The sequence below is a fragment of the Neofelis nebulosa genome, chromosome 10, assembly GCF_028018385.1.
Source record: "Neofelis nebulosa isolate mNeoNeb1 chromosome 10, mNeoNeb1.pri, whole genome shotgun sequence".
In the NCBI taxonomy this organism is placed as follows: domain Eukaryota; kingdom Metazoa; phylum Chordata; class Mammalia; order Carnivora; family Felidae; genus Neofelis; species Neofelis nebulosa.
In genome coordinates, this window is record NC_080791.1 from 114,864,839 (window position 1) to 114,929,276 (window position 64,438).

The window sequence follows — 64,438 nt, forward strand, 5'->3', positions numbered from 1 at the left end:
GGACAATGTGGACCCCCGAGGTCACCAAGGGGGCTGTGCAGGGGCCTCTGGGGCCCTCCCAGGCCAGGGGGCCACTGGAAAGACCCCCAGGTGCCAGGGTGACGCTGATGTGCTGACAACCTGATCGGCCATCAAGCCCTCCCTGGTGTCAGGTGGGGGCAGGTGAGGGAGGGCTGAGCCCTCAGCCCAGCTCCTCAGGGGGCAGGGAATGCAGAGAAATTGGGGTTCTGGGTGCCTCCTGGAGCAAACCCTCACTGGCCTCAGCACTGCGGAGCCTGAGGCAGGTATCCGCCCTCCCTGAGACCCTCCATTCAGTCAGGCGTAAAGTGTGGCAGAGAATCACAGGCAGGACGAGATGTGGGCCCCGGGGACATCGGCACCTCCCCTTAGGTTTCCAGGGGTGCTCACAAGCCAAATGGCTACACTCGGGGGTCCTCGGCCCTAGGACCCAGGGCTCCCACCCCCTCAACGCCTGGTCAGGCCGGGGGTCTGCTGCCTCAGGAGAACAGAACCTGGCTTGTCACCCAACCTTGGGCGCTCCGGCTCTGGTCCAGCGGTCTCCACGGCCACCCAGCGGGAGGCTGCCAGTTTGCACTCTCGGTCATTAAAGGCCTGGAGGAGACCCTTCCCTAAAACCCCCATTTTGGCGGCTCAGCTCACAGAACAGCTCCCCAGACATGCGCAGGCAGGTGGACACGTGGAGGCACGCACACACGGCACCGGCTGCCCGCCTGGGTCCACAGAACCGACCGGAACTCCGCAAGTGGCAGAGGCCCGGAAGGTCACCTTCTGACCCACGGGCTGGTGTGCGCCCCTGACCCCGGCCTAGGACCTTCGGCTTTGCCAGCGCAGACACCCGGGATGAAGCACGCTCCAAACACATACACGCAAACACGTGTGCACGTGGCACGTTCACACCCAAGCCACGTCCGCAGACACACGCACACACCCGGCGCCCTGGGGCTGTCGGGCCCCCTGTTGCGCAAAGCCAGGGGTGGAAGTCTTCCTGGACTACGATGGCCCAGAAAGGGCTTTGGCCACGCTGAGGGCAGGACAGGGCGGGACAGGGCTTTCTGGAGGCGGCTCGAGGGACAGAGGTCGCTGGGGGCTGCGCTTGGCACAGGAAGCTTGCCACAGCCAGGCAGGCAAGTGCGCGCGGGCCCCCGTGTCCCGTGCGCATAGCGTGCGGACCGGGCCCCTCTCTGGACCTTCTCGGTCCGCTCGCCCCACAGGAAGCAGCGAGACCCGGGGCCGTGCACGGCAGCCGTCCAGACGCCCAGCACCGACCACACACACCGGCACAGCGTCTGCCCAAGTTTATTGTGGAAAGCAAAGAACTGAACAAAGACTCAGAAAATAAATATCTGCAGAGAGGAAGCCAGCTCAGGAGGTGAGGAAGCTCAGGGGGTCAGCAGGAGGGGTGGGGGGTGCGGAGGGCGGTGGAGGCGAGCTGCGTGGCACGACCCTGTTCAAGCGCCTCCTGGGCGCAGGCCCCCGGGGCTGGAGCGCCGGGAGCGGCCGGGGACGCGGCGCGGGGCCGGCGGGAGCTCACAGGTGGTGTCCTGGCACCGGCAGCTCTCGATGTGGGTGTAGGTGTGGCTCCGCGAGCCGCCCTGGGGACAGTGCAGCACCACCTCCCGCTGGCTGGTCCGTTCTTCCTTACAGCAGGAGCACTTGTGGTCCAGGGCCTGGGCCTCGGCCGAGTACCTGCGGGCAGGCGGCCGGCCAGAGTGAGGAGCCACCCCCACTAGGGTGAGGAGCCCCTCCCCCACCCCTGCCCGGGGCCTGGGACTCACAGGGCAAAGGTCCCGCAGGACCCAGAGCAGTAGTTCATTGTGACTCTGTTGGTGCAGCCGGCGAAAGAAATTTCCCGTGTGACGGGGATGGCGGAACAGAAGATCCTGGTCTCGTTGCGAGGGGTGCCTGCCAAGAGGGGGGGTTGGAGGCTCTGGGGTGGGGGGGTGGGGTCTCCACACCCCAGGGGGCCCGCAGGTTCTCCCTCACAGCCTCCTCTCCCTCCTCGAGTGCCCCAGCCCCGGCCACCCCACAGCAAGCAGGGCCCCCAGCTGCTGTCCCCCAATTTAACGTCTGGCTGAGAGTGGCAAAGAAAGGGACAGGAGTCCCGGGACATCATCCCCTGTGCCTCCTTCACCCCCGCCCCAGGGTCCCAGAGGGAGCTCCCCTGCCGCACCGTGTGCCCCAGAGATGCCCGCCCGCCAGGCTGTACTCACATTTCTTGCAGCAACCATTGGGCATGAGAGTGATGGAACCCTGGAAGGAAGGAGAATGAGCCTGGAATCCCCAGACCACCCCCCGGCCGTGAGCAGCCCCGTCCTGCCTCAGGGTGGGAAAGGGCAGGTCCCGAAGAAAGGACCCCCACTCACCGGGAGGCAGATGCTGGGGTCAAAGTCGGGGCAGGTGATGTTGGAGACAGAAGAGATGAGCTGGTTGTGAATCTTCACGCAGCTGAAGAATGTGCAGTTATTCTTGGGGTCATGCTTTATGTCCCCGGGCTGCAGGGCACAAGACAGCCTGGTGAGACCCACAGGAGGCCCACCCGGAAGACAGACAAGAAACGCCCTGCAGGTTTCCAACCACCCAGCCAAGTGCAGCTCCTGTCGGACAGAAGGTCCAGCCTGCAGGCCCAGAGCACCAGCCTAGAGTCCCCAGACACGTCCACATCCTAACCCCTGCGCCTGCAGATACGACCTTATCTGGAGAAAGAGTGTTGAGAGGTGAGATTAGGTTAAAGATGCTGAGATGAGACCATCCCAGATTACACGGGTGGTTCTAAATCCAACAACGAGTATACTTATAAGAGAGAGGCGGAGCCACAGCAAGGTGAGCCAGAAAGTGGAGGGACGCGGCCACAAGCCCGGGGCCGTCTGGAGCCCCAGAAGCCAAAGAGGCAGGAAGGCTCCCCCAGAGCCCTTGAAGGGACCGCGGCCCTGCGACACCTCCAGCTTAGACTCCGGCTCCAGACGAAAAGGCTCGGTCACTCCTGGTGTTTCCAGCCCTAGTCTGTGGTCACGGCCACCCCAGGACACTGGAACAGCCATGCCCGGCCCTGGGAAGACCCTGCTGGGGCGGCGGGAGGCATCCCAGGCCTTGCCCGTGGCTGCGGGCCGGCCCCTCCCGGGTGGGGATGGGAGCAGGCCCCTCGCTCACCTTTAGGATGATGGGTTCCTTGCCGGGCCTCTTGATGATGCAGTGGGTCTGCTCACACTTACCACAGCACTCCCCGGGGGCCTCCACCAGCTCAAAGCCCTGCGGGATGCACACGGCTAGGTTGGTGCGGGGAGGGAGGGAGCCACGGAGGTGGCCGCGGGATGGCCCGTGGCCTCCGGGGGGGCGGGGGGGAGGCTTACGGGGCTGCAGGAGTTGTCACAGAGCACGTGGGTGCAGGAGATGACGTTGAGCTCGGTGCTGCTGTTCCTGCGGTTGGTGCACACGCAGTCCTGGCACTTGGAGGAGTAAACTGGCGACCCCGGCTGAGGGCACAGAGAGGAGCGGGTGAGGCGGGGCTACCACCCTCCACGGAGGCCCCAGAGCAGGCACCCTTCCCGGCACCCTGCCCAGGCTCACCTGGTACTCAGCATTCTGGTGAACACACACACCCTTGGGCACTGGGAGGAAGAGAACGGGGACGTGGGTCGGGCTGGACGGAGTGGACACCCGGGCCCAGGGGGAGTGTGACCACCATGCGGGGTGACCCCACGGTCAGTCCCACCCCCCGGGACAGCACGGACACTGAGCCCAGGGGGAGTGTGGCCGCCATGCAGGGTGACCCCACGGGGGTCTCAGCCCCACCCCCCGGCCCCCACTAACCACAGGTGTAGGTGGGGCAGCACTTCCCGGGTGTGATCTCACTCTTCACTTCAAATCCCAGTGGGCACTTGGACGGCATCGCCGGGCACAGGCTGGTGTTGCACTCTGGGGGGAGGGGGGAGACAAGGGGAAGGAGGGGGCTGCGGGCACCGGCCTCCTCCGACACCCGTGCTCAGGTGGACATGCCCCAAAGGCCCCCAAGTGAGCGGCTCCCCAGCTCAGTGAGGAGGTGAAAACACCCTCGGGGGCTGCCGGGCGACTCCTGGGCCCCCAGCACCCAGCACCATTCCGGAAGTGGCCTTACTGCAGGATGTGATGTTGCAGCAGGTGTCGGCGGGGTTGACCTCTGTGAGCGGGTAGGTGCCCTCCTCCGTGCACTGGGGCGGCTCCTGGCTGCACGTCTTAGGCAGGCAGGAAATGCCGCTCCCGCCCTCCAGGCAGACACAGCTCTTGCAGTCGAACTCAAAGTGTTCCCCAAACTGCAGGCAGGAAGTGGGTGGGCAGGGGGGGTCACAGGTGCCACTTGGGTGAGGTGGGCTGGCACCCAAGACCCCCTGCCAGGGCCACACCGCAGCACATCCACAGTCGGCCGGATGAAGGCACCACACCTCGCATCCCACTCAGGTCCTGTAGGATACCTGTGCCCTCCCCCACTCCCAGCACGTGGGGGCAGGTCACTGACATCACAGCCGTGACCTGCTCCTGGCACTTGCTGGCACACGGGAAACACATGACACGTGTATGGGGCTCGCAGACTAGAGCTAAGGCATCAACCATATGTAGGAGACAGGACAACACTGTGGCCAGGATGTCATCTCAGGTTTAGATAGAGCTTCAGATGGCCCATGGGTGGGTGGCGTGAAGGTGTGGATGGACACATGAGCCAGTGAGTGGATGGATGGATGGACAGATGGACGGACAGACGGGTGGATGGATGGATGGATGGATGGATGGATAGATGGATGGACAGACAGACGGACAGACAAGTGGATGGATGGATGGATGGACGGATGGACGGACAGGAGGATGGATGGACAGACAGGAGGACAGATGGATGAACAGATGGACAGTTGGATGGATGGATGGATGGATGGACAGACGGACGGATGGATGGATGGGTAGAGAGTTTGACAGACGGATGGACAGATGGACAGTTGGATGGATGGATGGATGGATGGATGGATGGATGGATGGATGGACGGGTGGGTAGATGGATGGATGGATGGACGGACGGGTGGGTGGGTGGATGGATGGATGGATGGATGGACAGACAGATGGGTGGATGGATGGATGGACGGACAGGAGGACGGATGGATGGACAGGAGGATGGATGGATGGATGGATGGATGGATGGATGGATGGATGGACGGATGGATGGATGGGTGAAGAGTTGGACAGACGGATGGACAAATGGACAGATGGATGGATGGATGGATGGATGGACAGATGGACGGACCGACAGGTGGATGGATGGATAGATGGGTGGACAGATGGATGGACAGGAGGACGGATGGACGGACAGGAGGACAGATGGATGGACAGATGGATGGATGGATGGATGGATGGATGGATGGATGGACGGGTGGGTAGATGGATGGATGGATGGACGGACGGGTGGGTGGATGGATGGATGGATGGACAGATGGACAGACAGATGGGTGGATGGATGGATGGACGGACAGGAGGACGGATGGATGGACAGGAGGATGGATGGATGGGTGGATGGATGGATGGACGGATGGATGGATGGATGGATGGATGGGTGAAGAGTTGGACAGATGGATGGACAAATGGACAGATGGATGGATGGATGGATGGATGGATGGATGGACAGATGGACGGACCGACAGGTGGATGGATGGATAGATGGGTGGACAGATGGATGGACAGGAGGACGGATGGACGGACAGGAGGACAGATGGATGGACAGATGGATGGATGGATGGATGGATGGACGGACAGACGGATGGGTGGAGAGTTGGACAGACAGATGGATGGAGAGTTGGGTGAGTGCACGGATGGGAGGATGGATGGGTGGGTGGATGGATGGAGGGGTGGAAGGTGGGAGGGAGGGAGGGAAGGAGACGCATGGGTGGGTAAGTGACTGGGTGTGGGTATCCAGATGACCCTGCTGGCTCAGCCCTCCGGGATGTAAATGACATGACTCAGGGTCTGAGACTCCTGGCTTCTTCTTGCCACCCACCCTGGTCCCCAAAATTCAGGGTTTATGGGTGAATCCTACCGTGGCACCAAGAGGAAAGGCCTACCTTTCTAGGCACATTGTCAGGTCCCATACAGCCTAGGAAGGGACAGGAAACAAATCGTGTTAGCAGAGTCCTGGTGCCATGGGATCAGGGCGGGCTTCACGGAGGCAATGTGGGCAGGCAGCATACCACACATGTCCACGCAGGCGTCGAATCCCGGGGCGTAGTTCATGGTGCCCTCGGGACAGAAGCAGCCCTCCACCAGGATGCTGTTGTTCTTCTCAGAGGATCTGGGGGTGAGAGGGCATCATGAGGTGGGTCTGTGCTCTGGCTGGAGGCCCGCCGCCCCCGTGCGTCTTCCAGCAACTAACCCAGACTTGCAGGTGGGTTCCTCTGGAGGACCACAGGCCCGGTACTCCCTGTGAGGCGGACACGTCAGCACTGCAGGGAGGGGACAGGAATCAGAGAAGCCGGAGCCGGGGTTGGGGGGGGGGGGGGTGGAACTGGCGAGTGACATTCCTGCCCCGGCGGGGGTGAGCGGCTGCCCGGTGTCGCCCACCTCGGCGCCCCGTGCCGTTCTGAGAAGGGAGGCAGGTGACGAGCTGTGCTTGGCGAGCCCGGCGGCAGCCCCAGGCCCCCAGCCCCTCAAGCCTGCCCTTCTTCCCACCCCACGGTCCGACCCGGCTCTCCCTGTACGCCTGGCCTCCCACAGGCGTGGCTACAGGCCGTAGCCAGAGACCCCACCGGCCCGTGGGACCACGGGTCTGGGGCAGGGGCAGGCGGACACGCACAGCAGGCGCCGTTGGTGTGGTTCCGCCAGTCGATACAGATGCCCTTCTGGGCACAGAGGGTCGCGTAGGTCTGCAGGCTGGCGCACTCCAGGCCCGAGCCGGGCACGAAGCAGCTGTCGAACACGCAGGCGTCATAGTAGTGCTGGGGGGGTGCCACGGCGTGGCACTGGGCGAACAGGCTGTGAGGGAGGACGCAGGGGTCACGCTCCGGCCGGCCCTCCCCGCCCCCCTCATGCTCCCCACCAGCCTAGCACCTCCACCTGGCTGCCCTGTTGGAGCCTGGCTCTGCCTGCACCCACCCAACAGACGCCTGTGGGCTGCCCGTGGCAGGAGAGCAGAGGGACGCCCTGGGGAAGGGGGGTCGGCTCTGCAGCCCGAGGGCGAGGTGCTGTGCGCCCGCCTCCTGGAGGCGGAGGCTGCCGGGCGCCGGGACCCCCTCCAGCAGCCGTGGCAGGGGGGCCACGCAGCCTCGGCCCGCACACCTCTGGGAACAGGCGCTCGCTCCCCGTGGATGCCAGCTCCTCTCCATCTCAGCCCAGGTCTGCCTCCCTGACATCAGCCCTGCACGCCAGCTCGGTCCCGGCTCAGCCTCTCTCCCTAGGGCCCCCGGCGCGGCCGACCCCCCCCCCCCAAGGCACAGGGACGTCTCGCCACACCGCTCCACCCCGGAGATGTCGGAAGCCCCAGCCCCGGGCCGTCCGAGGCCCGGCACCCGCCCGTGGCGCCCTGACCTCGCTCTGACACCCCAGACGTGCTCCGCGTCCGGCCCCCCTTTGCAGACTGGGGGCGAGGCCCCAGCCCCTCAAGCCTGCCCTTCTTCCCACCCCACGGTCCGGCCCGGCTCTCCCCGTACGCCTGACCACTCCCTGAGCCCCTGCCTCTGGCGGGTGACGGGCGGCGGCCAGGCCTGGGGGGGTACCTGTCTTTGATGAGGTCGCAGAGAGGGGAAGCACAGTCCTTGGGCGTGGGGCTGCCTGCTGACGGCGTGCTAGCCGGGGGCTTGGTGGTGACGCCGACGTGGGGACAGTGTGGCTTGGAGGGGTCGTTCACCACCCACTGGTCGGCCGCGACCTCGCAGTTGGAAACGACCTCTCCGCTGGGCAACACGCAGTCGTCGGCGGTGTTGTTGGTACACGTGCCTGCATCGGGAGGGAGGCCCACGCTGAGCCAGCACCAGAGCCACGCCACGCAGCAGACAGCCCCGGGCCGGCCCCGGGGCCCCGGCGACCGCCAGGCCAGGGCCGAGGGCGCTGAGCGGGCGAGACTCCGGCCCGCTCGTTCCCACAGACGCCCACCCGGCATGACGGCCCCGGGGCCCGAGCCGAAGAGCCAGAGAGCCAGCCCCCAGCTGGCCGGCCCTCACACCGGCCTCGGCCCCAGCCAACCCCCCCCCACCGCCCCGGGGGCGGGCCCGGGAGCCACAGGGAGCCCGCAGGGGCTGAGGGGCTCACCACACTGGCCCTTGGTGTTGTTGCCAAACCGGTGGTGGGGCAGCCTGATGGAGAAGGACAGGCCGTTGTAGGAGATGAGGGCGCCCAGCTTGGCGATGTCCACCACGTAGTTGATGCCCGACTGGGACACCTCCAGCCCATAGTTCCTGTAGGGCAGCGCCACGGCCTGCCCGTTGACCTGCACCTGCGGCCGGCACACCCGTGGTCAGGACGTCCCCTCGGGGCCGACGTGGTGGCCCCTCCCCCAGGGCCCTGCCCCGGCCACTGCGCATGTCTCTCGGCGGCGAGTCGGGGCAAGCTGCGTCTTGACAGAGCATCTGGGGTCGCCCCAGCCCTACCTGTTGTCAGGCCTGTGCGTCCGGTGTGGGGACCTCTGCCTGTCCCTTGCCCCCCGTCCCCCTGCCCCTTGCCCTGGTCCGTTTCCCACTTCCTTTCCACTGCTCCAGGCCAGACTGGTCCCGGCCGATCCCCGGGGTGAGAGCACAAGGACGCTGTCCCGAGAGTCCCCCCCCCCCTTCCCCGTGCCGAGGAGTGAGGCTCCCCAGGCCCCCGGAACCAGCAACTCCACGCAAGTGTGTGCAAGAGGACTGCAGCCAGGGGGCGTGCGGGAGGTCAAGGTCCCTGGTCCCGGGAGAACAGCCCAGCCCCCTGCCGAGCGAGGGAACCGGCAACCCCCCCCCCCCCCCGCGCAGCGCCCCGCAACCTGGCCAGCGCACCTGCACTTTTATGGGGGCCATCTGCACCGTCTTGATCAGCACCTCCTGGGTCTTGTGGCGCACGATGAGCGTGCGGGGGCAGGACACCCGGTCGTTGACGTCACAGTGGTAGTTGTCGATGTAGACGCCGAAGCCGTCTACCGTGGGGTTGATCTCCTCCACCAGCACGTACGTGCAGTTGCCCTGGTAGCTGTAGTAGAGCCCGTCGAAGGTGACGTAGTGCGGGTCCCCCCAGCCTGTGCAGTAGCCTGCGGACAGAGCTCCCGTGAGCCACACCAAGCCCCAGACTGGGGGAGCGGCTGGGACAGGGACAGGAGCCGGCGGGAGCCCAGGAACAGTGAGAAGACAAAGCAGGAATCCAGGGGGTCCCGGAAATTCTGGTTCCTGGAGCACGAGGGGCGTCCGAGCCCGTTCGGTGGGACACGCCTGGCTTGGGAGCCAGAGGGTCCGGGTTCGAAGTCCAGCCCTGCCCCGCCCACCCCGGGGTGGGGGGGGTGGTGGCGGGGAGCAGCCTCGGTGGCGGTGGCGGAGGTGGCTCCAGGAGGCACGCCCCCCCCAACCCCCGCCTGGACCCCCCACCCCAGAGGGGGAACCAGCAGGAGGCACGAGAAGCCCCTGAGGGCCTGCAGCCCCACACCCGCAGAAGGGGGAAGGAGGGGAGGGTCCGCGGCCTGGGCCAACTCACAGTCGCACTCCCAGTGCCAGCAGCAGCCATCAGGGTCCATGACGCGCACGGGCGGGAGGTCGTTGGAGCAGGTGGGCATGGGTGGGGGCTTGCACTGCACCTGCACCAACTCCACCGTGTTGCCGTATTTGCAGATGGCCATGGTGCAGTTACACAGCCACCACGTCTCGTTCTCCTACGGCGGGGAAGGCGCAGGGTCAGCGGGGACCGGCCTGGAGCCCCAGCCTGCACAGGGGTGGCCCTGAGCCCTCCCCCGGAGCCTGGGGACCGCCCCGTGCAGGAGGCAGCCGCCTCGGCCTCACCACCGGCCAAGCCTCCTCCTCCTCGCCCGGCGGGGAGGCGTGGCCCAGGAGGTGGGCGCTCGGCCCACCCTGCCCCCAGAAGGCCACTCGGAGGACAGGGCGTCGCGGGTGACCGGCAGACGTCCCTGTCCTCCCAGGCGGGCATGTGTGCGCAGAGCCAAGGGGACCACAAGCGGCCAGCAGCCCACTGACCTCTCTGGGAGGATCAAGGTCTAGGCACCCACGGGGCTTGGTGGTGGCCAGAGTGCTTGATGCCATGGACGTGGGTGGTTTGGGTGTTGAGGCCGGCGTTGGTGAGGAAGGGGTGGGCGTTGGGGAGGGTGTGGACGGGCACGACCAGTTGAAGAACTCAAAGGTGCAGGACAGCGAGCAGTTCACGTAATAGCAGGTGTCCCCATGCGTCCCGTTATACACCGTTTCACCTGCCAGGGGACAGAGACCAGACCTACACTAGCCACGCAGGGCTGGCTCCCAGAGCATACAAACAGGTGCCAACAAGGCCACTGGAGGGAAGCCCACTTCGACCATGTCCCTGACTCACGGCGACAGCCAAGAGGGGCAGACCGCAGGGATGGCCGTCCAGCCGGCTCCCGGTGGGGACTTCGGCCTAACCCCTTACCACTGGTGACAGGAGACCAGAACCCACCCGCCTCTGGCACCTAAGAGTCAGAAGTGACAAGCCTGGGTACCTGGGGCGAAGTAGGTGTCATTCAAAACGCAGCACTTTTCCAGGGGTGTGCTGGGGATGGAACCTGTAGTTTCAACGATGCTGGGGGAGGAGATTGGGGTCAGCGTGGGGGGGAGCACACTGGAGGTCGTGGCGCTCGTGGTGGGTGGCCTGTGCGGCGTGGATGACGGGCGTCCTGGCGGTGTGAGCGTTTCTGTGGACGTCGTTGACACAGTCGTGGGTGTGGGTGTGGAGGAGGTCTCCGTGCTGGTGGTGGTGGTAGTCGAGGCCGGGGTCGGGGTGGGGGTCGCGGTGGGGGTCGGGGTCTCCGTGCTGGTGGTGGTCGGGGTGGGGGTCGGGGTCTCCGTGCTGGTGGTGGTGGTGGTGGAGGCCGGGGTCGGGGTCTCCGTGCTGGTGGTGGTCGGGGTGGGGGTCGGGGTCTCCGTGCTGGTGGTGGTCGGGGTGGGGGTTGGGGTCTCCGTGCTGGTGGTGGTGGTGGTGGAGGCCGGGGTCGGGGTCTCCGTGCTGGTGGTGGTCGGGGTGGGGGTGGGGGTCGGGGTCTCCGTGCTGGTGGTGGTCGGGGTGGGGGTTGGGGTCTCCGTGCTGGTGGTGGTGGTGGTGGAGGCCGGGGTCAGGGTCTCCGTGCTGGTGGTGGTCGGGGTGGGGGTCGGGGTCTCCGTGCTGGTGGTGGTCGGGGTGGGGGTCGGGGTCTCCGTGCTGGTGGTGGTGGTGGTAGAGGCCGGGGTCGGGGTCTCCGTGCTGGTGGTGGTCCTGGTGGGGGTCGTGGTCTCCGTGCTGGTGGTGGTCGGGGTGGGGGTCGGGGTCTCCGTGCTGGTGGTGGTGGTGGTGGAGGCCGGGGTCGGGGTCTCCGTGCTGGTGGTGGTCGGGGTGGGGGTCGGGGTCTCCGTGCTGGTGGTGGTGGTGGTGGAGGCCGGGGTGGGGGTCTCCGTGCTGGTGGTGGTCAGGGTGGGGGTCGGGGTCTCCGTGCTGGTGGTAGTGGTGGTGGAGGCCGGGGTCGGGGTCTCCGTGCTGGTGGTGGTCCTGGTGGGGGTCGGGGTCCTCGTGCTGGTGGTGGTCGGGGTGGGGGTCGGGGTCTCCATGCTGGTGGTGGTGGTGGTGGAGGCCGGGGTCGGGGTCTCCGTGCTGGTGGTGGTCCTGGTGGGGGTCGGGGTCCTCGTGCTGGTGGTGGTCGGGGTGGGGGTCGGGGTCTCCGTGCTGGTGGTGGTGGTGGTGGAGGCCGGGGTGGGGGTCTCCGTGCTGGTGGTGGTCCTGGTGGGGGTCGGGCTCTCCGTGCTGGTGGTGGTCCTGGTGGGGGTCGGGGTCTCCGTGCTGGTGGTGGTCGGGGTGGGGGTTGGGGTCTCCGTGCTGGTGGTGGTGGTGGTCGGGGTGGGGGTCGGGGTCTCCGTGCTGGTGGTGGTCGGGGTGGGGGTTGGGGTCTCCGTGCTGGTGGTGGTGGTGGTGGAGGCCGGGGTCGAGGTCTCCGTGCTGGTGGTGGTCCTGGTGGGGGTCGGGATCTCCGTGCTGGTGGTGGTGGTGGTGGGGGTCGGGGTCTCCTTGCTGGTGGTGGTGGAGGTCGGGGTCGGGGTCTCCGTGCTGGTGGTGGTCCTGGTGGGGGTCGGGGTCTCCTTGCTGGTGATGGTGGAGGCCGGGGTTGGGGTCTCCGTGCTGGTGGTGGTCCTGGTGGGGGTCGGGGTCTCCGTGCTGGTGGTGGTGGTGGTGGAGGCCGGGGTCGGGGTCTCCGTGCTGGTGGTGGTGGTGGTGGGGGTCGGGGTCTCCGTGCTGGTAGTGGTGGTGGTGGAGGCTGGGGTTGGGGTCCTCGTGCTGGTGGTGGTCGGGGTGGGGGTCGGGGTCTCCGTGCTGGTGGTGGTCGGGGTGGGGGTCGGGGTCTCCGTGCTGGTGGTGGTGGTGGTGGGGGTCGGGGTCTCCGTGCTGGTGGTGGTCGGGGTGGGGGTCGGGGTCTCCGTGCTGGTGGTGGTCGGGGTGGGGGTCGGGGTCTCCGTGCTGGTGGTGGTGGTGGTGGAGGCCGGGGTCGGGGTCTCCGTGCTGGTGGTGGTCCTGGTGGGGGTCGGGGTCTCCGTGCTGGTGGTGGTCGGGGTGGGGGTTGGGGTCTCCGTGCTGGTGGTGGTGGTGGTGGATGCCGGGGTGGGGGTCTCCGTGCTGGTGGTGGTCCTGGTGTGGGTTGGGGTCTCCGTGCTGGTGGTGGTGGTGGTGGAGGCCGGGGTCGGGGTCCCCGTGCTGGTGGTGGTGGTTGTGGAGGCCGGGGTGGGGGTCTCCGTGCTGGTGGTGGTCGGGGTGGGGGTTGGGGTCTCCGTGCTGGTGGTGGTGGTGGTGGAGGCCGGGGTCGGGGTCTCCGTGCTGGTGGTGGTCGGGGTGGGGGTCGGGGTCTCCGTGCTGGTGGTGGTGGTGGTGGAGGCCGGGGTCGGGGTCTCCGTGCTGGTGGTGGTCGGGGTCTCCGTGCTGGTGGTGGTGGTGGTGGAGGCCGGGGTCGGGGTCTCCGTGCTGGTGGTGGTGGTTGTGGAGGCCGGGGTAGGGGTCTCCGTGCTGGTGGTGGTCGGGGTGGGGGTCGGGGTCTCCGTGCTGGTGGTTGTGGTGGTGGAGGCCGGGGTGGGGGTCTCCGTGCTGGTGGTGGTGGGGGTGGGGGTCGGGGTCTCCGTGCTGGTGGTGGTCGGGGTGGGGGTCGGGGTCTCCGTGCTGGTGGTGGTGGTTGTGGAGGCTGGGGTTGGGGTCCTCGTGCTGGTGGTGGTGGGGGTGGGGGTCGGGGTCTCCGTGCTGGTGGTGGTGGTGGTGGAGGCCGGGGTCGGGATCTCCGTGCTGGTGGTGGTGGTGGTGGAGGCCGGGGTCGGGGTCTCCGTGCTGGTGGTGGTCGGGGTGGGGGTCGGGGTCTCCGTGCTGGTGGTAGTGGTGGTGGAGGCCGGGGTCGGGGTCTCCGTGCTGGTGGTGGTGGTGGTGGGGGTGGGGGTCGGGGTCTCCGTGCTGGTGGTGGTCGGGGTGGGGGTTGGGGTCTCCGTGCTGGTGGTGGTGGTGGTGGAGGCCGGGGTCGGGGTCTCCGTGCTGGTGGTGGTGGTGGTGGAGGCCGGGGTCGGGATCTCCGTGCTGGTGGTGGTGGTGGTGGAGGCCGGGGTCGGGGTCTCCGTGCTGGTGGTGGTGGTGGTGGGGGTGGGGGTCGGGGTCTCCGTGCTGGTGGTGGTCGGGGTGGGGGTCGGGGTCTCCGTGCTGGTGGTGGTGGTTGTGGAGGCTGGGGTCGGGGTCCTCGTGCTGGTGGTGGTCGGGGTGGGGGTCGGGGTCTCCGTGCTGGTGGTGGTCGGGGTGGGGGTCGGGGTCTCCGTGCTGGTGGTGGTGGTTGTGGATGCTGGGGTCGGGGTCCTCGTGCTGGTGGTGGTCGGGGTGGGGGTCGGGGTCTCCGTGCTGGTGGTGGTGGTGGTGGTGGAGGCCGGGGTCGGGGTCTCTGTGCTGGTGGTGGTCCTGGTGGGGGTCGGGGTCTCCGTACTGGTGGTGGTCGGGGTGGGGGTTGGGGTCTCCGTGCTGGTGGTAGTGGTGGTGGTGGAGGCCGGGGTGGGGGTCTCCGTGCTGGTGGTGGTCCTGGTGGGGGTCGGGGTCTCCGTGCTGGTGGTGGTGGTGGTGGAGGCCGGGGTCGGGGTCTCCGTGCTGGTGGTGGTGGTTGTGGAGGCTGGGGTCGGGGTCCTCGTGCTGGTGGTGGTCGGGGTGGGGGTCGGGGTCTCCGTGCTGGTGCTGGTGGTGGTGGAGGCCGGGGTCGGGGTCTCCGTGCTGGTGGTGGTCCTGGTGGGGGTCGGGGTCTCCGTTCTTGTGGTGGTCGGGGTGGGGGTCGGGGTCTCCGTGCTGGTGGTGGTGGTGGTGGAGGCCGGGGTCGGGGTCTCCGTGCTGGTGGTGGTGGTTGTGGAGGCTGGGGTCGGGGTCCTCGTGCTGGTGGTGGTCGGGGTGGGGGTCGGGGTCTCCGTGCTGGTGGTGGTGGTGGTGGAGGCCGGGGTCGGGATCTCCGTGCTGGTGGTGGTGGTGGTGGAGGCCGGGGTCGGGGTCTCCGTGCTGGTGGTGGTCCTGGTGGGGGTCGGGGTCTCCGTGCTGGTGGTGGTGGTGGTGGAGGCCGGGGTGGGGGTCTCCGTGCTGGTGGTGGTGGTGGTGGGGGTCGGGGTCTCCGTGCTGGTGGTGGTCGGGATGGGGGTCGGGGTCTCCGTGCTGGTGGTGGTGGTGGTCGGGGAGGTCGGCGTGGTTACAGGGGAAGGCGTGGAGATACAGTGTGGAGGCCACGAACAGCAGTAGACGTTGATCTCATAGTTGAGGCAAGAAGGCTGGGGCATGAATCCCCCTGGCTTCTGGTGTTCATTTCTGCACACCAGCCCGACATTGATGTCGCAAACCACGTTCTGCCCCAGCTGCTCAAGGGGGATGTCAGGAAACTTGGCGGCTCTGCAGGAGATGTTGGCTGCCCAGCCTTGTACACAGACCTCGATAGATTCGATGTCTGCCCCCGGTTTGGTGTTGTTTGGTTTCCCTGAATCCAGCCAGCCAGTCCAATTGCACTCAGGCAGGCACGGAGTGGTGCTTGATCCCAGGGTAGGGGTGGTCGTGGTGGTGGTGGTGGTGGTGGTGGTGGTGGTGGTGGAAGCTGGGGTCGGGGTCTCCGTGCTGGTGGTAGTCGGGGTGGGGGTTGGGGTCTCCGTGCTGGTGGTAGTGGTGGTGGAGGCCGGGGTCGGGGTCTCCGTGCTGGTGGTGGTCGGGGTGGGGGTCGGGGTCTCCGTGCTGGTGGTGGTCCTGGTGGGGGTCGGGGTCTCCGTGCTGGTGGTGGTCGGGGTGGGGGTCGGGGTCTCCGTGCTGGTGGTGGTCCTGGTGGGGGTCGGGGTCTCCGTGCTGGTGGTGGTGGTGGTGGAGGCCGGGGTCGGGGTCTCCGTGCTGGTGGTGGTCGGGGTGGGGGTCGGGGTCTCCGTGCTGGTGGTGGTGGTGGTGGAGGCCGGGGTCGGGGTCTCCGTGCTGGTGGTAGTCGGGGTGGGGGTCGGGGTCTCCGTGCTGGTGGTGGTGGTGGTGGAGGCCGGGGTCGGGGTCTCCGTGCTGGTGGTGGCCGGGGTGGGGGTCGGGGTCTCCGTGCTGGTGGTGGTGGTGGTGGAGGCCGGGGTCGGGGTCTCCGTGCTGGTGGTGGTCCTGGTGGGGGTCGGGGTCTCCGTGCTGGTGGTTGTCGGGGTGGGGGTCGGGGTCTCCGTGCTGGTGGTGGTGGTGGTGGAGGCCGGGGTCGGGGTCTCCGTGCTGGTGGTGGTCCTGGTGGGGGTCGGGGTCTCCGTGCTGGTGGTGGTCGGGGTGGGGGTCGGGGTCTCCGTGCTGGTGGTGGTGGTGGTGGAGGCCGGGGTCGGGGTTTCTGTGCTGGTGGTGGTCGGGGTGGTGGTTGTGGTTGAGGGCGTGGTGGTTGGGGCCGTGGTTGGGGACCCGGGACACTCATACATCGGCAGGCAACAATTGACACGTATTTCATAGTCATAACAGACCGCGAACGGCCCGTTTCCAAACTGGTCTTCGTTGTGGCAAGTGAACCCTGAGGAGACATCACACTGTACCTTCTGGCCCGTCTCCTCCCAGCTGAGCTCTGGCTCCGTGGCCAACCTGCACTGGATGTCCTCGGGTTCCCTGCAGACACTGTCGAATCGCTCCCAGTCTCCGCCGGTGCTGTCCATGCTGGGGTGGTTCTCGTTGATCCAGTCGGACCAGAAGCAGCACACATCTGGGGAAGCAAATCCGGGATTGGATTGGTCACCGCGCCTGGACGCAGCTTCCGGGGAGCTCACTGAGACTGGCATGACCGCCCTCCTATCACGGCCAAAGAGCAGGGTGTTGCCGGCTCAGAGTGTGGGCCCAGCTCTGCTTCGTCTCTCCTCCTGCAGCTCCACACTGAGCCCCAGGGAAGGAAGAGCCCCTCACGCCACACCTGGGTGACAGCCCGACCCCCGGGCTGCAGCCCTCTGCCCCTCCCTTGGCTGTTTTCAAATCCTGATGTCCCCTTAAAAACAATTAGCATGGACAGGGTCAGCCATTCCAATGAAAAAGCCCACGGGAAGGGGCTCGGTCTGGACGCTTGAACAACAGTGTCACCCCGAGCCGCTCCTTCCCCCGTGCATCAGCCAGGCACCCGTGAGCCCCAGGGGGTCATGCCACCCAAAGCACCCTCTCTGGTAAAGTGAGCAGCACGGGCCACGGGCCCCACATCCGCATCTCCTGGGCAGTTCCCGGAGCAGCTCCGGGTGCCCTGCCCCCCGCACCCACCCGCCTCGGGGACACTGCCCACACAACTTACTGGGAGTGGCTGAGGACGGGGTCGTCGAGGAGATGGTCGTTGCTGCACAAGAGCCAGAAAGGAAAGGAGGCTGTCACTAGAGATTTTGACATCTTTAAAACTGTTTTATAATTTTTACAAGTCCCTTTTTCCCGTGGCTACCACACCCCCGTGGCTCGTCCGGTGACGGCTACCACCTCAGTGAGAACAACCATGGGGGGATTTAAGGACCTTCCTGTCTCTAAGCCTCAGGGGTATTTTCTTGCTGGTTCGGGAAGCGTCCCTAGGTCTGGGCTCAGGGTTTGGTCCTGATGCCACATCTCAACTCGGCAGGCCAGGGGCCCCGGTGACGTCCCCTGAACAGAGACGCCTGTGAGCTGCGCACCCCCCCCCCATTTCAGCTGGGCCCCGGGGCCTCACCTGTGCTGGGGATGGGGGTGGAGGTGGTGCTCGTGGTGCTGGTGACGGGGGTGGTGGAGGGTGGCAAGGAGGACGAGGGAGGCGAGGTAGACTGGCAGATGTTGAAGTGTTTCTCCACCGTCCCGTTGGGACCGCAGATCACCCAGTAGCAGAAAGACCCATCCTGGGTATAGTTGAGAATCTTCCCTGGGGGACGGGCGGGAGGCCAAGGTCAACATGGCAAGGACAAGACAGAGCCTCTCGAACACCCCCTGCCTGTCCCAGTCAGAGAAAGACTAGGTGTCCCCCAGCCCCGACTAGCGGCAGACCGATCTGCCACCGGGACTCCATCCCCAGAAACCCATCGGAGCGCAGAAGCCGAATGGCACAAGGGGTGACCTCGGCCCCTCATCACAGGCCTGGGGAGGCCGGTGCAAGTCAGAGCCGGCTCTGAGCCAGGAAGGGCCTCTGGGGACCGCAGGAGCAGGGGAGGGTGACACTGAGCCCCACCCCCACAGTCCAGGGACAGGCAGCTTGGTGGCTCTCCTGGGCGGGAGGGCAGCTCACCTTCTTCGGGCCGGCAGACAACTTCCGAGGAGTCGGTACACATGCTGCAAAGCAAGCACGGAGCTGCAGACCCCGAGCACACACCCCCCGCCCAGGCCCTCCCTGGTGCACCCCGGGTGCAGCTCCAAAGAAGCCTGCCCACTGGGGTCTAGCTGTGGGCCGAGGAGGACAAGCTGAGGTAGGCAAAGGCCAGACAGAGCAGGAGGCTGAGAAGAGACAGGCTGGCCTGTCTCCACGTCCTGTTCCCATGTCTGTACCTGCGGGTGTGCGCCCCTGGCCGTGCATCCACACCCACACACACGAATGCATGGTGTGTGCGTGTAGGTATATGCTCGCGTGTGCACCTGTGCACATGAAGCCACGTCACGCGTGCGCCCGACCTCCCCCGGGCTCCCTGCAGGGCGAACTTAGGTACCAAGACTGGCAGTCCTTGTCGGAGGGCACGGACGCTCCAGGTGGGTAATGGGTGTCCTCGACGTAGCAGCCACACTGGTCGGCCGTGACGCACTTCTTCTTGTCCTCGTCATAGATGGGCCTGTCCTTGGGGCACCGCGGGTAGCAGCCTGGTAGGCACAGGGCACAGGGCTTGGACCGCCACGGAGGATCCCACATCCTCCAGACCCCACCGTCGTGCCCACCATGTCAGGGCCTTCTCTCCAGGAGGTTCCTCCGGGAAGTCCTAGGTCCCCCCCTCGCTGGGCCCTGCACACTGCCATAGGGCCAAAGGGATGGCCAGGACCCTCCCAGTCTCCTGGGGAGGTGGGGAAGGGCACTCCCTCCCCAGACCTGCAGGTGGCTCACCCCTTCACATCCCTAGTTCTCAACTCCAAGGCCCTGAGGAGGTTCCCCAGGACCCCTGGGTGAGACACCCGCCCGTCCTGCTTCCTTCCGCCTCCCCGCCTGGGTGGGGTCTTGGCTTTACAGCGAGGTGGGCCTGGTCCGCCCCGGACCTCAGGTCCCCAGCCCCACGGGGCCTCTCCCAGGCGACCCTGCGGGTCTGCAGAGGACCCTGTGCCTCGGCCCCCGGGGCACGCTCACCCTCCAGGTAGGACACGGAGATGTTGGAGTGGATCCCGTTGACCGTCCTGCAGGTCTCAAAGCTGCGGTTCCCACATGGCTCGTAGTGCCACTCGCACTCGTCCGGGGGGTTGTAGTAGTCACAGAAGATGGCTGTGGGGGATGGGGGGTCAGATCCAGGGAGCGCGAGGCCAGCTCCCTTCTGGCAGCCCACACGCCACCCTGGCCCCGAGCAACAGCTCTCAGGAGGGAAAGAGGCTGCAAACACTCCATCCCTTGGGTGGGTAAGGAGGGCCAGCCCACCCGCAGTGTGGCCCCCGCCCCAGGACAGGCGGGCACTCACGGCACAGGTCTGGCGTCCTCCAGAACACGCAGGCCCCCTCCTTCGTGCACGCCTGGGCGTATGAGGCCACGGCAGAGCAAAAGCACTCACAGTCCCCGCCCGTGTCACAGGAGCACGAGTCATGGACGCAGGCCTCGTAGAAGGGCTTGGGGTCCACCTGGGGGAGAAGACCTCTGTGCCCTGGGCCCGCACTGCCCTCATGGGGCCAGGCCTGCCCCTGCAGCAGAGGAGCTCAGGACCCCCAGGGCAGGGCACGGTCACCCAGCACTAGCCTCCCAGGGGGCCGGCAGGGGAGGTCCAGAGACAGGGGGCCACCCCTCCCCCCCCATCCCCCCCCCCCCCCCCCCACTGCCCGGAGCTTCCGTCCTTTCTCCCTCCCTGGAAGACATGAGGGCTGGGGACCCAGCCAGGGGTCTCCGGGAGGGCGGGGCCTCTGGTAAAGGCCAGAAAATGGAGCTGAAGCTGGAGGAGAGGGGGCACACGGCGACCTCAGGGCGCTCCTCAGCGGGAGCAAGAAGGGCCACCCTGCGCAAGGATCCATGCGGTCCCCCGCCACGGCCCCGCCTACGGCCCCGCCCACGCGCACGGCCCCGCCCAGGCCCGCCGCCACGGCCCCGCCCACGCACCTTGCTGTGGCAGACCGCGAAGACCCGGCTCTTGATGATACTGCACTGCTTCTCGGCCCAGGAGAGGCGGTGCGGCCTCAGGGCGCAGGGCTCCGGGGTGAAGCTCACGTCTGGGCAGGTGGGGGCCTCCTTCCAACTGTTCCCGAAGTCCAGCTCGCTGTCCACCACCATGTGGTCCCTCGTGGTGAAGTCGTTGCTGGAGCGGCGGTCGAAGTTCCCACACAGCCCGCACACCGTGCCCTGCGGAGGCAGCGAGCCCCGGGCGTGGTGAGGCGGCTCCCGCCCGGGAGCGGGGCTCGGCCCCTCCTGCGCCCCGGGGGCCCGGCAGCCCGGCGCCGCCACGCACCTCGTAGGACGGCGCCAGCTTGATGAAGACGGTGGTCCTCTTGTCCCAGATGACGATGACGCCCACGCTGGACTCTACCACCAGGTACTGGCCCACCTCCCGCGTGGTGTAGGACACGTGGTGGCCCACGTCTCGCTGGATCACCACGCGGTGCTTGCCCTCCAGCTTCAGCTCCAGACTCTGTGCCCAGGGGAGAGGCCCTGTCACTGGGCGCCCGGAGCATCCCCGAGGGCTCGCGCGTCCCCGGCATCAGGTGGCACTCACCCCCATGAAGATTTTGATGGCCTTGGAGCAGGTGACGCCCGTGGTGCCACAGGGAACATTCTCGGTGATGATGCTGAAGGAGCCCAGTGAGGAGTTCTGGCCACAGTAGTCCTGGGGACCCACGGGGGACGTGAGCCACGCTGGCCCGGCCACCGCTGCCCCGGGGCCCCCACCCAGCCTCAGCCCTCCTCTGGTAAAAGGGGGCCCTTAACGGCACACACAAGCCCCTCACTCCCCGGGCCCCTCACTGGGGACCCCTTCTTGGTGGGCTGAGAGTGGCTTTAGGACGTGGTGTGGGGCCACGGGCCGGGGGCAGGGCCACGCCGCTGGCCTCACCTGAGCCGCCACGTAGGAACAGTGTCCATCAAAGTCGTAGTGCTTTCCGTCGAACGTGATGTAGTGGCCACTTCCGTAGATGGAGCAGGAGCCGTAGCACACGGCCTGCGTGCACGCCCAGCGGCCCCTCCGGCAGGTGCTGAGGAGAGTGGGAAGGGGGCCTGGAGGGGCCACGGGGGTGCAAGTCCCCCCACCCCTGCTCAGAGGGAGCCCGGCGGGCCGGGCGCTGTGCGGACAGCCCCGGGAGTGGCTCACGAACCACACCCATACAACCCCCCCCCCGCCCCCGCCAGAGGGCCTGGGGCCGGGGTCAGCGGGCCACTCACCAGGTGTTGCAGTCCACCTTGATCTTGTCCCCGGGGGAGTACAGGTCCTTGTTGTGCACACAGGGACACTGCTCTTCCACGACACAGCCGCCGCGGCCGTCATCCAGCAGCCCGTCCGGGCAAACACAGCCGCTGATGCACTCTGTCTGGTACTGCAGGGGGCCGGAGTGGCGTTCAGGGATTTGCTTCCGGGCTGGCCCCGTCACTGCCGCCCCCTTTCCTGACCCTGGCAGACACCCCTCTGTCCCTTCCCCACCCACAGACCCCGGCCCTCTCTCCTCTCTCGGGCTCTGCCCTGGGCCAGGGTACAGGCGAGGGCTGCCGGCCGAGGGTCCCTACGCTGGCCACCGTGCCCTCAGCGGGCCGGACGGGGGGCCGGCCGGCCACCACCTCCCCCGCCCGGGGACAGGGAGGGCCAGTGAGACCCGTGTGCGCGCGGGACCCAACATCCAGGTCCCGGGGCCAGTGTGGACGCCTGGGGACACCCTCCCCCCCACGGCGGCCCCCACACGCACGTGGCCGGCAGCCAGCGTCTGGCAGCTGGTGGGTCGCGGGTTCTGGATGGCCAGCGCTGTCAGGTTGTTGCAATCCACGTGGATCTTTGGGGCCTGACAGCCTGTGGGACAGAGGGGGCCGCCTGGGCTCAGTGGAGGTCGGGCTGGGAGCGGGGCGGGGGGGGGGCGGCTCAGCAGGCGGGGATGGGTGAGGGGTGGGGAGCCAGGCACGCGCGCAGGCTACTTACGAAGGCCGATCAGCTGGATCTGGACGCACTGAAGCCTGCCGTTCCGGCAAACGCTGAGGGGAAGAGGCAGGAGGTGAACAGGCCCCTCGTGGGGGCGGGCGGGCCCGTGGGTCCCCCCATGCCCCCCAACCCCAGGCCGCCTACCATCGCTCCCCCTGCCGCAGGACCACTTCCCCGGCCTCCAGGTAGAGGCCGCGGTGATAGCAAGAGCACTTGGCCAGGGGCACACAGCGGCCCTTCTCATCCAGGAAGGTGTGGTCGGGGCAGCCGCAGCCGTCCACCGGCGCAAAGCCCTTGAGGCAGTGGGTGTCGGCCTCGGAGAGCGAGCGGCAGGTGGGCTGGCAGGTGGTCAGGTTGTACAGGAAGATCTGTGAGCTGGGGCAGGAGCCCAAGTCCTTGTCTGCGGAGGCGCGGGGCGGGCGTGAGGGGCGCGGGGACGGCCCCCGGCCCCCCTGCTCCCCGCCCCACAGGCTGTCCCTGAGCCCCACCCCAGCCAAGGGGCCCACGAGGGCAGTCTCCCTGAGATGGCGCACGGGAACCCCGCCCCCCGGGAACCCCGGGCCGCGGTTCTGGGCCCCGCCCTGCCAGCACGGAACGGCGGGGTTGACCCCTCCCGCCACGGGGGACGCCAGACACCCCGCGGGGGCTGGCACTCACTGCAGACTTGCTCCCGCCACCCCCACAGCATGACGCCCTTGGTGGCGCAGGCGCGGGCATAGGAGGACAGGGCGGCGCACATGCAGTCTTCGCTGTTCTGGCAGTTACACGTATCGTACCTGCACCTCTGGGGGAAAGTGAGGCAGGCAGTGAGCGAGGGAAGCAGCTCACACACGCGCGCGCGCACACACGGCACCGGCTCCCACCCCGCAAGGGGCAAACCCACGCAGGCACCCCCGCGCGCACACGTGCTGACGGTCGGCAGCTCCCAGGGGGAGACTCGAGGCCAAGTGTCGGGCTCGGCCCGACGCACAGAGCGCACCTCCCGGGCAAGATCGGGCGACGGGCAGTGCCCACGCGGGTCCCACCCACCTTGTAATACTCGGAGGGGTCCACGGCTGAGTGGCACCTGCCGAAGGGGGTCTCTGTCTTCTTCAGCAGGGAGCACCAGTGCTCCGCGTAGTTGGCTGCAGAGGAGGGACAGAGCCTCAGCAGGGGCAGGCCCCTCCAGCAGGTCCCCTGAGCCCCGCTGCCTGGCCGCCCAGGCTGGAACCCACTCGGTGCCCTGGAGCCCAGTCCCCTCCAGCCCAATGCGAGGCCACACCCCCACAGCCGCCCCACGCTCAACCTGCCCTGACCTGGTGGGTGGGAAGGCATGTGTCATGTCCCCAGACCAGCCCCTGGGCGAGGGCCACCACCCGGTGATTAGCGAGCAAGCCTGGCCCCTCCGCGGTGACTCTTGGCGGGCAGCCACCGTGGACCACCCTACCCAGCCACGCGGCAGAAAGCAGCAGCTGGACAGGCTGGCCAGCCAGCGCCCCCCCCCCCCCGCCCAAGCCCACTCGGCCAACGGGTCCCGCGGGGCGTCCCGTGCACCCGGCGGGGCCGAGCCTCACCGCTCTCGATGTTGAGGGAGCAGGGGTCCTCCAGCCAGTCCAGCTTGTCGTGGCAACTCGACTGGGCCTTCCACGTGTTGGCGAAGCCGGCCCCCGTGGCCTCCACCAGCCCGCCCGCCGTCTTGAAGTCATCCCCTTCCAGGCCGTTGAAGTTCCCGCAGAGGCCTGAGGGGCCGGGACAGGGTTGGGAAGGGGCAGGGCGCCAGGGGGCAGGCCCCGAGCGAGCGGGGCCCTGGTGGGGGCGGGCCGAGGGCACCACTCACCCTGCACGCGCCCCTGGGCGGCCTGGTCCAGCGTCACAAACAGCTGCATCACGGGCACCAGCTGCACCTGAAGCCTGAGGCCGAAGGCGGTGTTCACCATGAGGTGGTGGGAGGACGGTTGGAAGACGGAGAAGCTGGCTGCGAGGCAGGGGGCGGGGGTCCCCCTCGTCAGCAGGGGCTCTGGAGCTGCAGGGGGCTGCACTTCCTCCAGCGCCACCCCCGACTGGGCGTCCCATGGACCCACCAGTCATGGGGGGGGGGGGAGGGGGCAGGACTCACCAGTCACGTGGGGCAAGTTCACCTGCAGCTCATTCAGCAGCACGCTGCCATCCGACTTGAAGGCCACCACCTGCGGGACAGGCGGAGGGGACGGTGGGGCTGAGAGGGGCCCTGGGGGCCCAGGGGCGCCGGGCGGGGAGGGGCGGGGGCACCCACGTTCTTCTTCTTGTCGGTCAGCAGCACCGCTGTCTTCAGGCAGGTCTGCTTGTCCGTGGAGCCGCAGGGGGCCAGCTCACCCAGGAGGGCGTAGGAGTCGCGGTCGCCCTGCAGGGGACAGGGACGGTGGCAGCGACCCGCACAGAGCCAGATGCAGGGCCGGGAGCCAGCCGTGCCCGCTCGCCGCCCGGCCAGCTACCTTGACCAGCACGTAGTAGCAGTCCCCGTGGAAAGTGTACTTCTTCCCGTCAAAGGTGGAGATGTGGGAGCCGCCCTCCAGGGCGCAGGTGCCTGGGCATGGCAGGTCTTTGCACACCCAGCGGCCGGCGGTGCAGACGCTGTGGGCCATGGGGCACAGGGTCAGGCTCAGCTGCCCCCTCCAGCCCACCGGCCCCTAGCCCAAGGCTCCCAGCCCAGGGCACCCAGCCCACTGGCCCCCAGCCTGCCAGCCCCCAGCGCGAGGCCCCCAGCCCACCAGCTCCCAGCCCAGGGCCCCAGACCCCAGCCCCACCAGCCCCCAGCCCACCGGCCCCTAGCCCAAGGCTCCCAGCCCAGGAAACCCCCCCCCAGCCCAGGGCCCTCAGCCCACCGGCCCCCAGCCCACCAGCTCCCAGCCCAGGGCCCCAGCCCCCAGCCCACCGGCCCCCAGCCCAAGGCCCCCAGCCCACCAGCTCCCAGCCCGGGACCCGGGACCCACCACTGCTCGCAGTCGTTGGTGATCTGCTGGCCGGGCAAGTACAGGTGCCCGTGGACCTTGCAGTGACACTGGCTGACGGGAATGCAGCCTCTGCCCGCAATGTCATCGTACACAGTGCCTGGACGGTAGGGAAGAGACGTTATCCTCGGCCAGCCTCGGAAAACCCCAGAATCCCCACAGCGGGGCTTCCTCCGGCAGGGCCGCAGCCCCGGGCTGGCCTGTGATGGGGAATCTCCCAGGTGGGGTTGCCAGCCAGGCCTCCCACCCGCAGGCCCCTCTGGTCCTTTGGGGACACCTGTGCCCCCACACATCACCCGGTCAGGGATCTGCCTTGGGAACACAGCCTCCAGACCACCTCCCTGGGGGCCTCCAGGCTCTGTGAGCAGGGCAGCGGGACAGGTGCCCTCGGGGTGATGACCAGGAAGGAGTCCTCCCACCGAGACTCCCTGAAGCCTCACTGTGTGCACTTGGGAGGCAGTCTTCAGCTTCTGTGTCCCTTCTACCCAGTGTCAGGGAAGAGGGCACCGCCCCTCGCGTCCAGCGCCATCGCTGACCTCCCCCCACCGCCCCCCGGTCCCAGGGCACACGGGCCTGGGTGGGCCATCTCAGGGCAGTGCCCACCCACCAGCCACCGCCCCGAGGCCTCCACAGCACACACCTTCCGGGCAAAAACAGCCATCCATGCGGTGCTCCTCACACAGGTTGCTGATTCCCAGGTGTGAGCAGGTGTCCATGCAGGGTGAGCCGCTCTCCAGGTAAACCATGTTCCCGGGGCAGCTCTTGGCTGCAAAGGCAAAGGCAGGCCCCTGAGCGGACACGTACACAGGGGTACAGGGGGCCCAGGGTGCGGGGGGCCGGGATGCAGGGGGGCCGGGGTGCAGGGGGCTGGGGTACAAGGGGGCCGGGGTGCAGGGGCCGGGGTACAAGGGGGCTGGGGTGCAGGCGGCCGGGGTACAACAGGGCTGGGATGCAGGGGGACCAGCATGCAGGGGGCCCGGGGTACAGGGGGCCTGGGGTGCAGGAGGGCCGGGGTACAGGGGGGCCGGGGTGCAGGGAGGCCAGGGTACAAGGGGCCAGGGTACAGCGGGGCTGGGGTGCAGGGGGCCCAGCGTACTATGGGGCCGGGATGCAGGGGGGCCACGATGCAGGGGGCCCGGGGTGCAGGGGGCCGGGATGCAGGGGTGCCGGGGTTCAGGGGGCCAGGGTACAAGGGGGCTGGGGTACAGCAGGGCCGGGTGCAGGGGGCTAGGGTACGGGGGGCCAGGGTACCAGGGGGCCGGGCTGCAGGGGGCTAGGGACAGGGGGCTGGGGTACAAGTGGGCCGAGGTGTAGGGGGCCGGGTGCAGGGGGCCCAGGGTACAACGGGGCCGGGATTCAGGGGGCCCAGGGTACAGGGCCCGGGATGCAGGGCACCAGGCCGCCCCGTCCCTGGACGGCCCCCGCCCCGGGGGCCCCGCGGTGCCCCTGCCCCCACCCGCCCGGCGGCACCGCGGCGCTTACGGCAGAACACGGGGGTCCTCCAGGTGCCCGGCCGGCCGCCCGCGTGCGAGCACTGGCGGGAGAACTCGGCGAGGCTGCTGCAGACGCACGAGGCGCCCAGCGGGCACCGGCAGCGGTCCTGCACGCAGGCCTGCACGTACAGCTCCAGCGGCACCAGGCCCAGGCAGTCCTCGAAGGCCGAGCCCGTCAGCAGCCTCTCGCACTCGGCGCGCTGGCAGACAGACGCGGGGGTGAGGGGATGAGGGCCGCTCCCGCCCTCCTCTTCTCCGCGACACCCCCGGACGCACCCCCCCCCCCCCGCCTCCCTCCCGGGAACGGCTCCTCCCCCGCCACGTGAGCGACTCACGTGCTCAGAGCAGGACTCTCCCGCGGGCTCCTCCTCGGGGTCCTCGCACACCGCCCCGGGCTTTTTGATCTTCTGCATGTTCCCAAACTCGATGGCACTGAAGGATGCACCTGGGGGCACAGGCCTGTCAGCGGGGCAGCGGCAGGGACCCAGCGCCCACGCCCCGCCCGCCAGGCCCCCAAGGAGACCCTACCGTCAGAGAGGAACTCTGAATAGACGTGCAGGCCGTTGTAGTCCCCGCAGAGGCCACACGTGTGGTTCCGGAACTTACTGTCCAGCTCCAGCTGGAGGGGGAACGGGAGGCAGGTGAGCGGGACCACGGCCAGGCTGGTCCCCGGCACCTCCCTCCACTCGGGCGCCCGGTACGGCAGGAGGCTGGGGTCAGCCCCGGGGTGTCCTGGCACCGGGGATCGCTGAGGACCGGGACAGGGGTGGGGGGTGGGCGAAGGGCCAGCCCGCCTCCCCCCGCACCCTGGGCCCCGAGGGGCCCCCTCTGCTGCCGATCCGCTCGTGACGGGGGCAGGTCCGCTGCCCCCTGAGCTCCGCTAGGCACCCCCGGCTGTGGCGGGGGCTGCACCCACCATGAGGGAGTCTTCCCGGTTCCACATGAGGGTGAGTCCCGCGCGGGAGTAGACCTTGGTATAGACGTCGCTCTTCTCAATGAGCAGCCCGGGGCTATAGTGCGGGGTGCTGACCCTGGGGAGGGGCGCCGGGAGGGAGTCACGTGCAGGCCCACACAGTCACCCACTGCCCAGAGGGGACTGAGGCTGCACGTCCTGTGGGTGGGGTGGCCTCCGCTCCCAGTGCCAGGGCCACGGACGGCGTGGCCACCCTCCGGGGCAGCCGGGGCCGTGGCAGGTCAGCCCTGTCCACCTTGGCCGGGCTGGCCTCCCGCCTGCCCCTGTCCCTCTTTATGCCCCTCCTCCAGGCCCCAGCTCTGTGCCCCGTGGGCCTATACACAACCCCCTGGGGAAACAAAGGGCACAGCCTGCAGGAGGCTGGGCAGGAATGCAGCTTAGAGCCCATTGTTCCCGAGACAATGGGGGACAATAGCTGGGGAGGGGAGAGGGCCTCCCGCGGCCCCCCCTTGGGTAACTCGAGCCTGGGTAACAGGGGGGGCCTGGGGCCCCCAGTACAGGATGGGTGAAGCCCCTCGCACCCACGGGGGCTCCTGGCGGGGGCCCATAGGTGTTTGCCAAACGGGTCAGTGACCCGAACTCAAACCCGACACCCTCCTAGCTGGTGGAGGGCCTCGCGGGGCCGCCCAGCCCCACTCACACGGCCCCGTTCAGCACCGCCAGCTGGCGGGTGAGGTAGATAGTGTCGTCTTTGATGTTCAGCAGGATGTAGTCGAGCTGGGGGTGAGCCCCGTCTCGTCCCAGGCCCCGCTTCAGGTGCACCGCAAACTCCTTGTACGAGTCCCTGCAGTCAGACGCAAAGTTGTAGTCGCAGAGGCCCGGGAAGCGGAAGATGTCGCCGTCGAACGTCTTATAGTGGAAGTCGCCCCAAGTGCTGCAGACGCTGTGGCCATGGTTCCGGGTCCTGCCCTCTGGGGGAGCAGGGACACACAGGGTGAGCGGGCCAGGCCCCGGGAAGCCTGTCCCGAGGCCCCGCCCCACAGCTGCCCTCTGGGGACCGTCCACGAGGCCATCCTGCAGGACTGGCCCCTGCTGGACCTTTGCCGCCCTGACCAGGGGGTCTCAGCCCCTTGAAAGGACATTTCCAGCCGCCACCCCCGTGCGCCCAGCCTGGCACCAAGCAGGATAGAGGGACTTCCCGGAGCCCAGGGCACCCTGTCCACCTGGTCCAGGGACCACTGCCACCCCCCGTCCGGCATCCCCCTGCTCCCACCGCCCCTCACCCACCAGGATGGCGTCTCTGGGTGCCCACTTTGTGTCCAGACATTTGGGGCCAACTTCCTCCCACACCCAGCGGCTTTGTCACCCAAATGGGACAGAGACACCCCCATCCCGCGCTCCCACTCTTTTCGGTCTGGAGTGACCCCTTCGGCACGCGGCCAACACCCCACTTTGCGGAAGGGCTACCTTGGCCTTGGCCCTCCAAGGGGCCCTGACACCCAGCCCCTCTCGACTGCCCCTGCCCAACCCCCCCCCCCCCGACCCGCCAGGTCCCTGGACAAAGGCCCAGCTCAGGTGTTTGCACCTGGCACCACCACCTGGCCACAGACTCTGGCCCGAAGATCACCTTCAAAGGGATGACAGGCACCCAAGACCACCTTCCCTCCTCCTTCCTTCCACCCAAAGTCGGAGGGCAGGATGCCCGACCCAAGCGGTGCACCCCAGAGGCTGGGCGGAGGAGGGCCTCCGCTCTGAGCTGCCTCGGCCGTCCTGCCTCCCAGGACACGCCACTGACCACCTTCTCACCTCTCCGGAGCTCCGCACCCCCAGCTGAGCTGAGGGCCAGGCAGACAGCCACCAGGCCGGCTAGCGGCAGCCCCATGGTGGCTCAGAAGGGTGGCGGGGGAGAGCAACTGGGGCAGGGGTCCGGGCCTTATATGGCCCAGCAGGACCGGCAGAGGCGGGGAGAGCAGGGGAGGGGCAAAGCGTGGGTGGGGCGTTTGCCAGGTTATCAGGAAAACAGCTGTGGGGGCTCCCGTGGTGTCACTTGGGAAATATTGATTCAAGTTATCTGTGGTTTATCTTTTTATTAGCCCTCAGTAAAGCTAGCCCTTCTCAGGACGCCCCAGCACCCATGACCCCGGTTCCGAACAACACGCCCTCCCAGCAGCAAGCGGGACAGGGCCCACCCGGGGAGGTCCTGCGCGCCCACATCCCACAGGCCCCTGGTCCTCCCGGCCCCCGCCCACCCTGTCCCACATCCCAGCAGAGCGAGGGTTGCAGGAGGTGCTTCCCTGAGGGGGGCTCCCAGGGAGGCCCACTGCCCCGTGTTTGCTCCTCCCTCCCTGCTCTCCCGCTCCGGAGGCCCTGCCCCGACTGGGGCCCCGAGCCCCCCAAGGCAGGGAATGTGTGGGCTCCGGTGAGGCCCAGAGGCTGCCTCATCTCTGTGCAGGCTCTGCTCCTTGGCTGGTTTCGGAGGGCGGCCCACTGGGTAACATCAGGCCCCCAGCTCCGCCCGCTCCCTAATCCCCTCCTGTTCCCAGGCTGATCCAGTCTCTGGAGTTACCTGTAACTGAAACTTGGGAAGCCCAGCCAGGGGACGCTGTGCCGAAACACGTCCTCTGGGACACGGGAGGGCCGGCAGGAGGCTGGGAGTGGACGTCCTCGAGGGGAACGTGGCCCCAGGCTGTTAGCCTCCCCTGCCTGGCCCGGAGTTTTGTCTCCTGGCAGGTGGGGAGAGAACCGAGTCTCAGCCTCCACAAATTACAGTCAAGTCGTGTCCGAGCTTCAGGGGCAGGTGTGGGCGGGGGGCACTCATGTCAACAATCACTGAGACTCTGGATGAGATGGATGCCCAGAGTGTGGGGGCGTGGGACACCCTTCCTCCCTGACCCAGGCTGCCCTCGGAGACAGGGACCCGGCTAGAGTCAGCACCTTGGCCTGCACCTCCGTGTGGGCCCTTCCTCTGCAGACAAGACCTCCGCACCACAGTGACAGCATCTAGGGACGAGAAGCCTGTTCACGCCACCCGATGATTCCTGGGGCCCCAACAAGGGGCCGATCCCCCAGGGTCTAAGAGGATGGCTGGGAGCCAGGGGCAGTGAGCCTGGCACTCCTGGGGGACCTGGGATGGAGCGCCTCCTCCCATCCCACTGTGCCGCCAGCCCCAGGCCCAGGAACTGTCCTCTCTGCAGGGACCCAGGGACCCGGGCACGAGTATGTGGCCTGAGCCAGGAGCAGCAGGGATTAGGAAACCAGAGCCAGCTGGGCCGGCAGGCCCATTGTGCCACTTCCCCGTGGGGCTGAACAGGCTGGCACTGAGCCCCGGGGAAACCCAGGAACAGGGGCCCCTCACAGCCCCCCAAGGCAGTGATTTTCCATGCCAGGCTTCCTCTGCCCTGCTGGGATTCAGAGAAATCCTGGCCCGACACTGGACACCCAGCCCAGCCCCTCCTGCCCTGAGTATGAGAGGCAGGAGTTCTCCTCTGGGATTGAGAATGGGGTCCTCTCTTGGGATTGAGAAGGTGGGAGTCCTCCCCTGGGGTCTGAAAAGGTGTGAGTCACCTCTGGGATTGAGAAGGAGGGGTCCTCCCCTGGGATTGAGAAGGTGGGAGTCCTCCCCTGGGATTGAGAAGGTGGGAGTCCTCCCCTGGAGTCTGAGAAGATGGCGTCCTCACCTGGGATTGAGAAGGTTGGGCCCTCCCCAGGGTCTGAGAAGGTGGGAGTCCTCCCCTTGGACTGAGAAGGTGGGAGTCCTCCCCTTGGACTGAGAAGGTGGGAGTCCTCCCCTGGGACTGAGAAGGTGGAGTACTCCCCTGGGGTCTGAGAAGGTGGGGTCCTCCCCTGGGATTGAGAAGGTGGGGCCCTCCCCAGGGTCTGAGAAGGTAGCGTCCTCCCCTGGGATTGAGAAGGTGGGGTCCTCCCCTGGGGTCTGAGAAGCTGGCATCCTCCTCTAGGATTGAGAAGGTGGGAGTCCTCCCGTTGGACTGAGAAGGTGGTGTCCTCCCCTGGGATTGAGAAGGTGGAGTCCTCCCCTGGGATTGAGAAGGTGGTGTCCTCCCCTGGGATTGAGAAGGTGGGGCCCTCCCCGGGGTCTGAGAAGGTCAGCCCTACATCTCCTATGTGTAGGGGCAGCAGGGCTGACCTGAGGCCCCAAGGTCTGACCCTGACCCTCTTTGCCCAGTTGCAGGGTCTCAGGTGGCACCTGAAGAGCGGTGACATCCGACCGCCAGGCACAGGGTGAGGCTCCGAGTGCGTGGTGGGAAGGAGCCTACAGAAGGCGGCAGTGAACGCTCCATCAGGCTGGGGTGACCAGCGTCGCCCCACCGCCCCCTCCAGAGTCTGGGACCGAGTCCCACGCTCATCCCCACCATCGGATCCCCGGTCAGCCCCCGCTGCCAGCTGGGCTTTCTCGCCGTGGTCATGGGGCCGCTCACAGGTGAGTCAGTGGGGCGCAGGCTCCACTGCATACAGGGTAGACAAACTGCAAAGTGCCCGGCTGGGGCCACAGATGCCCGGGGCCCTGAGGCACGTCCACCCACCACCTGTGACACACGGACAGACATGGGAAAGGGACGGTGTGCCCTGGGGGTCTCCCCTCTGCAGCTGGAGTGTGTTTCCCCCTGGGCCCCACAGGTTCCTCGTCCCCTGTCCTCTGGAGGACACAGCCCTGCCCAGCTGCAGCCGGGAGGCTGTTGAGGGGTCGCTGACTGCGTCCGTGACAGGCAGACCCCCAGCACAGGGCCGGGGCACCTGGGGCCTCCCCACCAGGCCCCACACCCAGCAGTGTTTACCCTGACAAGACACGGTTCCCAAGTGTCGCACGAATTTACCACAGGGAGGAGGCCACAAAGACGTCATGAAACGCAGCCTAAAGTGACTGTTCCACTGCTTTCTGTCCACAAACCTGACTCATCGGGAAGTGGAAGGGTTGTGGGGGGGGGGGGGGAGGGTTTGTAGGGGGAGGGGAGAAGGTGGGAAGGAGGTTGGGGGGGCAGGAAGGAAGTGGGAAGGAGGAAGAAGAAAGGAAGGTTGTGGAGAGAAGAGAGAAGATGAAGCCTCACACCTGTCAGAGAGACCCGAGGATAGCAGGTGCATCCCTAGCCCACCACCCCCACCCCGTGCTGGGTCACCTAGTGTGAAGGTCAATTTTATGCGTCAACATGGCTAGGCCCCAGTACCAATTTTTGATAAAACACCAGTCTAGATGTTGTTATGAAGGTATGTGTTAGATGTGAATAGATCACCCTTCATAATGTGGGTGGGCCTCATCCAATCAGTTGAAGGCTTAAGAGAAAAAAGACTGAGGGACTCCAGAAGGAGAGATTCTGCTCCCGGATGGCCTTTGGTCTGGAGCTGCAACATCAGCCTTCCCTGGTGTCCAACCTGCAGGCTTCAGACTTGCAGGCCCCACAATTCCTGAAAATAAATCTCCCTCTCTCTCCCTCTCCCCACCTTCTCTCTCTATACACACCCCTCTCAGACCCTACACCCAACCCCAGCTCCACGGCTCTGGCAAATCATGGGTTCTCGGCCCCTCTGGACACCCAGGGGAGACCCCAGCCCCAGCAAGCCACAGGGAAAGAGTTCCTGGCAAGTGAGCATCTGAGGACTCAAGGGCAGGCCAGCACCAGCCATGCCCACGTCCTGCCCCTTCAAAGGTTCTGAAAGACCTATGGGTGTGCAGGACCAGGTCCCACATCATCTCCTGGACTGCAAGAGTTTATGAATAGGACATAAACTTACCTTCCCCCCAAGCGGTCTATAAAGTGTGGGTGGATAAGCACACGGAGTATTTGTTCTGGGTAAGAATGGGGAAAGGCCAAGTCAGCAGGCTGGGCTTCTTGGCCTGGGCTCCACTGGGCAGGTGGCCACTGGACCGGCCTCCTTATGAAGAAAAGGCCACTGTGCTTCAGAAGACCCAGCCACCTTTAAGCAGTGGTGGAGCTAGTTCAAGTGTCATACCCTTACCCTGACCATAGTCATCACCACCCTGGCCACAATGTGTGACTTGCTGGCCTTCTTTCTGTGAATGCCTTGAGAGCAGCAGCCTATGTAGGATCCTCCACAGGCCAGCTTTACAGTAGATGTGCTCAGTAACTCTGCTTCTGGGTGACTGGGCGGGTGGAGGAGGGAGGGAGGAAGGGAGGAATAGGGGGTGGATAGGGGGAAGGGTAGATGATGAGTGGATGGATGGATGGATGATGGATGGATGGATGGATGGATGGATGGATGGTGGATGGATGGAGATGGATGGAGTGATGGGTAGATGGCGATAGATGGATGGATGGATGGATGGATGGATGGATGATGGATGGATGGATGACGGATGGATGGATGGAAGAAGAGATGGATGGAAGGATGGATGGATGGATGATGGATGGATGGATGACGGATGGATGGATGATGGATGGATGGATGATGGATGGATGGATGACAGATGGATGGATGGATGATGGATGGATGGATGGGTGGATGGGTGGATGTGTGGATGGATGATTGATGGATGGATGGATGATGGATGGATGGATGATTGATGGATGGATGGATGATGGATGGATGGATGGTGGGTGGATGGATGGATGGATGGTTGGATGGATGGATGGATGATGGATGGATGGATGGAGATGGATGGAGTGATGGGTAGATGGCGATGGATGGATGGATGGATGATGGATGGATGGATGGATGGATGGATGGTTAGATGGTTGGATGGATGGATGGATGGATGGTTGGATGGATGGATGACAGATGGATGGATGGAAGAAGAGATGGATGGATGGATGGTTGGATGGGTGATGGATGGATGGATGGATGGTTGGATGGATGGATGATGGATGGGTGGATGTGTGGATGGATGGTTGGATGATGGATGGATGGATGGATGGATGGAAGAAGAGATGGATGGATGGATGGATGGTTGGATGGATGGATGATGGATGGATGGATGATGGGTGGATGGATGGATGGATGGATGGATGGATAGGTGAATGGCTGGGTGGATGGATGGGTCTGTGGATGTATGTATGGATGGATGGATGATGGATGTGTGGATGGATGATGGATGGATGGATAGGTGAATGGGTGGGTGGATGGATGGGTCTGTGGATGGATGATTGATGGATAGATGGATGGATGGATGGATGGATGAGTGGGTAGGTGGGCGGATGGATGAGTGAAGGGATGAACAAATGAAATCTCTTAGGGTGAGTGGATGTGCCTTCTGTAGCAACTCCTCAGAGCTCACACCCCATGAGGGCTTACCATACACAGACAGCGGCCAAGTGTTGAATTTCCCCACTTCATTAAAGCCCTCCACATCTCCAGGAGGCAGCTGCTCACATTACTCCATTCCAGAGATGAGGAAACTGAGATCAGGGAGGGTGAAGGAGCTGCCTGAGCTCACTAGCCACAGAATGGCAGAGCCATCCAGTGGTCCCTGAGTCCCGTCTACCCTGAGCTCATGCTGTCCACTGATTGACAGTGCTGTGGCCATTTTTCACAGAAGTTTGACCACTGCTCTTTGGAGAAACCCGATATGAGTAACAAGAAATCAGAGGTTCCCAGCTGCTAGGATTTTGACTGAGATCGCATCAGATCTATGGATGAGCTTAAGAATTGGATCTTAGCGATACCACATCTTCCAACCCACAGAAACAGTCTATCTCTCCGTTGGTTATGTAATTTTTCTCAGCAATGTGTTGTGGCACTCAGTCACATGGGCCTGTCACATCTGTTGTCAGATTTTTCTCTAAGTATTTCATATTTTTCACACTTTCACACTATTGAAAGTGGTGCTTTTATTTAAATTTCTCATTGTTGCCAGTTTATGAAAATATAATTGATTTTTGCATATTGATCTTGTAGTACCTACAACCTTGATAAACTCACCCATTAATTCCAGTTACTTTTGTAGATTCCAGATTTTGTTCATAGAAGGTCATGCCATCTGTGAATAAAGACACTTTTACTGCTTCCTGACCAGTCTGGATGCGTTTTTTAAGTTTATCTCTCTTGCTGGCTGCACTGGCTGTGGTTTCCAGCACAGCAGTGGCTGGATAAGGTGTGAGCCCGTATCCTGGTCTTTTTCCTACTTTCAGGAACAAGCATTCAGTCCCTAGATATGATGTCAGCCATAGTCTTTTTATGAATGCCATTTACCAGGAAAGTCTTTTCTTTTAGTTTGCTGAGAGTTTTTATCAGAATGGGTGTTGAACTTTGCTAATTTTGTTTTTGGCATCTATTGAGAGGATCATATGATTTTTCTTTAGTCTGGCAATATGATGAATTACATTGACTTGAATCCTAAACAACCCTGCATTCCTGTAATAGACCCCAATCAGTCATGACTTCAATAGGCTGTTAGATTCAATTTACCAAAATTTTATTTAGAGTTTTTGCATCTATGTTCATGAGGGATGTTAGTCTATAGTTTTCCTTTCTTGTAGTGTCTTTGTGTGGTTTGGGCATCAGGGTAATTAATACTGACCTCAGAGAAAGGGGTGGGAAATGTTCCTTCCTTTTCAATTTTTCTGGAAGAGTCTGTGCAGCATTGGTGTTATTTCTTCTTTAAATGTTTGATGGGGATGCCTGGATGGCTCAGTCAGTTAAGCGTTCATCTTTGGCTCAGGTCATGATCTCACAGTTTATGAGTTCAAGCCCCGTGTCAGGCTCTGTGCTGACAGCTCAGAGCCTGGAGCCTGCTTTGGATTCTGTGTCTCCCTTTCTCTGCCTCTCCCCTGCTCACACTCTGTCTCTCTCTGTCTCGCAAAAATAAATAAACGTTAAAAATGTTTTTAATATTTGATGGAATTCACCAGTGAAACCATCTGGGCCTGGAGCTTTCTTTGTAGGAAGGTTTTTGGTTTTATTTTCCATTTCTTTAATAGAGAGAGCCTTTCCAATTACTTCTGTTTGAACAAGCTTCAGTAAATTATGTCTTTCAAGAAATTTCTCCATTTCATTTCAGTTGCTACATTTAGTGGCAGAAAGTTATCCATAATATTCCCTTATTATCTTCCTAACATCTGTAGGATCTGTAGTGATGTCACCTCTCATTCCTAGTGTTTATACTCTGGGTCTTCTCTATCTCCCATCAGTTTATCAATGTTACTGATCTTCTCAAAGAACCAGCTTTCTGATTCATTGATTTTTTTCCTCTGCTGCTTCATTTTGTTTTTTGCTTCATCTTATTCCTTTCTTACTCTAGGTTTAATTAGCTTTTTTTCTTTCCTAATTTCGTAAGGTGGAAGCTTAGGTCACTGATGCAAGACCCTTCTTTCTTCTTCTCTATTGTAACTGTTTAGTGCTATACATCCCCCAAATCCTGCTTTTGTGGCATCCCACATGTTGTGAAGCCCCTCCTCCCAGAGGCTCTGTCTCTGGGGCCCCACTTGTCCCCTCACCTGTTCTGTAGCTTCTCTCTAGCCCTTGGACCCTGGACTGACCCTTTATCAATTACTGTCCCATAAGAAAAAGGAAACCACACTAGGCATTTCAAAAAGAGAGGATTCAGAGAATTGGTTACTCAGGTGCTAGAGGCTGGAAGAGCAAAAGGGGGCCCTGAGTCACTGACATTAGGAGTAGCAGAGAGCAGCTTCCACTCCCATAGCTGGGTGGGGACAAAAAAGGACAGGTGGGGCCACTATGACCTGGAGCAGTGTGGGGAGTGGGGCACTGAGGGGTTTGGCATGGCTGGTGGTGGGAGTGCCCAAGGGTGGGAGCCATCCTCTGTGAGTGGAGGGGCTCCAAAGGAGCTGGAAAAAGGAAGCAAATCCATTCTCCCCCCCTCCCTCCCCATCTCTCAACAGTGACTTCCAGGAAGCCCGCTGGCCAGGGAGCCTGCAAACATAGTCTGCAAAGTCCCAGCCACAAGTATCAGTCAGCTGTTGCTGCATAAGAAAACATCCCAAACCCAGTGGCTTAAAACGATAAGCACTGAGTAAATGATAGATAGATAGATAGATAGATAGATGATAGAGATAATAGATGGAAACAGATAGATGGATGTGTAAATGTAGCTAAGACACAAACATGTACCTCTGAGAGGACCTGCGTTCCAGGAGTCATGACCACACCCAGGGCCCAGGTCTTGGCTTTTAAATGCTATTCTCCAGGGGGGCCTGGGGGCTCAGTCAGTTAAGCGTCCAACTCTTGACTTTGGCTCAGGTCATGATCTCACGGTTAGTGAGTTTGGGCTCCGCATCGGGTTCTGCACTAACAGCAGGGAGCCTGCTTGGGATTGTCTCTCTCTCTCTCTCTCTCTCTCTCTCTCTCTCTGCCCCTCCCCTGTTCTCTCTCTCTCTTTCTCTCACTCAAAATAAATAAACAAACATTTAAAAATAAAAGTAAATAAATACCATTCTCCAATAAGAGGAAACGGGGCTCCTTGGAGAAGCAATTGAGTTTCTGGAAAAGGAAATTATGAAAAAGCCTGGAGCACTTCGTGGCGTCAGAAAATAAGGAACTGTTCCAAAAATGACGGATGTGCGTCACAAGGCCGCAGAGGGCCGCCTGAGGCAGCACCCAAAGGCTGGAGCCAGAACAATTTAAGCAAAACAAGTCTGTGGCTGTAAAATGAGATTACAACCCAGGGAATCAAACAACTATCAACGAGTCCATTGTGATATGAATGATTGAGTAAGTACATGAATGGGAAGGAACGGGTCATTCTTATGGAGGAGTTCCGACCGATTAACGTACAAGGGGACAGGGAGGCCGAAATCAGCAGCAGACACTGTGGGGTTGATTACAGGCGGTGCCTACTGACAGGTGTCGCGGTCGGGGCCCACATCTGCAGAGAAACACGCACAGAGACTCAAAGTAACTGCCTGCAGATAGTCATAAGTCAAGCAGTAGCAAACAGTAAGGAGTAGAAAAGTGGTGGAGAAGCCTGGCAGGCACCCCCTCACCCACAGGAGGGGGTTAGCACGGCCGGGAACCCAGCACAGCCACGTCGGGAACCCGCGTCGCACGCTAAGAGGGGCACCTCACCTCTGCCAAACCTCCACTCAGCCGTGAGAAAGCGTCCGACAAACTCAACCTGAGGGACGTTCTACAAAATCACCGATCGGGGCTGTTCAAAAGGACCGAGGCCGAGGGAGACAGGGGAGGGGCAAGGAGCTGTCACGGAGCAGAGATGTGGCAGCCGATGCGATGTGCGATCTGGACACAAGGGCACAGCGGAGAGGCCAGAGACGTCCGGAGAGAGTCCGCGCGTGGTGCCCGACGGGAACCAGCGAGAGTCGTTAGGCCGGGCGCGGCACCGTGAGCGGAAGCTGGTCAGGGTACACGCTTCACCTCTGCTGTTTTGCAACTTTTCTGGAAGCCGAAAATTATTTCGAGGTAAGGCGTGCGGAAACAAGCACTATTACTCCGGGTCACAGGCGTCTGGCCTCGGTCCTGGCCTCCCTGGGCCCCATGCGCTTGCTCCGTGTCAGAGCCACCACCTGACCTCCCCTCAGAAGCCACCCCAGCCAGGACGGCGGCTCCACGCCTCACGCGGCGGCTCGGAGGCAGGAGGGACCGCCGGCCACTCCCGACCGGTGACTCCAACGGCGGGTCCCGCGTCCGTGGTGGGAGCGGCCCTCCCTTAGGAACCAAGCCCTCCAAACGCGAATGAGGAATCACACTGGAAGGGCAGGTGGCCGGGCGTGAGAGCGAGCGCCACCAGGACCCCGAGAAGAGGCATGGACGTCGCCTCCCTCCCGGCCAGCCCCCGGCGGGCACCACAGCTGGATCGGCTCGGGCCGTCGGTCTGATATCAGGCCGGCGCTCACGGGGCGCAGGGCGTGGTGAGGGAGGCAGGCGCGGCTGGAGGCCTTGCTGGCCTTCTTTGCTCCAAGGAGAAAGCGTCAGCGGGAAGCCGTGGGGCGTCGGGGCGCAGGGCCACAAGCAAACCCACGCCCAGGGAAAGGGGGCCGGTTGCCAGTCCTCCATGACGGATGAGGACCCACGGCTGGCCTGTCCCCTGTCCCCCGGGGCTGGCCCTGCAGTCAGCAGGCAGAACCTCCATCCTGCCATGAAGGCCACTGTGCTCATGGGCCACTGAGCGAGCCACAGAGGGACCCAGGAAAGAGGTGACGGGCGCCATCTGAACTGGTCCTCTGGCATCCTGGGTGGGCACTCACGTGGGGCACCAAGGGCTGCACCCCTGCCCATCGCAGGGGCGCGTCCAGCCCCTCCTCCCCAGACTCCTCGATCCCGTCTTACAACGGTTTTCTAGGCCCCGGGGCATTCGGCCAAGTCTCCAGCCGCTCTCTGGGGATCCGTGTGGGTCCAGACCTCTGGCCACTTCCCAGTCCCGGCAAGTAGCCCCTGGATGAGCAGGCCAGAGCTCTGTCTGCAGGGGCCAGCCGCACCCCTGCCACACCACCTCTGAGGCTCGTCCCAGCGGCCACTCAGCAGCAGCACTGGGGGGCGTCCCAGCGGCCTCCAGCAAGCGCGTCCTGACAGCCTTCCTTCCCGCCCAGGGCCCGCCCCCCCAGCTTCCCCTGCACACCTGGCCGACACCCCTCGGGCACAGCCCTGCTTGTGGGGACGTCGCCCCAGCAGGTGATGTTCTGGCCAGGGGCCGAAGGTAACCAGTGGGCAAATCCTTCCCCTTCCCCCCAAACCAGTGGACCATAAAGAAACGGTACAGCTGCGGGGACAGCCCCCAGGGGGAAGCGGCCTCCCGGGCCCACCACCGACTTGCTCAGTGCCTCACTGCGCCCCCCCTGCTGTCCGGGCCCTGAAACACAGTTGTGCCGGAGTTCGATGCCCCAGACTCTGCTCCGCGGCCACAAGCTGCCGGCCGAGCCCACGCTCCAGCCTCCGTCCTACTGGGAGCCAGCCGACGACCCTGCAGGACCCTGTAAACTAGGCCCCAGCCTCAGGCAGCCGGCCACAGCTGTGGACGGAGGCAGTGGCCCTGCCGCCGGTGGTCCCTCCACACGGCCTCCCCAGCCCCACGAGCGGCCCCCCTGATTCGCAGGCGCCGCCTCCCAGAGCCCGGCGGGGCCCCGCGGCCTGCCCGCAGCGTGGCGGCCCAAGGACTCTGCTCACGGGGCAGCAGAGCTCGATGGCCCCACTCGCTGGCCCCGTGCCAGCCAGCCCCACGGGGCCCAGGAGCAAGGCAGGACCCACTTCTCCAAAGCAGGACGGTGCTCTGCAGAGGTGCCTGGGCCTCCTCCAAATACCTAGGGCCCCGAGTCGTGACCCTCCCATAGGGCCTGAGCTGGATAGAACGACCCGTCAGCCACAGAAACTTCTAGCAAGTCGGAGAAACCTGAACCATGACAGGTGTCACGAACGGAGGGGAGTTCGCCCGGGGAATCGTTACTTAGTTCTGAAGGCCGCACATCCCAACAGGGACCCGGGCATTAGCAGACGCAGGCCGTGAGCCCAGAGAACAGAGAGGGAGAGGGGGGCTTACGGGACCCAGGTGCTCAGACCCGGGGCCGAGCTGGTGTGCACAGGAGGCACCGGGTGGCTGGTGGGGGGCTGAAAGGGGCAGGAGGCCCACTGCCCCCACCGACGGCTGCCCACGGCAATGCCCCCCATGGCCCCCGATGCCCCTCCACGCCAGCGCCCCCGCACCCCTCCATGCCTGGCCCCCCAACTCGCCTCTCCCAGGCTCCCCCTCCCATGCTCCCACCCTCCCCTCACCACTGATGCACCCCCACGCACCCCCAACACCACCCAATGCACCCCCTCTGCTCTCTGCCCCCTTGCCGACTGCCCCCTGCCCTCCACACCCCTCCACGCCTGCCCCCCTCTGTCCCCCCGCCTGTACCCCCAAACACCGACACCCCCACAGACACCCCACCACCCCAGTGTGCCCCCCAAAGCATCGCCCAGGCTCCTCGCCACGGCCCCCGCCAGTGCCTGCTGTTGACAAAGCCCACAGGGAAGCAGCAGGAAAGGGGGTCGGTCCAGAGCCAGGGCCCTGTGCCCCGCAAAGCCTGCTTCTTTCCCTCCCTCCGGGCACCATCACCCTGGTAAATGCCACAGGTCCTTTGGGGAAGGCAGGGACAAGGTGACCAGTGGACGTGTGCAGCCATGCCCTGGGGTCCTCCCCCTAAGCACGGGGACAGGCAGTGTCACAGCCTCCTGCTTGTCCCCTCCCCACCACCTTGGATCTCCACCGGGACGAGGATCGTCTCCTGCTAGTATGTTCGTTCCCTTAGCTGCTGCTGAAAACATCAGCGTCCAAGAGCCTCTCCCCACCCTGCCGGCCGGGGGCAGGCAGAGCCCCCCGGTGCTCCCGGATCCGTAAGGGAGGCTGTGCTGGGACGCTGTGGTTGGACGACGCCCAAAGGACACGTCTGCCTGGCAACCTCGAGGGTCACCATCTTTGGGCCCGGGAGGAGATCATCCCGGGTTTAGGGTGGACCTAAATCAAATGCCAATATCCTTACAAGAGACAGGAGGGGACACCCAGAGAGACACAAGAAAGAAGGCCAAGTGGCCATGGCGGCAGAGGCAGGAAGGGTTCTCCCAGAGCCTCCAGGAGAGACCAGGTTCGCGACACCTCTCAGATTCCAGATGCCTGGCCGGCCCCAGAACCGTGAGAGTCCCTTCCGGTTGTTTTCAGCTCCGTGGTCCGTGGCCCTCTGTTGTGGCCAGCAGGGAGACAGGAGTCCACACGCGGATTGAATCGCTCTCACACGCTACTCTGCAACAAATAAAGGAGACAATTTTAAAATAACATTGATGAGAGTCTTTGCTATCCTGAGCAATGCTTATATGGTAAAAACGAAAAGGAGAAAAAACAGCATCCTGAAAAGGGCTCGAATGTTTACCTTTAGGAAAAGAGCGCTTTCCTGAGCAAGAGAGTGAAGGAAGCTGATGAATTCCCCCCCTCCCTAACATGTGACAGAAACCAGCCCCTCGGCTGGTTCCCGTGGGGCCCGGACCGCAGGAGGGGCCCTGCCCCCCAGAGGCGGCGCGTCCCCAGCTGACACAGACAGGCGGCCACTAACGGAGGACGGAGTGCCGATGCGGGCACTGAGCAAACTGCATTTCGTGTTGTGCTCAGGGTGGTGGCACACAGACCCAGCCGTGGCCACACTGCGTGAGGCTGAAATGCCATAGCCACCTTGTCTCTGCAGAAGGGGACCCAGAGGCGTCGGGAGATTGGACACCAGAGTCCATCTATCATGGAACCTCTCGCCCGCCCCGAGGGGTCCCGGACATGCCTGTCTCACCACCATGGACGGGGCCCCAGGCATCCTGGTGGAGCCCCATGGTCACTGTCCTCTGCAGGCCACATCTCCCAGACTGTGGGGGTGGGGGTGGGGGGTGGGGTGCTCCAGCCTCTGACCCGGGAACCTGCACGCGGTGAGGGCAGTCGGATCCCAGGGAGCAGGGGCTGAACGGCGGGGTTCGGCCACCCAAGGCCAGCTGGGCATGGCTCCCGGGACGGTGTAGTCCGGGTGGCTGTCAACAGTGTGGCTCGCAGAGAGGCGCGGTGACCGCGGGGGGATCACGGCATTCCTAGGGGGGAATAGACGGGATGCCCATGGAATCCACACTCGATCGTATGAGCAGAAACGTCCTGGGTCAAGCGGGCAAACGTCCCACCTGAATCCCGACAAGAGAGACACCCGCCCCACCTCCCCCCGCCCCTCCCCCTCCCCCTCCGCCCCCCCTCCTCCCACCTCCCTCCCCCCCCACCCTGGGTCAGCTCCGAGACCAGAGCCAGTTCACGGCCCCAGACCCCGTGCTTGGAGCGAGGACCCCGGGCACGGCTGCACACGCCCGCTGGCCACCTTGTCCCCGCCTTCCGCAAAGGACCTGCGGCGTTTACCAGGGTGACGGTGCCCCGAGGGAGGGAAAGAAGCAGGCCCTGGGGGGCATGGGGCCCTGGCTCTGGTCTGACCCTGATCCCCAGAGGCCCCAGACGTCCCTGCAACCAGCAGTCGGGGCTCAAGGGGGCCCACGGACTTCTAGCCCAGGGCCACCTCGCACTGGGGCCAGCGGGTCCCCCCACCCCGGCGCGCGGCCTCCTCTCCAGCAGCACAACAGGAGAGACTCACAACTGGGGAGACCCCACATCCGCGCCTGCCTGAGCCTACCAGCCTCAAAGGGCCACAACCAAACCCACAAGAAGACTGTCTCCAGAAAATGCGAAGGAAATGAGACCCCACATTCGCCATCGCCTTGGCAGGGCGGTGAGTTCTCTGGCTGGCTAGTGGGGTGCTGAGCGTCATGGGGTCCTCAGGTCACAGACAGCCGCGCCCTGTCCCCTGAGCCAAGGGCAGCGAGGCTGCGCCATAAAATATTTCACAGCCGTTAAAAATTATGTCCTTAGCAAATATTTAATGTTAAATTCAGTTGGGAGTGCCCACGGGCACCAGGGCAAGAGGACCCATAGACACCGTTTCAGCCCCAGCGTGACCCGGTGGGGGCAGTACCGCGGCCATCTCCATCAGCGATGAGCATCTGTGTCCCCAGGAGGACAGGTCCACGCCACCCGGCCGGCCAGCTGTGCCCCCGCCCCAGGCAGGGAGACCCCCGCTGGTGGGGGGGTGCCCTTGAGTGGTGGGTGATCGCTGCCACCCTCCCAGCCGCTGGCCCTGCCCCTCACGTCACTTCTCTGCTCGTGGCCAGGGCAACAGCAGGCGGTCTCCCGGGTCCAGGGACTCGGGACTCTGAGCGCAGGTGCAGGGGCACCCTGTGCCTCAGGACCGCTGTCCCCCTGAAGGTCCCTGTGTGCAGGCCGGGACAGGGACCCCAGAGAGCGCTTGGCATTCAGAGGACTTAAGCGATTTAATAAACAGAATCAGGCACGAATAGTCCCTGAGAATGCCCAGAACGGAAATGCTGCCCAGGCCTGCTTGCCCTGATGGCGGTCTCAGGCGGCACTGGGCACCTCTCCAAATTCCTGCCACGCGATCCGGGCACCCAAGCGCCTCCTGGGTGGCAGCGGCGGAGGGCAGGGCTGACGTGGGCACCACTCACAAAGCAAACACAGAAAGGGGCAGGCCAGCTCCGGGCTCACCCGTGGCCATAAATTCCTGCTTCCTACACCTTGGGCCCCATCTTAGCACAATTAAACAGCACAGTAAAGAAAGACGCGAGTGTCAGCTCCGGGACCCACATCCGGTGTCCAGCCCTCTGGGTTCCGGCCAGACAGGGAGACCTGGGCCCTCGTCCCAGCCAGATGTGCAGGCCTCAGCTCTGACACTCGAGACACTGACTCCTTGGGCCCCGGGGGGAGGCTTTGAGCCCCTTCTAGGGGCAGGAGACCACGGGTGCCCCAATCCCTGGGCCAGCTCCCCCAGTGCAGGCACGTAGCCTGGGCCCCTCTGCCTCCGACAGGAGCCAGGGGTGGGGGTTCCCCAAGGAAGGTAAGGGCAGCCGGCAAGGGGCACAGAGCAGCAGAGCCCCCCAGGCTGAACACCCACCCTGGGCTCCGAGGCATCCAGGCCAAGCCCCGCGGGCCTTTGTGAACAGACTTCAAACCAGAAGGCCAGGGCATCACACCAGCCAGGCTGACGGTTGCGAGAAAAGAAACAAAAAAGAAAACAGGAAATAACACGGGTTGGCGAGAATGCGGAGAAACTGAACCCTCGAGCACTGTTGGTGGGAAAGCAAACTGGTGCAGCCGCTGTGGACACGGGGCGGAGGGTCCTCAAAAAGTAAAACATAGAATCATCACGTGATCCAGCAACCCCACTTCTCCCGAGGGTGTCCCCCAAAGAACGGAGAGCAGGGACTCGAGTGGGTATTTGCACACCCACGTTCACAGCAGCTGAAACACGGAAGCGACCCCGTGTCCACCGACGGACGAGTGGATGGACGTAGTCCGTCCGCTCCCTGGACTGTCACTCAGTCCTGACAAGGAGGGACGTTCTGACACCTGCCACCACGTGGATGGACCTGGGGGACGTGATGCTCACGTGTGATCCACTCACACGAAGCCCCTGGAGTCTCCAGATTCCCAGAGACAGAGAGTGGACAGTGGGTGCCGGGGCTGGGGGAGGGGCCGGGGGTCCGTGTTTCACGGGGACAGAGAGTGGACGGTGGGCGCTGGGGCTGGGGGAGGGGCTGGGGGTCCGTGTTTCACGGGGACAGAGCTTCCGTTTGGGAAGATGGAAAGTTCTGGAGACTGAGAGTGGGGACGGCTGCACAACGGCGTGAACGTGCTTAGTGCCCCTGAGCTGCACGCTTAAGAGTTGGTGATGATGGTACTTTTTACATTGTATGTATTTTACTATAATAGAAAAAATAAAATTTTTGAAAGAAGAGAAAAATGATTTTAAGTAATAAATAAATGATTGCAGAGAGAGCAGCCAGTGCCGGCTGTGGCCCCGGGCAGTGGTCGGGAGCAGAGGCAGCTCTGTGGAGTAGGGGGGTCTGGGTGGGTCACACCTGTGCATGGGGGCACCTTGCATCCCCAAGGTCAGACCCCCTCCAAGCAGGTGCAAGGGAGCCCAGGAGCACACGCTCTTTCCAGTTGGCAAGAGGGGCGTCCCCAGCTGGACGAGGAAAATGAATCCTCTGTTCTCCCTAATGACAGGGACAGCTGTCTCCACATCAGAACCTCTTCACACCTTAAAAAGTGTCAAGGGCCCCCAGGAGCTTTGGTTTATGTGGGTGAGATCTATCAATATTGGTCACGTTGGGTATTAAAAAACTTAGAAATTCTTAAAACGTGAGTTACTTCAGTTAAGAATAACATGAACATATCGTATGCTAATATATGTAACAGGTTTTTTTTAATTTTTTTTTTAACATTTATTTATTTTTGAGAGAGAGAGAGACAGAGCATGAACAGGAGAGGGTCAGAGAGAGGGAGACACAGAATCTGAAACAGGCTCCAGGCTCTGAGCTGTCAGCACAGAGCCCGACACGGGGCTCGAATTCACGGACTGTGAGATCATGACCTGAGCCGAAGTCGGACGCTTAACCGACCGAGCCCCTATGTAACAGTTTTATAAAATACAACTTTTGGGGGCACCTGGGTGGTTCAGGCAGTTAAGTGTCCGACTTTGGCTCAAGTCATGATCCCACAGTTTGTGAGTTCGAGCCCCGCATTGGGCTCTGTGCTGACAGCTCAGAGCCTGGAGCCTGCTTGGGATTCTATGTCTCCCTCTCTCTCTGTCCCTCCCCCACTCGTGCTCCGTCTCTCTCTCTCAAAAATAAATAAACATTAAAAAATAATAATAAAATAAAATAAAATAAAATAAAATAAAATAAAATAAAATAAAATAAAATAAAATAAAATAAAATAAAACTTGTTTCTTTTCCAACACATAAATTCAGTGAGAAGAGAGGTGTTTGTGCAGATCTGGACTCCGGGCTTCATGGCAGCAGGTTCGTCTCCTGGCTGTGGGTCCACTGTCGTCTGGACAGGACACCTCGTCTGGATGGAAGTGACCGGAGAAAACACAGCTTCACACAGAAGCGGGAAAAGGCAGGGGCACGTCCATCACCTCCTCGAAGAACGTGGACTTGGTCCTTTGGTTGGTTTATTTATTTATTTATTTATTTATTTATTTATTTATTTATTTATTTTTGAGAGAGAGAGAGAGAGAGAGAGAGAGAGAGAGGGAGACACAGATCCGAAGGTGACTCAGGCTCCGAGCTGTCAGCACAGAGCCCGATGCGGGACTTGAACCCACAAACCGTGAGATCATGACCTGAGCCAAAGTCAGACGCTCAGCTGACTGAGCCACCCAGGGGTCCACATTTCTTATGTTTGTTTGTTTGTTTGTTTGTTTGTTTTTGGACTTGGTCCTTTGGGAAGGGAGCCACCCCCAGCCCGTGGCAGGTGAACCCACAGCAGCTGACTCTCCCCGTGGGTCACAGCAAAGCCCCCGCCCCCGGTCCATCCTGCTCTGTGATTTCCGCGCGGCCCGCACTGTCCCCAGGGCCCCGCAGACCGTCCCCCTGCAGATGTCCCAGCAGGGCCCCTCGCGCTCTCTCCTCCACCGCGTGGCCCGGCCCTGAGGTCGGGAAGCCGCCTCGCTGATGTGGCTCCGAACCCCTAACCTGAAAGCTCAGATTTCCCGCGGCAACGACGACGGTCCTGTCCGCTGTTTTCCTTGAAGCCACGGGGTCCCTCGCTCGTCCTGGGAGAAGGGCCGCCAGGGTCCAGGTCTGGGACCCACCGCACAGCAGCCAGCGCTTCTTCCGAGGGGCCGGTTGTGCTCACACCGCGGCCGCCAGACAGGGCTTCCTGGGGCCGGGCCGTCCTCACCTCGGGGCCAAGACTAGAGGAAGTGAGATGAGGGACACTCCCCGCCGGGCCCCCCGGCAGCGTGTGGTGGGGATGGGGGAACCTTGCAAAGGAGCCCCCGGCTTCCCCCAGGAGGCTCCCGTACCACCCGTGCCAGCGCGAGCCCAGTGAAACGGGCCAATCACTGGCGGTCTCGTCCTGAAGAGTCCGGTGCTCACGGCCCCCCCACCAAGGGCCCTGGGGGTCCCAAGGGAATCGTGGGCCACGCCAGGGAGTGGCTGAGACAATTTCCCGTCTCAGAGTGTTACTAGAATCACCCCATGAATATCGATGCCTGGGGAGGGGCCGCCAGCAGGAGCGGAACAAACACTAGCTCCCCTGCCCAGCGTCCCCTTTCAACCTAAAATGACAGTGGGCCCTTCTCCCTCAGTGGACCTTCACCCTCCTCCATCCAAGACGCCGCCAGGCCACGGGAAAGAGGAACCGTGGGCTCCCAGCCCCAGCTCAGGGCCAGGCAGCGGCCGTGGGGCCTCCGCCCGTGCCCTGCCTATGCTGGGTCCCGGTCCCCCTGCCTGGGCAGCGGTGGTCCCCCAGGCCTGTGCCCCGCTGCCGGGCAGGGTGGACTCTGTGTCTGCAGCCCCCGGGGCCAGGGCTCGGCCAGGCAAGGCCAGCAGCTCCTTCAAAGGGCAAACAAAGGTGCCAGTTCCTAGGAAAGGCCGACAGCTGGGGGCCAGGCTGGGAAGGAACCACCGGGGAGGGCCAGTTGTCTGCCCCGCGGCCCCACCCAGTTTATGACCAGGTCCTGTTGTGGGCTCACGTCCAGCACCGCCCTTCCTGTGCCCGCATCTTCCGGGAACCAGCCCTGGGATCTTGGGGCCAGGAGGCCCCCAAGGATCGGTTTGCTTCTCAGACGTGAAGGAGCCGGGCGGCCCCTCGCCCGGATCACAGAACCGAGCAGTGTCCTGGGGAGTACAGTGTCCGCTTGGCACGGCCTTGCCCTCGGGCCCAGGCGGGATGTGCCTGCGGACAGAGAGGGCTGGGGCTCAGGGCCTGCATGTCTGACACTCACACACTGTCGGGGGCACAGATGGGGCAAGGCTCAGAGGATTGGGGTCAGCTCAGAGGGGTCCGGCCTCGGGGGTGTTGGGTCAGGGGGCTTCAGGGAGAGAGGTTAGGCTGGGGTTACGGGTGAGGGTTCAGGGCTCAGGGCCGAGGGGTTTAGGCTGCGGCTTGGGGTGAGATTAGGGCAGAGGTGGGCTGGGTGAGGCATGAGGGAGGGGAGTTAGGGTGAGGAACCCGGGACCACACCAAGAGCACCGTGTCAGCTACCAGACAGGACCCTCCCCATCCTGCATCTGTCCCCTGGGCAGGGGGACACTGGCCACACCTAGCCCACCGCAGCCTTCATTCAGCACCCAGGGGGTCCCTCCTGGCCCTGCCCCGGCCCGAGGTGGCCCCTAGACGGACAGGCTGGGAGAGGAGCAAGGCTGCCTTCTGCTGGATCCCACCCCCCAGCAACAGGTCAGGTCCCTAGAGGTCATTTCCTCCGGGTCCCCACCCCCCAGCAACAGGTCAGGTCCCTAGAGGTCATTTCCTCCGGGTCCCCACCCCCCAGCAACAGGTCAGGTCCCTAGAGGTCATTTCCTCCGGGTCCCCACCCCCCAGCAACAGGTCAGGTCCCTAGAGGTCATTTCCTCCGGGTCCCCACCCCCCAGCAACAGGTCAGGTCCCTAGAGGTCATTTCCTCCGGGTCCCCACCCCCCAGCAACAGGTCAGATCCCTAGAGGTCATTTCCTCCGGGTCCCCAGCCCCCAGCAACAGGTCAGGTCCCTAGAGGTCATTTCCTCCGGGTCCCCACCCCCCAGCAACAGGTCAGGTCCCTAGAGGTCATTTCCTCCGGGTCCCCACCCCCCAGCAACAGGTCAGATCCCTAGAGGTCATTTCCTCCGGGTCCCCAGCCCCCAGCAACAGGTCAGGTCCCTAGAGGTCATTTCCTCCAGGTCCCCACCCCCCAGCAACAGGTCAGGTCCCTAGAGGTCATTTCCTCCGGGTCCCCACCCCCCAGCAACAGGTCAGATCCCTAGAGGTCATTTCCTCCGGGTCCCCAGCCCCCAGCAACAGGTCAGGTCCCTAGAGGTCATTTCCTCCGGGTCCCCAGCCCCCAGCAACAGGTCAGGTCCCTAGAGGTCATTTCCTCCAGGTCCCCACGCCCCAGCAACAGGTCAGATCCCTAGAGGTCATTTCCTCCAGGTCCCCACCCCCCAGCAACAGGTCAGGTCCCTAGAGGTCATTTCCTCCGGGTCCCCAGCCCCCAGCAACAGGTCAGGTCCCTAGAGGTCATTTCCTCCAGGTCCCCACCCCCCAGCAACAGGTCAGGTCCCTAGAGGTCATTTCCTCCGGGTCCCCACCCCCCAGCAACAGGTCAGGTCCCTAGAGGTCATTTCCTCCGGGTCCCCACCCCCCAGCAACAGGTCAGGTCCCTAGAGGTCATTTCCTCCGGGTCCCCACCCCCCAGCAACAGGTCAGATCCCTAGAGGTCATTTCCTCCGGGTCCCCAGCCCCCAGCAACAGGTCAGGTCCCTAGAGGTCATTTCCTCCGGGTCCCCAGCCCCCAGCAACAGGTCAGGTCCCTAGAGGTCATTTCCTCCAGGTCCCCACGCCCCAGCAACAGGTCAGATCCCTAGAGGTCATTTCCTCCGGGTCCCCAGCCCCCAGCAACAGGTCAGGTCCCTAGAGGTCATTTCCTCCGGGTCCCCAGCCCCCAGCAACAGGTCAGGTCCCTAGAGGTCATTTCCTCCAGGTCCCCACCCCCCAGCAACAGGTCAGGTCCCTAGAGGTCATTTCCTCCGGGTCCCCACCCCCCAGCAACAGGTCAGGTCCCTAGAGGTCATTTCCTCCAGGTCCCCACGCCCCAGCAACAGGTCAGATCCCTAGAGGTCATTTCCTCCGGGTCCCCAGCCCCCAGCAACAGGTCAGGTCCCTAGAGGTCATTTCCTCCGGGTCCCCACCCCCCAGCAACAGGTCAGGTCCCTAGAGGTCATTTCCTCCGGGTCCCCACCCCCCAGCAACAGGTCAGGTCCCTAGAGGTCATTTCCTCCGGGTCCCCACCCCCCAGCAACAGGTCAGGTCCCTAGAGGTCATTTCCTCCGGGTCCCCACCCCCCAGCAACAGGTCAGGTCCCTAGAGGTCATTTCCTCCGGGTCCCCACCCCCCAGCAACAGGTCAGATCCCTAGAGGTCATTTCCTCCGGGTCCCCAGCCCCCAGCAACAGGTCAGGTCCCTAGAGGTCATTTCCTCCGGGTCCCCAGCCCCCAGCAACAGGTCAGGTCCCTAGAGGTCATTTCCTCCAGGTCCCCACGCCCCAGCAACAGGTCAGATCCCTAGAGGTCATTTCCTCCGGGTCCCCAGCCCCCAGCAACAGGTCAGGTCCCTAGAGGTCATTTCCTCCGGGTCCCCAGCCCCCAGCAACAGGTCAGGTCCCTAGAGGTCATTTCCTCCAGGTCCCCACCCCCCAGCAACAGGTCAGGTCCCTAGAGGTCATTTCCTCCGGGTCCCCACCCCCCAGCAACAGGTCAGGTCCCTAGAGGTCATTTCCTCCAGGTCCCCACGCCCCAGCAACAGGTCAGATCCCTAGAGGTCATTTCCTCCGGGTCCCCAGCCCCCAGCAACAGGTCAGGTCCCTAGAGGTCATTTCCTCCGGGTCCCCACCCCCCAGCAACAGGTCAGATCCCTAGAGGTCATTTCCTCCGGGTCCCCACCCCCCAGCAACAGGTCAGATCCCTAGAGGTCATTTCCTCCGGGTCCCCACCCCCCAGCAACAGGTCAGGTCCCTAGAGGTCATTTCCTCCGGGTCCCCACCCCCCAGCAACAGGTCAGGTCCCTAGAGGTCATTTCCTCCGGGTCCCCACCCCCCAGCAACAGGTCAGGTCCCTAGAGGTCATTTCCTCCGGGTCCCCACCCCCCAGCAACAGGTCAGGTCCCTAGAGGTCATTTCCTCCGGGTCCCCACCCCCCAGCAACAGGTCAGGTCCCTAGAGGTCATTTCCTCCGGGTCCCCACCCCCCAGCAACAGGTCAGGTCCCTAGAGGTCATTTCCTCCGGGTCCCCACCCCCCAGCAACAGGTCAGGTCCCTAGAGGTCATTTCCTCCGGGTCCCCACCCCCCAGCAACAGGTCAGGTCCCTAGAGGTCATTTCCTCCAGGTCCCCACGCCCCAGCAACAGGTCAGATCCCTAGAGGTCATTTCCTCCGGGTCCCCAGCCCCCAGCAACAGGTCAGGTCCCTAGAGGTCATTTCCTCCAGGTCCCCACCCCCCAGCAACAGGTCAGGTCCCTAGAGGTCATTTCCTCCGGGTCCCCACCCCCCAGGGGAGAGGGCAGGGGGAGGAAGGAGGATGGGGGAGAGTGCAGGGGGAGGAGGAGGAGGTGGGCCCAGGTGTGCAGGGCTGGGGCTGGAGGTTTCGGGGGTGTCTGCAGTCACAGGTCCTCACCGGCCTCTTCATGGCCAGCCCGCTCTTTGCTCTGGGGCCTCCCACCCTCAGCAGGTGCTGCATACATTTGGTGCTCAATAAAAGCCCACCGTTGTTGATGGCAGAGCCCGGTTCCCGTGCCCCTGTGTGGACTGCCACTTCCTATCCCCATCTATGGCCTGTGGTCCGCAAGGTGTCTTGGGGGCAGGAGGGCCAGCTGCCAGGGGAGAGCAGCAGCCCATGGGGCAGAAGTCCCCACAGACACAGGCAGGGCCTTCAGCCGGGCTGCTGGGACAGCCGGCCAGCTAAGTCCCTGGCAGTGAGGGGGTCCACCCATGAGCAAACAGGCAGTGACTATGAAGGCCCCCAGCCCAGAAGGGGCCGCCTGGGCGGTGGGCGTGTGGCTGGCTAGGGGTTTGAGGACCTCAGGCCAGACACTGTCCTCAGCTGCCATCCCCGAACAGCACCAACCACAATGACCACCAAGGTGACTGGGCCTGAGGGGGCCAGCGGGGGCCAGGCTCCAGGTGCGTGTGACCCTGGGTCACCCCCTTCCCTGATGTGGCTTGTCCCCACCTACGGGCGAGTTAGGAAATGGGCTGTTACCCCACCAGGGGCAGTGCTGGACAGACCAAGCAGGTCTCCGGCCACCGGGACGCTTCCCAGACCAGACAGGGTTCCGCTGCCAGTGTTTCGAGGAGTGGGGGTGCAGGGGGTCCCGTCCTGAGAAGCCTTGTGGGGAAGGTGCTCTCCCAGGGGCTGGGGGTGGCCAGGGGGAGGCAGTCTCCGGGATCGGGGGTCTGGGGCCCACCGCATTGGCCTGACACGCCCACCAAGACCACTGACCTTGCCCTCAGCTCCAACAGCACAGAGACTGAGCGCCGGGGCGCTTTTGGGGCGGCGGGCGACACCTCAGAATTCGGGGTCTGTGCGTAGTGACCTGAAGAGGTCTGGCTGGGGAGGCAGAGACCAGCTCTACCCCAAGTACCACCCCCAGCCGAGCCCACCCCCTGATGCCCCCAGACTTGCCAGCTGCCCAGTGACCATGCGGAGTCCCGGGCCAGGCCCCAGACCCCGCCTCAGGCCAAGGGGCAGGTCTGCGGGGTCCCAGCAGGCGCACATGGAGCCCCCGAGTTCTCTCTCATGGGGGGCAGCCGGTGCTTGTGGACATGTCCTAAGCATCATGATCAGATCTGGGGGTGGGGACCACGGTCCCAGGGAGCCAGGGGCGGGGCAGCCACGGAAGGTGAAGGGAGGGGCGGGTCAAGGCAGCTGGATGCCTGTCAACTTCACAGAAAGATGGTGGGGAAGATCCCACCCGTGAGTCCTTGGTGAGCGGGGTCCCCCAGGGGCGGAAGCCAAGGTGACCTTCCCTTTGACCTTCAGGCAACTGCCCCCTCCTCCCGGGCCAGGCCAGGCGACTGCAAATCATTGGGGTCCTTGTGGGCATCAGGGGTGGAAAGCTGGTGTCAGAGCCTGGGGTCCTGAACGTTCACAGGAAAGAGGGACTCAGCACAGCCATGGAGAGCGTGGGGACCAGAGTCCCTCAGGTCAGGTGCAGCCAAGGGCCTCCTCCCCCAGAGCCGCACGCAGGCCCTGCCAGGCCGGGGTGGGGGTCCCGGGAGCTGGGTGCTCCCACCCTCCCAGTGCGCTGTGCTGCCTGCCCACCTGGGCCTGCTCTGGGAGCTGGGGGCCCCTACAGCCTCCTGTGCAGGGACCTCGCCCCTGGGACTGTGTCCCCACCCCCACCTGAGCACAGCTAGCTCTGGAAGCTTCCAGAAGCAGGTGTCGCACCAGGATGATGTTCACCAGCAGGTGGCGCCTGGCTCCCGCACTCTGTCCTGGGGGGCGTGTGTGTGTGTGTGTGTGTGTGTGTGTGTGTGTGTGTGTGACCATGTGAGGGAGCAGGTGTGTGGGACCACACACACACACACGTGAGTGGTGAGCATGTGCACACCAGGGCCAGCATGTGGGCAAGGTGTGAGCCTGAGCGTGACAGTGAGTGTGGCCACGCCCACCCCAGGTGCCCTGCAGTTGGGGCCCCTGCCCCCTGGCGGTCAAGCAGACGAGCACCCTCACCGGCCCAGGAACCACGGTCTTTGTGCACAGTGGGCCCTGGGAGGCGTCCTGCACGGCTCTGGTCCCCTCGGGCCCAGGGGCCCCCGCCCCAGCTGGGACTGCAGGTCTGCAGCCGGCATGCAGGGCGGGCCTCTCCCCTTTCTGTGCCTGGTCCGAACCTGGGACAGCGGCCATCGCTCCCTATGCTCCCACAGCACGGCCGGGAAGCAACGGTCACTTGCACCACAGGGACCCCTTTGCTCTAAGAGTCACACTCAGCGGGGACTCTGTCCCCAGCTGGTCAGCCGTCCCCTGCTCTGTCATGGCCCTCCCTGCCTGGCCCTGCCCTACGGCGGGCTGCCCACCTCTGACCACGTGGGAGCTCGGCCCAGTGAGTGAGTGCCTGAGGAAATCCCTGAGATTCGGCCTGCCACGCACAAAAGGCCAGTCTGTGTCCCGCATCAAGAGGATGGGGCCCTGGCCCCACCCAGAGGCCCTCAGAGGACCATCGGGGCCCTTTGTGACCCAAATACTTGGGCCCCACCTGGTCTGGGCCCCTCCCAGGGAAGCCAGGGGCCGGGAGAGGACCGAAGGCCCCCAGAGACAGGGGACATGTGACCACTAAGACCTAAGGCCTGTGAGGCTTAGGAAGTGGCCAGAATTACCACTTAGCTCTGGGGGTGGGAAGAGATGGGACCCTGCCTGCACAGGTCCACACAGCCCCTGGCCCCACCCAGCAAAGAGCTGAGACCAGACCAAAAGACCAGAGCCTGTGCCCCCTGCCCCTGGAAAGGGGCCCGTCTCCCCCGGTGTGGCCTCAGCCGTGTGCACAGGCCAGGGGTAGACGGAGAGCTTCCGATGTCCCCATTTTCCTGAAGAAAGAGTGCAGGTGGCCACCCCCCAGGAGGTGCCAGGGCTCCACAAAGCCAGAATGCCAGAGCTGGACCTGGGACCAGGGTCTGTGACGCAGCACCGGCTGGAGCAGGGGCAGGGCATGGACCTGTGGCCACGTGCACGGTTCTCGAGGAAGCGGATGTGGCCTTTGACCAGCAGATTACAGAGCTGGCCAGCTGGGAAAGTCAACAAAAGCTCTCAAGGAGCAGCTCGCAGGGAACTGCTGGCCCATCAACCCTGCATGGGGTCAGCAGGGTTGGGCTCACTGGGGGGGGGGGGGGGGGGGGGGGGGGCAGACTCCAGCCACAGATCCTCAGGGAGCAGAGCCCGGCACAGGGCAGTGAGCACAGACTGCTGTCGTGAAGGGGTCATCACGGCCCTGTCCTGTAGACTGTGAGTGCCCCAGTGAGGCCGTGGGCCCGGGCGTGCCCCATTCATTTGGGTGAGACCCAGGAGGAGACTCATACCCTGGAGGGGTCCCGTGGGAGGACCGCTTGTGTGCAGCAGGCTCAGACGCCTGAGGGACAGAGGTCTGGCACAGGGGCACCCACGGCCCAGACCCCTCTGGGGCCAGGCAGGGTCCGGGGAAAGGGCTTCTCCTTCTGCAACAGCAGCCCGCAGTGCAGGACGAGGACAGAGGCCTCGGGAAGACCGGCCTGTCCCACGCACCTCCCGAAAGATGAGAAGGATGCACCATGTAGCCCCCGAAACAGTGTCTCCAAAGGGCAGAGGGATCCCTGCACTGCGGCCCCGAGACAAGACCCCGGACATGGAAGTGTACAATTGGCGTTGAACCGTGTCTCCCAAATTCCTGGGCTGAAGTCAGCACCCCCACGACCTCGCAAGGGGACCTGATTTGGAAACGGGGTCCTTGCGGGTGTTGTGAGTTAAGATGAGGTCATTAGAGGTTGTCAGGACTATGCCCCAACGAAAAGAGGGAAACTCTGAGTCACAGGGAATGGCCATGCGAGGAGGGTGGGGGAGGTGCGTCTATAAGCCCCAGAGAAGCTGGACCCGCCAGCGGCTGGGGGAGGGGCATGAACAGACCCTCCCTCAGGGCCTCACGGGAACCCACCTGCCGGCACCTGGGTCTGGGACTCCAGCCTCCAGAGCGGGGACTGTGGACGCCTGGTGTCGGGGCCATCCCGGGAGAGGGATATGGGTGCTGGGCACACAGAGAAGGAGCAGGTGCTCAGAAGGTTCGCGGGTTTGGACACGGGGACTCCGGGGGCGGGGGTGGTGGCGGCACCTTCTTGCTACTTTTATGCATTTTTCCACATTTTACTCAGTGACTATGTACCACGGTGTGATTTTTTTTTAAGTTCCATCTCATCCGGGACGTCCGCCTCCAGCAAAGGAAGTGAGGGAGACCAGTCTCCCTCCTCCCTGAGGCTGAAAGGTGGATCACAGTATGGGAAACAGTCAAGACACTGGTCACCGGGCAGCGAGGGTCGCCATCCCGGAAGAGAAGGTTCCCGGTCACCGCAGGGAGGGGGCCGGGAGGAGCTGGGCTGTGACCCCGGGAGAGCAGGGGAGACGCGGGGTCGGGGAGGGCAGGGCTGCGCAGGAGTTAGGGTGAGCCGGAGGCGTGCCCACGCGGTTACGGCAGCCGAACCCCGCGTGTTCACAGAGGCACCGTAAGGGCTGAAGCCGTTCCTCGGGGACGGGGACGGTGTCAGGGAAGCCGAGGTCGTAGGTCCAGAGAGGAGCCACGCGCTGGGGGGGTCAGACGAGAAACAGGAAGGAAGTCACAGCGAGACCGGCCGCAAAGGAACCAGAGTGGGGACGCATCTCTAGAGACGAACACACATGACCCGGTGGCCGATGATTCCGTCAGAACCACCAAGGGACACAAAGGAAAAGAAACTGGCATCCCAGGGAAACGTCCCAAAAACAAAGGCAGAAAGAAGGCGTCCGCGGACACTGAACGGTGTCGGGAGGTGAAGACAGGCCTGCTGACGCGCGCACACGGGCGTGGAAGCCTGCCGTGTCGTATTTCAGCCTCTTCGGAGATAACCCACCACGGGGACGGGCGTGGGCGCGGGCGCGGCGCAGGCTCCGTGGCACGCGGGGCGGTGTCTCCGGGAGCCGGGCTGTGACTCGGGCAGTCGGGCTGTCGCGCGTAGCACGGTGAAGGGGCACAAGGACTCACGAGAAAGTATTCAGCTGATCCAAAAGAAGTAACAGAAGACGGAAGAAAGGGAACCAGAGACAGGAGGGTGACTGGAGCCCGAGTCTCAATGGCTGCATTCGGCACGAGTGCCGGGGGCCCAGGAGCCCCACACGGGTTCTCAGGCCACATAAACTAGCTGGTCACCTCTGTAGTTGCCTAAAGAAACCCACTGTCAGTATAAAGGTGCACGTGAGTCTTCAAGGCAGAGGCACAGGAGAGGACATGCGCACACACTGAGACAAGGATCCAGGGACAATGTTAACGCCAAAGACTTCAGAGCAGAGAATGTTAGCAGACAAGAATAAAGTCACTTCCTAATGATAAAGTGTCATTTCCCGGCTACAACACTGAAAAAGCGTAATCCATCAAAGAAAACTCGGTAAACTGGACACTGTCCAGATTGAGGATGTCTGCTCTTTTTTTTTTTATTGTTTTTCTTTTAATGCTCATTTCTTTCTGAGACAGAGCATGAGCAGGGGAGGGGCAGAGAGAGAGGGAGACACAGAATCCGAAGCAGGCTCCAGGCTCCGAGCTGTCAGCACAGAGCCTGACAGGGGCTCGAACCCACGAACCGTGAGATCACGAACTGAGCCGAAGTCGGTCGCTCAACCGGCTGAGCCACCCAGGCGCCCCAGGACATCTGCTCTTTGAGAGACATGATTAGGGTATCTCGGCAAGCCACGCACAGGAAGAAACCACTCTGCAAACCCTGTGTCTGATGAAGAAGGACTCGTGTCCAGAATAGATCAAGAGCCCTCACAACTGAATCAAAGCCAAATAATCTGGTTTCAAAATGTGCAAAGATGTGAACAGACACTTGACCAAAGGAGATACAGGGGGCGCCTGGTGGCTCAGTGGGTTGAGCACCTGACTCAGCTCAGCTCATGATCTTGAGGTGTGTGAGTTTGAGCCCCACCTGGGATTCTCCCTCTCCCTCTCTCTCTGCCCCTCCCTGCTCTCTCTCAAAATAAATAAATAAACTTTAAAACCGGGGTGCCTGGGTGGCTCAGTCGGTTGAGTGTCCAACCTCAGCCCAGGTCATGATCTCACAGTTTGTGAGTTCGAGCCCCGCGTCGGGCTCTGTGCTGACAGCTCAGAGCCTGGAGCCTGCTTTGGAGTCTGTGTCTCCCTCTCTCTCTGTCTCTCTCAAAAATGAATAAACATTAAAAAAAAAAAAACCACACAGAAAACAAAAGAAGGCACACGGATGGCAAGTGAGTGCGTGTGCGGGATGCGGCTCCTCACCTGCTACAATGGCCATGACGCTCCCGCCAAGTGCTGGAGGAAACAGAGGGTGCGGGGATGCGAATCAGTGCGGCCGCTCTGGGGAGCAGCTCGCCCGGCCCCTTGGAAGTCAGAAAGCCACCAGCCACGTGCCCGTCATGCCACGCCCGGGCATCACGCACGTGACGTGTGCGCACACGAGCGCCGGGGGAGCGGACGAGCAGACCGCGGCGCCCCGCCAGGGAGCGCGGCTCGTCGCTGAAACGGAACAAAGTGCTGATCAGGCAACAGCGGGGATGAATCTCAAACGATTTCGCTCAAAATGCCGAACGAAATCAGCCAGATGAAAGAGTCCATACGGCAGGATTCTCTTTACACAAAATCTGGACGATGCAACGGAGCCTGCGGTGTGTGCGCTGGGTCCGTGTGCTGCCTGTGCGGATGGGTCGCAAAAGCGCTCGAGGCCACCTGGGGCCCTGCCGTCCCCGTGGTGGTGGCGGGAATGTGCTTGGGTCAAAACCCATTAAGCGGTACTCTTCAAACACATGCGGTTTTTGGTGGCTCAGTTACACCTGCCTGAGCTGCTAAGGAAAACAAGAGTGAAACCAACACACCCAACAGAAAGTCATGCTTTTACCCACTGGGAGGAGAAGAGAGACTCCATCCCGTGCCTTTGGCTCCTACGGTTCCAGAAATGGTTCCTAACCTCTGAGGGGCGTGGGGTCACGAGGACCCAGCTCTGAGCCTGGAAACGATGGACAGCGATGAGCGGCAGAGGAGTCCTGCCTCTGCGGCGGGGCTGGGAGTGGGGTGCACGGAAGTGTCCTCTGGCCAGGGTCCAGCCACCACCAGCCGGGGCCCTCTCGCCCCCCCCCCCACCAGCGTCCCTCCTGAAACTCTGCAGAGGGAGGCCACCGCCTGCACACGGCAGGTGTCAGTGCCCCCAACAAGCCTCCGAAGGTGAGTCGGCCACACCATCCGTGTCACTCCTCTTGTGCTCAGGTCGGGGGGGAAGGACCTCTGTGTCCCTCCACCCAGGTGCAGCCCACTTTCCTAACCCCAGCCACGGGCGCTGCTTTAGCAGGAGGGGACTGTGGAACTGGCTGTTCCCAAGGCCAGTCTCAGCCCCCTGCCCCCGATGCTGAGTGGGTCTGGAGCCTCAGACCCCCTGGGACCTTCCCTGCCACGCAGGCTTTTTCGGGGCCTTGGCCCTCTCGTCCGGTGTGTTCTGGGCCCCCCTGGAGGGCAGGCCAGCAGCGGTCCGAGGGCTGTGAGTACTTGCTTAGCAAGTTGGGAGTACTTGAGGCCCCCCTGGGCCGGCCCCTGGTGTGAGTGGCCCTAGAAGGCCACCTGGTCCCGTACGGTGTGCTCTGTGTCCTTGACCAGCCACGTGGAACCAGCCATTGTGGGCCAGGGGAGGGCCGGTCTTGCTCCTGGACCACTGCAGGCCACACCGGGCAGTGCCAGCCTGCCCCAGGACCCCTCAGACCTGGCCGGGCCCACCCTCGCCGGCTGCCTCTCCCCTTCGTGCAGGGCCCCTCCTCTTTCCCCCACCCCCGGTCCTCAGTTTCTCCATTTCTTCCAGCTCACTCTAGAGCCAGGACACACTCTGGCGTGACCTCTCCCTCCCTTGGCCCAGCTCCTGGCCTTGAGGGTCTGTCTGGCCCACACTTTTAGCCCCCCTCCTCCAGGAAGCCTTCCTGGGCCACTCAGGGCCTTCCCAGCTCAGAAGACGTCTGCCCTCAGAGACCACCCGACTCGTGGCCCGGCAGGACCCCCAAGCCTGATTACCTCCCACACTGTGATGAACCACCTGTGTGTGACCACCCCCCAAAACCTCATATGTTGATGCTCTTACCCAAAGGGAGTGGAATTAGGAGGTGGGCCCTTGGGAGCTGATGGGGTCGTGAGCTGGGGCCCCCAGGATGGGATTCGTGCCCCTGTAAGAAGAGGCAGCTCCTTGCTGGGGCCGGGAAGGGCTGTGGCCACAGCGCAGACCCACGTGACAGAGAAGCAAGCGTGTGCTGCAGACAGCTGCCCCGTCTGGGCGCAGCCGGAACTGGACGCCCCCCAACATGACCCCCCTAGTCCCCATGTGCTCGCCAACGTCAGCCTCCACCCCCTGGCCACCAGCGGAGAGCAAACACTCCAGAACCTGCCACCTCCATACTTGGGAGGCCAGATAACCCCCCTGCCTGGCTCGCGGTGTTCCTGCCACCGGGGCCCAAACCCCAAATCCTGCCTGACCGACCTTATCTGTTTGCTTTTCTCCCAACATCCGCTGGCAATCGGGGCCCCAGCACAGAGGTGCGGGGGGGGGGGGGGGGGGCACTCAGCCAAGGCGGGGAGGGAGGGGGCCGCTGGGGGCCAACCAGGGGCTGGGGGCACATCACTGCAGTCACTCCCAGGGGGCCCTCAGCTGAGGGGACAGAGGGTTCCGGACCCTCCACTTGGAGCTGGGGGAACAAGCCAGTCAGCTACCACAGGAAGCAGCACAGGGTCCCCCCCGACAGAAGGCAGGGGGTGCTGGTCGGTGCCCTGGCCTCGGGTGGGCAGCACCCACCCCAAATCCAGGCCTAGGGCAGGCAGAGGTTAAAGGTGCAGACCGAGCAGGGTCAGGTGCGGGGTTGGGGGAGGGCAGGCGGCAGGGTGGCCCCGGGACCACAGGAGGGGCGGCTCAGGGAGCAGGGGTGGCCCAGGGGCCCCTTGCCTATGGTGCTGCCTCAGCAGGGCTGGGGTCTGGAGGGGCCAGTAAGCAGCCAAGAGCCAGCCCGGGAGCAGGGCAGGGGGCCAGAGAGCAAGGCAAGTGAGGCAGGCTGGGGCATGACGGGGGTACCTGGAGGGGTCGCAGGCCTGAAGCTCCAGGGCTGAGGGTCTTGAGGAGGAAGGGGCTGCTGATTGCCGGGGGTGGGGATCAAGAATGACACTTGGTGGGGAGGGGCGCCTGGGTGGAGCAGTCGGTTAAGTGTCCGACTTCAGCCAGGTCACGATCTCGCGGTCCGTGAGTTCGAGCCCCGCGTCAGGCTCTGGGCTGATGGCTCGGAGCCTGGAGCCTGTTTCCGATTCTGTGTCTCCCTCTCTCTCTGCCCCTGCCCCGTTCATGCTTTGTCTCTCTCTGTCCCAAAAATAAATAAAAAACGTTGAAAAAAAAAAAATTAAAAAAAAAAAAAAAAAAAAGAATGACACTTGGTGGGGAGAGAGAGAAAGAGAGAGAAAGTGAGAAAGAGAGAGAGAGAGAGAGAGAGAGAGAGAGAGAGAGAGAGAAGGAGGGGCACCTGCTGGGCCCCCAGCTACATGCGGATCTTGGGGCAAAGGTGGGGCTGGAGTGACTCTCGCCACAGGCCAGAGGTCCCTCCACTGCCGGGTCCCCTCCCAGGCCCCTCCAGGCCCTGGGTCTCCTGGTCTGCACAATCTCCCCAATCGGCGGGTGCCCAGGGGCTGAGGCCAGCCCCTCAGCTCTGTCCTTGATGTCAGGGGTGGAGGACGCCCCACTTCGCACCCAGCAATGGAACCCCATGTGGGCCACACACCCCAGCGCTGTCGGTCACCACAGCCTCCCTGGCTGCTGCCGGGCCCACCCCTCAGAAAGGTCACGGCCGCTGGCCGGGCCCGGGGCACATTCGGCTCCCGTATGGAAATCTTTCCCCAAAGCCGTGGTTTTCGGCACTTGGATCAGACAGTGATCGCTGGGGCCGAGCCGTGGTTCGAGCCTGGGGTGAAGCCTGACCTGCCTTCCCCTGAGGAATGCCACACCTGGCCGGTGGGGCCCAGAGGGGCTGGCTGGCCACTGTGTACTCTGGCGCTTTCACCTCCACAAACCTGGGTCCAGCAGACCCGGGGTCTTGGGGACCCCAAGCCTGCTCAGGAGCTTTCTGGAAGCACCTGCCGGCGGTGAATGCCTACATCCTCAAGCAGGCTCTCGGTCCCAAGTGAAGGTCAGGTCAAGGCCTCCGGGAGAGCCACTACCTAGGGGCCAGCACCCGCCCTCCCGAGTGGGCCGTGAAGGGCCCCTTTGCGGAGACACTGGGCCCTGGGGCTGCGGGCCCTCCGGAGCGCCAGCCGGGACCCGGGGCCAGATGTGCCGCTCAGGGCCCCGCCATGCAGACAGAGGGCGAGGGCAGGGGTCCGAGTTGGGGCGTGAGGCCGAACAATCACCCACTTGTCCAGCCCGTGGGTTCCGCTTCCCAAGGCTGGCCAGCGGGCTGTGCCTTTATCACCCGCACGGCCGGGAACAATGGGTGCACACAGTCTTATCTCCTACTGTTTGCTCAGCACATTCAGGGCTCCCAGGTCAGCAAAGAGAAACGCCATTCTGCCTGATCTCCCGCCAAACCGGTGTATAGAAAGGGACCTGGGACCCACGGCTCCAGGCGAGAGCCGTCCACTAACTGTGCACACAAGGCCTGAACAGCTCGGAGGTGACAGTCTCTGGAATGTACAGCTTTTTCCAGGAAACTCAAACCGAGTCTCACACATGCACACGTATACAGATTTCTTTAGTCCAGGCCCCATGACAGCCTTGTTGGCAGTCCTGGTGACCCAAGCTCTGCTGGGGCCACACTGGAGTCCTTCAAGCTGCTGGGGGGGGGGGGGGGGGGAGGGGGGAGAGGTGCCACTGGAGACCCCAACATGGGGACCCCTTACGTGCCACAAGCCCTGGCCCCTCCCCCAGGTCCTACACGTCAGTGATCCGGGGGTGTGCCCATGACCACAGTTCCCTCTCTGGCTCCATTCCTTGCTGTCCCCCTGGCATGTCCTGAGGCTTGAGCGGCCTGTGCCAAGGCCCTGTGGTCGGGTGCCTCCTGGGAGGGGTAGCAGGCAGCCCCGTGGCTGGGTGAGAACTCCACTTGTGGGTGGGCAAAGCAGCTGGGGGTGGCTCACAAGGGTCCAGGCAGAGAACAAGGCCTGGCAGCCCTGGCCCAAGGGGACCTCAGGGGTGGCTTTAATTGGTGGGAGAGGGTCCCAGGCATCCCAGGTATGTTTTTCCAGCAGGGTTCTGGGCCTCTCTCCTTATCCTGCCTGTCCCAAGGTCTGCTAAGTCACCTCCCCACTGCCACCTGTCTAGGCACCCTTACCCACCGAGCATCCTGGCCAGGGCTGAGGTTCGAGGAGGACCCACCCACCTGTCCCTGTGGGACCTCAGCCCCCACCCACCCAACGGCCTGCCCCCTCTAAGTTCAGAGCTTCGACGTGAGACCCCCATGAGGGTGTGAGCTCTCCAAGGGCAGGGAGAACCCCCACAGTGGCCCCATGGCAGAGCCTGGACAGACCTCACCCTGTGTGCCCAGGCTTCTGGCCGCAGTGACCCCAGCAGGGGTGGTTCCAGGGCAGAGGAACGCAGGAGAGCATCTTGGAACCCCTCGTTATCCACCTCTGCTTCTGAGTTAAAGGAAAACGCAGGCATGAGAGTGCCTAGCACACCTGGGGACCTTACACCCACCTGGCCCAGACTCAGGGACCGGAGGGCCAGCTGCCGCTGAGTGCAGCTTTCCATGAAACGAATTTTGTGTTAAGTGTCTGTCTTTGGCTCAGGTCATGATCTCACAGCTTGTGGGTTTGAGCCCCGTGTCCTGCTCTGTGCCGACAGCTCAGAGCCTGGAGCCTGCTTCAGATTCTGTGTCTCCCTCTCTCTCTGCCGTTACCCCTCCCATACTCTCTCAAAAATAAAAAAAAATTAAAAAAAAATTTTTTTTTAACAATTTTATGTTAAGACTATGGCTTATTTAGCGTAAACACAGGTTATCTGTGAGGCAGGGTGGAGTGTCATGTGGGGAGCTCAGCCTGGGGGTTCCTCGGCAGCCGGAGCCCAGGGTTCCTGCACCCCCAAGTCTCTGTGGGGCCAGAACCAACCTCAGGAAAGGGGAAGCCCCTGTACCAGGGCCCCAGGCTCCTACATGGGGTCCCACACAGGCTCCCATTTAAGGCCAGGCTGCCCTGGAGAATCATCAAACCCATACCTGCTCCCCGACTGCTGGGAGATCCCACAAAGGATCCGAAACACACACACATCCTGACCCTCCCTGATCATGACCCTCATCACCTTGACCATGATCTTGACCTTTGCCCTGATCATGATCCTCATCCTGGGCCTAACCCTGACCCCTTTCTCGGTGCTGGCCTGTGTCCTGCCCACTCCCTGTCCCCTGAGCTGTTGCCCCCACCCCCCTCCAGCCATGCCCTTCTCCCAGGAGGCGGTGGGCACA

The 64,438-nt window shown here is 63.7% G+C and overlaps 2 protein-coding genes across 2 annotated transcripts; both read right to left on the reverse strand.

The window, feature by feature from the left end:
- Positions 1 to 1,301: 1,301 nt before the first annotated feature.
- Positions 1,302 to 29,183, reverse strand: LOC131488356 (mucin-2-like). Its single transcript, XM_058690084.1, has 49 exons — positions 29,060 to 29,183; positions 27,954 to 28,224; positions 27,257 to 27,371; positions 26,869 to 26,959; positions 26,676 to 26,785; positions 26,330 to 26,540; positions 25,488 to 25,613; positions 24,830 to 24,947; positions 24,332 to 24,470; positions 24,133 to 24,240; positions 23,977 to 24,046; positions 23,698 to 23,835; positions 23,435 to 23,599; positions 22,911 to 23,005; positions 22,539 to 22,665; positions 22,026 to 22,281; positions 21,882 to 21,934; positions 21,655 to 21,755; positions 21,140 to 21,291; positions 20,814 to 20,952; positions 20,478 to 20,588; positions 20,214 to 20,393; positions 19,868 to 20,107; positions 19,242 to 19,398; positions 18,920 to 19,051; positions 18,297 to 18,444; positions 17,882 to 17,925; positions 17,336 to 17,521; positions 16,198 to 16,366; positions 13,761 to 14,481; positions 10,667 to 10,700; positions 10,170 to 10,399; positions 9,676 to 9,850; positions 8,991 to 9,238; positions 8,275 to 8,458; positions 7,743 to 7,962; positions 6,824 to 7,002; positions 6,404 to 6,473; positions 6,222 to 6,322; positions 6,096 to 6,127; positions 4,133 to 4,307; positions 3,829 to 3,933; positions 3,586 to 3,626; positions 3,369 to 3,491; positions 3,169 to 3,267; positions 2,385 to 2,513; positions 2,232 to 2,271; positions 1,797 to 1,923; positions 1,302 to 1,707 (listed from the first exon to the last, which is right to left on the reverse strand). The coding sequence occupies exons 1-49, from the start codon at positions 29,133 to 29,135 to the stop codon at positions 1,470 to 1,472; spliced, it is 7,299 nt and encodes a 2,432-aa protein (XP_058546067.1). The 5' UTR covers positions 29,136 to 29,183; the 3' UTR covers positions 1,302 to 1,469.
- A 17,001-nt stretch (positions 29,184 to 46,184) lies between these two features.
- Positions 46,185 to 58,272, reverse strand: LOC131486717 (uncharacterized). Its single transcript, XM_058686598.1, has 7 exons — positions 58,257 to 58,272; positions 55,914 to 56,003; positions 54,891 to 55,014; positions 48,238 to 48,440; positions 47,993 to 48,126; positions 47,234 to 47,789; positions 46,185 to 46,604 (listed from the first exon to the last, which is right to left on the reverse strand). Exons 1-7 carry the CDS (start codon positions 58,270 to 58,272, stop codon positions 46,501 to 46,503), a joined length of 1,227 nt encoding a protein of 408 aa, XP_058542581.1. The 3' UTR covers positions 46,185 to 46,500.
- Positions 58,273 to 64,438: the final 6,166 nt, after the last annotated feature.

Excerpts from the sequence above, each read along its gene's own strand:
- LOC131488356 (XM_058690084.1), bottom strand. The coding sequence starts at position 29,135 with ATGGGGCTGCCGCTAGCCGGCCTGGTGGCTGTCTGCCTGGCCCTCAGC. Across the intron at positions 26,960-27,256 it reads ACCGGGAAGACTCCCTCATG|CTGGAGCTGGACAGTAAGTT; the intron begins GTGGGTGCAGCC and ends TTCCCCCTCCAG. Across the intron at positions 3,627-3,828 it reads CTGCCCCACCTACACCTGTG|TGCCCAAGGGTGTGTGTGTT; the intron begins GTTAGTGGGGGC and ends TCTTCCTCCCAG.
- LOC131486717 (XM_058686598.1), bottom strand. Across the intron at positions 48,441-54,890 it reads GTCACAGACCCTGGTCCCAG|GCACATCCCGCCTGGGCCCG; the intron begins GTCCAGCTCTGG and ends CTCTGTCCGCAG. Across the intron at positions 46,605-47,233 it reads CGGGAAATCTGAGCTTTCAG|ACGAGGTGTCCTGTCCAGAC; the intron begins GTTAGGGGTTCG and ends ACTTCCATCCAG.